At 48.2% G+C, this 70421-nt stretch overlaps 2 protein-coding genes, 1 long non-coding RNA gene and 2 pseudogenes across 22 annotated transcripts; 2 read left to right on the top strand and 3 right to left on the bottom strand.

The window, feature by feature from the left end:
* Positions 1-23402: 23402 nt before the first annotated feature.
* LOC115327671 lies at positions 23403-26077 on the bottom strand. Of its 18 annotated transcripts, none has more exons than XR_006077270.1 (21): positions 26036-26077; positions 25903-25973; positions 25770-25840; positions 25638-25707; positions 25505-25575; positions 25383-25442; positions 25240-25310; positions 25107-25177; positions 24985-25044; positions 24842-24912; positions 24720-24779; positions 24577-24647; positions 24444-24514; positions 24322-24381; positions 24179-24249; positions 24057-24116; positions 23914-23984; positions 23781-23851; positions 23659-23718; positions 23516-23585; positions 23403-23453 (listed from the first exon to the last, which is right to left on the bottom strand). It is a non-coding gene; the product is annotated as an uncharacterized LOC115327671 (long non-coding RNA). The 18 variants fall into 18 exon arrangements; XR_006077276.1 differs by having other exon boundaries at positions 25516-25575; XR_005797808.1 differs by having other exon boundaries at positions 25373-25442; positions 25648-25707.
* Positions 26078-30157: 4080 nt separating this feature from the next.
* Positions 30158-32026, top strand: LOC120836030 (putative protein TPRXL). 3 transcript variants are annotated; one of them, XM_040222917.1, is made up of 5 exons: positions 30158-30186; positions 30444-30527; positions 30620-30688; positions 31192-31260; positions 31886-32026. In XM_040222917.1, exons 1-5 carry the CDS (start codon positions 30159-30161, stop codon positions 31990-31992), a joined length of 357 nt encoding a protein of 118 aa, XP_040078851.1. In that variant the 5' UTR covers position 30158; the 3' UTR covers positions 31993-32026. The 3 variants fall into 3 exon arrangements, 2 of the variants coding, with proteins under 2 accessions (XP_040078851.1, XP_040078850.1); XM_040222916.1 differs by having other exon boundaries at positions 31859-32026; XR_005718142.3 differs by lacking the exon at positions 30158-30186 and having other exon boundaries at positions 30208-30527; positions 30606-30688.
* A 10-nt stretch (positions 32027-32036) lies between these two features.
* On the top strand, positions 32037-34116 carry LOC115327679. Its single transcript, XM_029988703.3, has 5 exons — positions 32037-32077; positions 32191-32229; positions 32306-32508; positions 33377-33533; positions 33605-34116. The coding sequence occupies exons 1-5, from the start codon at positions 32038-32040 to the stop codon at positions 33718-33720; spliced, it is 555 nt and encodes a 184-aa protein (XP_029844563.2). The 5' UTR covers position 32037; the 3' UTR covers positions 33721-34116.
* Positions 34117-34370: 254 nt separating this feature from the next.
* LOC121834579 lies at positions 34371-37392 on the bottom strand (annotated as a pseudogene).
* A 9969-nt stretch (positions 37393-47361) lies between these two features.
* Positions 47362-56485, bottom strand: LOC120850449 (annotated as a pseudogene).
* Positions 56486-70421: the final 13936 nt, after the last annotated feature.

Raw genomic sequence — 70421 nt, 5'->3', positions numbered from 1 at the left:
GTATGCGGTATGCCCTGCGCACCGGAGTGCGGCTTGGTTAGTTCCTTTTATTCGCGGAAGGAATGCCCGACGGAACGCGGCAGCTTCCGCAGGAACACCGCACGGAGCGCAACGTGACAAAAAGGGGGGGGAGGGGTCGTTTTGGTGCTCAGCTTTTGCGGGTCGCAAGGCAGAGAATGAGACAGAGACCGAAAGGATGCAATGAACGTAACAACAGTTTATAAACAATATAAAGGCGGATACGAGGTTACAATCTTAGCTCACATCTAATACAGATACACAGAAAGAGAGAGAGTTACAATTTTCGAGCGAGACTTTACACAATTACTACGAAGGGGTTCGGAAACGGATCAAAGGAATACGGAAAGAGTTCACCGGGCACGGCGGTCAGTCCGTCCAGTAGTTGCAGCGACGATCCCTCGCAGACGACGAAGGTCTCGCAGGGCTTGTGGGCTTGACTCGGAGGCTTCTTAACACTTGGGTCCCCGGGCACTGCAGTCCGTTCGCCCAGCGGCAACAGCGACAATCCCTCTTGCAGACGCCAAACGTCTCGCAGACTTCCGTGAGCTGAGGTGCAGTCGCTTTCCTCCGACTCGCAATTAGCGACAGTCCAACCCTCGAGCTGCTCACACGCAGCCACGGCTCGTTTTTATAGTATTGGCGCGTTATCCTCCTCCACGCAAGTCCGCACTTACGCAGTTCACCGGGGGTACACTTTCTCCTTTGTCGAAGGTGAGGGGGAAGACGGCGCGGTGACGGTGTTGTGTTGCGTCAGCGTCGCGAGACATTCGAGAATGTTCATGACGGTTATTCGAGAGGGGGGGCTCCACTGATCTCTATTATAGGGGGCTGGATGGCGCTTAGCCGCTCTTCGAGCCGGGCGCGCATGAAGCCACCGGAAGTTCCGGTGCTTGTCCCGGAAGTCGAGCGTCTGCTACACTTCTCTGAGCTTCTGAACATATGAAGTCGCTGTTTTTGCCCGCGATTTCTTGAGGTCTAATTGTGATTTTTAGCATCGTACTGTTAGAATAGGACACTTGAATGTAAAACATCTAAATCTAATGAAGGAAAGTTTGAATAATTGCAAAGAAACAATTGTCAAAGCTGAACGCTGGGCTAGTTGGTATTGGGATGTCAAAATCATGGTAGCGCTTTTAGACGAAGACGAATAAGAGACAAGACACACACGAACGCTCGTGTGTGTCTTGTCTCCTCTTCGTCCTGGTCTAAAAGCGCTACCATGATTTTAAACAATTGTCACCGCTGTGTTTTTGGCTGTCGAGAGAGGGTGCGGTATACGGTAGCGTAATGGGGCAGTGTTGCGCAGCCTTTTTTGGCCTCCGGACCGCTCCTCAGCTTGTTACATCAGACTATACGGGTTCCGCCCTTCTATATCGGGTTTACGGCTAACCCGTAACGTCAGTAACTGTAATGTCAGTAACTGAATGTGCGCGCGCGAAGTATAGTCACCATGAAGTGTTGTTCTTAGATGTGCTAGAAGGAAATGCCATGCACGATTACATTCATGAGCAGGGCCTATACCTAAAGGCTCTAAGGGCTGGCTCGGACCTGACAGTTGCGTAGATATGCAACCGAGATACCTGGGCTTCGTACGCCGCGTGCCAGCTACTCGTAGGAATGTCCGGGCAAGTCGCGGGCGTAAGTCGCTGCACGCACCCCTAACATAGAAAACAGCTTTGTCAGTAAAGTGGTCTGCGCGGTATCCAGTAGCTTTAACTGCTTTTAGAGACAGGGAACCAGTCTGCAACCTCGCGTGGGGAGCAGCATATGCTGCAGCCTGCAATTATTATAAAGTATAATAGCTTTCTCAATCATTTTAACTGATTTCCTTAGTACTGTAAAAATAAATGTTGATTTAGGTTTAGCATACTCTGGCCATAATACTATTACTAGAAATGACACCATATAAGAGCCCCATCAAAGGCCATTACCTGGTTGCTGGCCCTGGGGGCATACTAAATGTAAAAGGAAATAAAATTCTGGTTAAAAAAAAAAAGAAACTGCTTATTTTGTGCAAAACTGACACGCTTGTCAGCAAGTTTCAGACAGCTTGGTTTTTACTGGTGGTTGAAAAGAATCAGTTTGGTCAAGCGCTTACGCATGTTCGGACCAGCTATCTTCATAGTTGCTCTTTTTGCAGCATGGTGCATCCTTATCTTTATGTAGCATCCAATGACACATTTCACGAGGCGAACAAAATAATTGAATCGACTGCGGATTGGAACATGTGCTCATGTAGCTCTGGATAGAGCATGTTTAATTGCCCCGAAAGCTCCCTCATAACTCTGGCTGTCAGAGTGTCGGCAGTCATCCCTTTCTTGGGAAAACTGCCACCATCCACCTTCTCCTGCTGTCGAACTACCCGTTCCGCCAGCTGACAGATGTATGTTGTGGAAGGCGATGGCTTGGTCAGGCCACCAGAATTTTTTCTGTTCAGAAGTGCTGACGAGCACGCCTCAGCCTTAGATGCTGAGCGACACGTTGAGCAAGGTATCTTTTTTTCAACCATTCGGCATACAAACCCTGCGATGTAGCCTACAACATCTCCCAAGTAGGGTGACAGCAGAGGAAGATTTTCAAGTTCACCTTCCATTTCACTTTCGTCAGGGAGGTCTACGCTTTGCACAAGGTCTTCTGTATCATTTTGCTTTGCTGTAGTCATGTCCAGTTCATCAGGAGCGCAGAACTGACTGCTCACATACAAAATCCGTGTTTTATCTAGTAAAGCACAGTTTCCCACGCCACCTTTTACCTCATTGTGGACAACCAGTCGCTTGTACGCTGCTATGAACTGACGCACCGGAGGGTTATTGTTCCAGCCTCCCTTGGAACGAACGGCACCAAAGAAAAGCTCAACGTGGTCCTGCGAAAGCTTGTAGGTCAGGAGGTAGCGCAGTGGTGGGGTTTCACCAAAAAGGAGGGAGGATGCAAGGCCGATTGTGCTTTCAATGGTGATCAGGAAACCAAGAAAAGCAGTTTGCCTTGGTGTGTCGAAGATAGGTCTTTCTGCAGCATCAGTGAGTGCTCTTATGTAATCCTTGGCTTTCTCAAGAAAAGAAACCCAAGTGCCTCTGCTGCCAGGTCGGAGAGGAGCCTTGAATCCCTTAGCGAGGGGGTTACGCGAGTTTAAGCAATCAAAGAGTCGATCAAAGAGCCGGATGAATTTCACAGTTGCTTCCGATCCCTTGAATTGTGGGAGTTTCAGATCTTCCCGGCAGAACTCTATGGCATCTGCAACACTAGAGCTCAAGGTCTGGGCAGCAAGATTAACCTTCATTTTTTGCTTCTGCCAGTCAATGTGTGCAGCACGGAGCTTTGTTGCAGCATGCAGGCCTTCTTTCTCCTGGAGCTCATACACTTGTCGGATGTAGTTCCATTCTACCAATGAGCCGGTTGAATCTCTGAGCCACTTCAGTGAAGAGAGAGCATTCCGCACCAGCTTTATCATGTGACATGCATCCAGAAAACAGTATACCCTCCCGTCTGTGACAGGGTGAGGGAATGATGTCACCATAATCGATCTGTCTTCAAGTGAAGCCCCCAAATTCTTGAGCATTGTAAAGTTACAACGGAGTCCGTCACATGTCAGCGATGTTACACATGCTCCTGCATCATGCAATTTTGTCAGACAGTTTGACTATGTGCGTTCCTTTCCTGAAAGTCCATTGATCAGAAAATATCTGCAGGGGATCTTCCAGTGTGCATCCAGTGATACAAGCATAAAAACGAGGGCTTCAGTAGCGACATCATTGCTGTCATCATCAAGCTCGTTACCAATGTCAACATAGCCCCTGCACTTTTTTCTATCCCATTCTATGTGTTTTCTGATCGCCATCTCGTCAACGACAAGGTTGCAAAGAAGCTCCTTGTTTTTCTGCTTCACTTCGTTGGCTTTTGCCCGGATGGCATCCATAGCTTCACCTGTAAAACCAGGTTCTCCATTTAGAGAACTGTACCACTTGGTCAACGTTGATGGATGTGGCAAGGCACATTCAAAAGTCTCTCTTACATAGTTGTACGCTTTAGTTGAATAAAACTGCAGCGTGAGCGCAAACATACGTAGTGCAGGCGAGTATTTCTCTCAGTTTAGCTTAGCCAGCTTGTCACTTCCGACCGGAGTTTGTTTGAGCAAACGCTGCGTCACTGCTAGGGAGACTCCTGAGAAACATCTCTCAAGCATTGCACTAGCATCTTCTGAAATTAGCTGTTTCTTTCTTAGGTCTTCGATAATTTCACTAAATGTTTCTACTCTCCTCTTCAGTCGACGTTCTCGTTGCTGACTGAGCTTGAGCTTTTTCTTGGCATTGGTTGCAGCAGTTGCACAGGCATCAAGCTTTCTTTTCAGGATTTTTGGAGTGTCCTTGACAGCATAGTTGTGCTCGGCAACCTGAAAACAATGCATTTGATAGATTAATATTATGCAAGTGTAATACATAACTGGACTGTGCATTGCAACCACTTAAAATGTTAGCAAAAGGATTTGGTATCTAAATGCTGCTTCCCCCACTCCTCCTTGATTGATGCTTAATCTCTCTTTGCAGCAAAAGAAAACTATAGAGCATGAAAGCCTTTCTTGTCTACTACTTACGGTGTCTCTGCATTGAGGCAGTTTGCTCAAAAGTAAGCTTACATCATTTGAGGCCTTTTGTGGTGTACTCGGCGAGCCGCTGGCTTCCCCGTCAAGTAGTGTCGCATCCAGGTTCGGAGTTCTCAGCTTTGGTGGCTTCCTTGTCGCAGTTTTCTGAAATAAGCATGTAATAAACACGTTCTGTTAGACAAATTAATCCTCACCGTAAATGCAAGACATTGCAAAAATATTAGCATATATATAATATTTAATCATTAGCTATTAGCACATGCTACAAATGGCATCTATAGTCCCAGATATTTATATGCCTTTTAATAAGCCAGCAATATTGGATCTTATCATCTTCGAGAACTTGCCGAGACATTACCGGAAAAGTTTGTGATTATACATTACATCAATCAAGGCGGAACTATTGCTGCTATGTCACTTCCACTGGGTCAGTGAATTTAACTTATTGCTTGATCAAAATTTCTGTTGTTCCTTTTCCCAAAAATGCCTGTTCGCTTTTCAGTTCCTACATGCGCTGCCTGCTGGTCCTGCTGTTATGCGCACTTAGCCACAAGGCATCTGCAGGCACATTAGCAGTGTGTCATCAATTATAGCCTTGAAGTTGTTTGCTGAGGAACAGAATTTCACCTGTGCGTTGGGAAAAGTTAAAACGCACGTGGTTTTGCAAGACAAACGTCAATACGAACTGCCTCGCCCAAGCAAGATGCGACGACCTGAACTTGCACCCAATCGCGCGTACATCATGCACGGCACAACTAGAACGGTATCCACGCTACTGCTCGTTTACCGCCTGAAAAAGGCAGTCCTACCTTTTGCAGATGTTCTGGGAAGTTGAAGAGCGTCGGGACTGCGCCGCTTCGCAGCCGGGTTCTGGCTCCTGTTCGGTCGAAGCACGAATCATCGAAGTGGTCGCTGCAAAGTCTGCTGCCGGGAGATGGTTTCCACTTGTCCCTTTTTAAGTTTACGACCCATTGCTGGTACAGTTTCGGCTGACAGCGCGGAAACCTGCATGAAGGAGCCATGTGGCAGCGCCGGTTCTTGCTTTGATCAACCCGAGCTAGAACTGAAACTGCGTGCCACTTGGCCGCGTAACACTGAGATCAACGAAATACATACTTACAGGTGAAACGTCTTGCCTGAGGTCTTCTCCGGCCTACTCGTGCAGTTTACCGCAAAGCATGCTGGCATGCTGGCGTCTTTAAAAGGTTGGAAAGGATGGAAACTACAAGCGCCAGCAACCTAGAAACCACGCGCGAAGAGCAGACCGCTACTCACTTCCGGGACAAGGCTGCTCGCTTCCGGTGGCTTCATGCCAGCCAGCGTGCTCGATGCGCCATCCAGCCCCCTAGTGTAGAGATCAGTGGGGGGCTCCGCTTCTCCCTTCTCCCTGCTTCTAGAAAGATCTGGTTGCGCGAACGACCTTGGTGCGGGGTCTCCCTCCCTTCCAGAGAATTCGACGGCCGTTTCCGGCACTGCATGGGCGCGCGCGTTTTGTGACAAAGTGCCAAAGCAGATTTTGCAGCTGCTCATGTCTGCCTGGGGGCACTAAACGAAAAAAAAAAATTGTACATAAACAATTACTGCCTATGGCACAGCGTACTTGCAGATGCTTCACCTTTCCCAAAACAAGTTGCTGTGTGGGCAAAGCATGCTTCTTTGTAAAGAGCAAGTCTGCCAGTATGTTAGTAGTGCTTAAGAATAGTAGTAAGGGTCTTAGAACACTAAGGAAAAGAGATCTGTCACTGGTGCAAACATACAAACTACATGATGGGCCTCAGATGTGTGGACTGTGGCCTAATGTGCCGTCTTCGCCTATACTCCGTTTCACCTTATGTCCGGACGAAGCTATCCTAGCCAATCCCGATCTTTGGACATAGTCCATGATACATTTTTCGCGCTCCGCTGTGCCCCCCCTCTCTAAAGTCAAGTGACACTCACACGGCCTTGGATTGGCTCCGAGGGCTCGTAGCATCCGCTGCGCCCGGACGTAAGGTGAAACGGAGTATAGTGTTTAGCATCATATGTGTTGTGATTCGGAGAGCCCAATAAATAAAAAAAAAGAAAGGAAAAGAAGCAGCGCCGAGGCGGCCTGCTGAAAGATGTTGTCTCACATGCCGAGGTGGGGCGGCGAGCACCGGCGGGTCCGAGGCGGGAACGACCCGGAAGGAAGGGATGTCTACATCGGCCGAGGTCAGAACACGTACTCGTTTATTTAGAGGGAAACAACCCGGGGGCCAACCGCCCCAGGGGAGATCCACCTGGGCGCACGGCCCAATGGATGAAGTGTAGCGCCGCCTGGCTACAGCGATATGCAGTGACAGTTTGTGGCGCCACCTGGTTAGTGTGGCGAGCGAAACTAAATGAAAAAATTTAACTACTACGCTTTCCTTTCCTTAAAAAAATATAAACACCTATCCTTCCCTCTCTTAGGAAAAGAAAATACACTGTCTCATAAGGCTAAAACCTTAAGGCAGGATAAAATAAAAATTGAGCAAAAGACACTGGGCAAGTAAAACCTAATAAAAAAAATAGGCAAGTAGCCAGTTACACTTCTTACTGCACGTGGCAGAGAAGACGAAGACTTCACGTTCAAATGTTCATGGGCATGTAGTATTGAAAATAGTTAAGGTTTCCTAAAATGTCCGTTGTCACTACACACACAAAAAGAAAAAAATTATTCACTGGGGTTGACTAGAGCCACTCGATATGGCAGCTTAGCTGCCAGAGTAGCGCCACGCTTTTCCCTGTGCCGCCTCTCACCGTGATTGGTCACACGCGGTACCATAGCAACGAGCCGAGCTGGCTCGGTTCCCTTAGCAACCGAGTGACTACTAGTCACGTGACCTCACAAGAGCCGTGATGTCACCGGTAAGATGGCAGCGCCCAGAGCTGGTGGATACGAGTTTGTTCGGTGCGCGGTAGTCGTAATGTGCCGCTGCTTGCCGACGATTTCGGACTTCTTCGTGCTCTCTGACGCAGGTATAACGTGAAGATCTGTAAGAATGTGACTTTATACCTTTTCTGTGCAAGATCGCTTTGGATGTTAGCACCTGTGTGACAGCATCAGTCATATCGCCGTAGCGGTGCTCATATTCCTGGATGTGTTCGAGGATCAATAAGACATTTTGCATGCAATTTTCGCATACTCTTAGCCTTGTTTGAACGTTGGAATGTCTTAGAATCACTGCGAAGTGTATGCGTCGCATGTTGGACCTTGGGGAAGTTGTTTCAGCCCCAGGTAACCGCGTAACCACAAACTTTTAGCGAGGAAGCTCCTGCGATCTTTACGTTTTGTACTAACCAACGATCTTACGATTTAGCTTTTAGGATAACATTTTCGCATTTTCTAGCTTCCTTTGAATGTTGGAATTTCTGAAAATCGAAACGAAAGGTATACGTCGTGTGTGGGGCTTAGGGGAAGTTGTTTCAGCCCTCGGTCACCGAATAATCACAGCAACTTTAAGCGAGGAAGCGCCTGCGACCTTTAACCTTTTGTACTAATCGACGATTTTACAAATTGACAGTTCTGAAGATTTTGACATAACGTGCTTTATTAGCAATTGCTTGCATTTGATCGCAGTGTTTTGTTTTTTTAAGTGACAAGCTGGCGTTTGCTCAAATGACGTATATGAAATGACCTGCTCTATAAGAATGCATCATCACACACTATTAAATGTATATGCTCAGAGGTGTGTTCGTCTTTGTAATTAACAAGTTACAGACAATTATTTTTTACGAGTGCAATATTTATTTTCTGTAGCTGGGCCCGTTTTGTACTATGGTGTGCTATGATGCTATCATCAAGTGTGTATGGTTCTAAATATCCTCTTTGCAATGCCTACAGAAGCCAAAATGACGTCAGCCGACTCCAGCTCACGCATTTGACACGACAACTGCGTCTTTCGGACGTATGCGCTCGTCAACAATCAATTCGTCAATGAATATTTGAATTCCCGTTCGTGGCCAATGAGTGCACATGAGCGCACTTGCGAATGACAAGTTCTATGGTGTGCTTAAAAAGCACGGTGGAAGTTTGGGGTCATCGCACCGGTGCGCTAGCATCGACCGCGTGATTCACTGTTCTCTTTTGAGTTGAGGATTAAAGCTCAGGAGAAGAAGTTGAAGAATCATTTCATGGCCTCTTTAACACGGGTATGCGTGCTACACCAGATAAAAATATTGACATTTTGCATGCCGGTTTAAACTTCCGGACGATCACTTGGCCTGTCAACAAGAACACCTCATATCCGGCGTCCGTCTCTTTTGATAGCGTTACAATCATCTGTAGACCACCGTGCTGTCCTTCTTGGTTTAACCTCGTCGACTGTTCATCGCCCAAAACGAGGTTGATACCGTCGTCGACGTCGCTCCCCGCCTGTCGGTGAGATAATCACATCTTGAATGAATGATTGGGTCTTGAAGAGGTATGGTGCTAAGCATACATTCTCTTACTATGGGGCAGTCGAGCAGCAGTCGTCCTGTCGTGGGCAATCGTCCTGTCGTGGCCGGCGTAATCGGATTTTGTTTCATAGGACCGAAGCCCAAAAGTACAAGGACGGTACGTTCGTCCCACGAAGCCGCCGCCATCCCGGCGGCGCGGAAAACCACTCGCCTTGTCCGTGCACGCTGCAAATCGTCTCATTTCACAGAAGAACAGGCACCGCTCCTCCAGAGGCCCGTGCCGTACCGCCATGCAAAGCGCCTTTTAGGTCTTTTACCACTTTTCAATTAACGAATGGAGATATCACCTAGATAAAGGTTGCCGCCCGGTGTCGCTAGCAGTACGGTTACCATAGAAACCTCCCAGGCCCAAAATGGAGATCACTATAGGCGCTTGTGACGTCGTGTATCTAGATAATTTTGCGTCGTGTCGCTACTCTGGCAGCTACGCTGCCATATAGAGTGGCTCTAGGATTGACTAGAAGAATGTTCAATAGTTGATGTGTGCACTAAACTCATATGTCTTGGATCTCTCCGAGACTTGAACTGCTGTCGTAAAGGTTCACAAAGTAGTCTTTGAGACGTTCGGGCAGCCGCCGGGCTCGATGTGGGCGACTGTCCTGACGGGGGGTGGAGGTGTCGGGACCTCGACCCTGGGTCTCTGGAGGATCCGACCGGAAGGTCGGCTGGCCGCCTGATGCCGACGGCACTCTCACAGGGGACGGCGCTGGTACCGGTTCTGGGGCACCGTCAAAGGAGGTGTCGGAAACTGCACCACCCTCAGTAGCCGTTTCTGTACGACTGGGCGACCAACTGGCAGCTGACCAGCTGCTATCTGGGGACATCCCAGGAGACTGGTAGTGCTCAGGGGGCTGAGCAATCTCCTCAGGCACCGGTTGCACCTCAGCAGGACCCTCGGGAACGGGAGGGGGACTCCCAGCTGGAACAGGACCCTCAGGAGGGGAAGGGGGGGCCTCAGGACTCAGGCCAGGGTCAGGACGTTGACCCGCAGGATCTGGATTGGTGGTGTCCGGGCTAGCCGGACCAAGGACAGGAACAGGCGGCTCTGGGGGAGCCGGCGGGACTGTGGGCAGAACAACTGCAGGGAAAAAAGGGGGGTCCGGGGGGTACAAATCTTCCCGGAACCAAGATGCTCTGGTTGATGAAGGTTGAAGAGTTGTATGCGTCAACTTGGACGCATGCCACGTGGATCCATCGTCCAGCCGGTATGTAGCTGGTCCCACTTGATCTTGGATCTTCTGAGGAGAAGCATACTTCATCTGTAACTTTCCTCGGTGACGAGGCTTGTTGACCTTGACGGTCTGTCCAGGAATGAATGTAGGCCGCTTGACAGCACGCCTTCTGTCTGAGTACATCTTCATGCGTTCTTGATATTTCTTGATTGTTTGTGGAAGTCTTTGTTGGACTGTGGACCTTGGAACTTGAGGGTCGGGGACTGGACGCCCCGAAAGATGAAGACGATTGCGATGGTTCCTGCCATGAAGCAGGAACGCGGGAGTTTCTCCCGTTGCAGCATGGCGAGTGGCACGGTACACTCCTAAGTACTCCGTGACTGCTTCTCTGAGGTTGCGTTGCTGGACGACAGCCAACTGTATGGTGGACTTCAAGACACGGTTGAAACGTTCCACCTGCCCATTCGCTTGGGGGTGGTACAGGGATGACCTGAAATGACGAATACCTTGATTCTTGAGGAACTCTGTAAATTCCCTGGAGATGAACTGGGGGCCGTTGTCGGTGACGATTTCTTCCGGCAACCCCTCTCGTGCAAAGACAAGCTTCAGGAAGTCTACCACAGACGCAGTCGTGACGTTGTGGACGCTCATGACCTCTGGCCATTTGCTGTGGTAGTCCACAAGGGTGATGAAAAAACGTTCGTTGCGCGGAGCGCGTTCGAACGGACCAACGATGTCCATACCTAACTTCGTCCAAGGACGAGATGGAAAATCGACTGGCTGTAAAGGTGCTCGGAATGTCTTTGCTGGTTTGTCCGTAGACTGACATATGGTGCAATGTTGGACGTATTGTTTGATGTGGAGAGATACTTGAGGCCACCAGTAGAGTTCTTTGATAAGTCCTGTGGTCCTCGTGATCCCTTGATGCGTCTCATGCGCTATCTCGATGACCTGGTCGCGTAGACTGGTCGGCACGATGATCTTCTCGGCGTTAAACAGCAGTCTGTCCACCTGCGACAGCTGTTCTCGGACTGCGAAGTAGGGCTTGAACCCTGGAGGCAGCTTGTCTTCAGCTGGCCATGTTGACGAGATGTATTCCATGACTTTCGGTAGAATGGAATCACGGGCTGTTGCATCTTGAAAGTCGCGCTGAGTCAGTGAAGCGCAGACTATGGAAACCACTTCCTCAGGAAACTTGGTGCCGTCTTCTGTGTCCTTGACGGGCAGACGGGACAGTGCATCTGCGACGGTGTTGTCGGCACCCTTGCGGTACTCCATCAGGAAGTTGTAGTTGAACAACCGGGCCGTCCAACGGCTGATGCGTAGCGGTCGGGCTCCGGTGCCCTGCGTAGACATGAGGGTGACGAGTGCTCGATGATCAGTGCGGATGGTGAACTGCCTTCCCCAGAGGTAAGTATGCCACTTCTCGCACGACCACAGGATCGCCAGGGCCTCCTTCTCTCCCACGGAGTACCGTCGCTCCGTGTCCGTCAAGGAACGGCTTGCAAAGGCCACGGTCTTGAGCTTCTGCCCGTGCTGTTGTTGCAGAACTGCTCCGAGGCCGTAGTTCGAAGCATCAGTTGATACGATGACCGGCAAAGTCGGGTCAAACATTGTTAAGATGGGTGCTTTCTGGAGAGCTGTCTTGACTTCTTGGAAGCCGCTCTCGACATCAGGAGTCCAAGAAAAAGAGTTGCCCTTGCGCAACAAACGACGCATCGGTTCGACTACTCCCAAGCAACCACTGGACATCCATCGGACATCCGATGGATATCCTTTTCGGATATATCGTACATCCGAGGGCCATCCGCGAAAATCCGAAGGACGTCCCGTGGACGTCCGACGGACGTACAAAGGTAAGAGTTTTGTACATCCGGAGGACATCCGAACAGGGATCCTCAGCGGACATACTTTGAATATCGCGCCTCAAAATCCCTAGGGATTAGGGCATTACGTCTAAAGGCCCGTTCACACTCTTGCGACCGAGTAAAACCGAGAGAGACCACACCGGTTTTTAAGCCTCTTGCGATCTCTTAGGACCAGCTCCGCTGCAGCGCATCCGGTCCTAAGAAGTCGCAAAAGGCTTAAAAACCGGTCTGGTCTCTCGGTCGCAAGAGTGTGAACGGCGCTTTATGCTTTACCCTTTACTTGGACAGCTATGAATGTTCAAAATGTCGTACCCTAGCCCGCATGCTGTGCCAATGAAAGACCATGAGCCAAATCTATATTGAAATAAGATGATAATTTTAATAGTATGCATTTTCTCCAGATCTTCTGGTGGCTCCACTCCTCGACAGTCGCCCTTTTTGTCAACTGTGCAATACCTTTCTGCCCTGGAAAGCTCTTCTGCCATATATTTAGCAGCTGTCTTGCTGTTATCTGACCCATGTCCTAGTCAGACCTTGGAGAGAGTGTCCGTCTGTAAACAAATGAAAGAAATATGCTTTAATTATATTAATTGGACTATATGAATGGCACTTGTGCCTAGAGACTTTTTCAGTATTGTTATGTTATCTATGTTATCTATGCTATATATCTACCTATGTTATCTACCAGATTGGCTGTGTCGTGGAAAAGCAATCTCATGCCTAGCGAGAAAAGCTTAAGATACCAGTGCCGGTAACTATCGCAAATTAACCGGACGAGTGACGAAGTGCTAGTCCTCGGTGGAGGGAGGCCGCTACGGCTCCCCCTCTCCCCCGCCAAGCAAAAAATTGACGAAGGTATGAGTGCATATTCACAACACACTGAAACCTACCTGTAGATGACGGGGAAAAGCTATTCCCTGTCATCTAAAGGGAAGTTTAAGTGTGTTATGAACATATGGTGCAAAATCCAGGCATGGGGAGGTCCCTCTGCACCATGCAGCCGTAAGAAAACAAGTTGACAAAGGCATAAGTGAGGGCAATTATCACATACACTGTCAACGTACCTGTAGCTCACAGCGGCAGACTGGATGTGCTTGACCCAGGTGTGGGGAAACCCCTCTCCACCGTGCAGCCCTAAGAAAACAAGCTGACAAAGGCATGAGTGCGTGCAATTTTCACATACACCGTCAACGTACCTGTAGCTCACAGCGGCAGACTGCATGTGCTTGACCCAGGCGTGGGGAAGCCCCTCTCCACCGTGCAGACCTAAGAAAACAAGTTGACAAAGGCATAAGTGAGGGCAATTATCACATACACCGTCAACGTACCTGTAGCTCACAGCGGCAGACTAGATGTGCTTGACCCAGGTGTGGGGAAACCCCTCTCCACCGTGCAGCCCTAAGAAAACAAGTTGACAAAGGCGTAAGTGAGGGCAATTATCACATACACCGTCAACGTACCTGTAGCTCACAGCGGCAGACTGGATGTGCTTGACCCAGGCGTGGGGAAGCCCCTCTCCACCGTGCAGACCTAAGAAAACGAGTTGACAAAGGCATAAGTGAGGGCAATTATCACATACACCGTCAACGTACCTGTAGCTCACAGCGGCAGACTAGATGTGCTTGACCCAGGTGTGGGGAAACCCCTCTCCACCGTGCAGCCCTAAGAAAACAAGTTGACAAAGGCATAAGTGAGGGCAAGTATCACATACACCATCAACGTACCTGTAGCTCACAGCGGCAGACTGGATGTGCTTGACCCAGGCGTGGGGAAGCCCCTCTCCACCGTGCAGACCTAAGAAAACAAGTTGAGAAAGGCATAAGTGAGGGCAATTATAACATACACCGTCAACGTACCTGTAGCTCACAGCGGCAGACTAGATGTGCTTGACCCAGGTGTGGGGAAACCCCTCTCCACCGTGCAGCCCTAAGAAAACAAGTTGACAAAGGCATAAGTGAGGGCAATTATCACATACACCGTCAACGTACCTGTAGCTCACAGCGGCAGACTAGATGTGCTTGACCCAGGTGTGGGGAAACCCCTCTCCACCGTGCAGACCTAAGAAAACAAGTTGACAAAGGCATAAGTGAGGGCAATTATCACATACACCGTCAACGTACCTGTAGCTCACAGCGGCAGACTAGATGTGCTTGACCCAGGTGTGGGGAAACCCCTCTCCACCGTGCAGCCCTAAGAAAACAAGTTGACAAAGGCATAAGTGAGGGCAATTATCACATACACCGTCAACGTACCTGTAGCTCACAGCGGCAGACTAGATGTGCTTGACCCAGGTGTGGGGAAACCCCTCTCCACCGTGCAGCCCTAAGAAAACAAGTTGACAAAGGCATAAGTGAGGGCAATTATCACATACACCGTCAACGTACCTGTAGCTCACAGCGGCAGACTAGATGTGCTTGACCCAGGTGTGGGGAAACCCCTCTCCACAGTGCAGCCCTAAGAAAACAAGTTGACAAAGGCATAAGTGAGGGCAATTATCACATACACCGTCAACGTACCTGTAGCTCACAGCGGCAGACTAGATGTGCTTGACCCAGGTGTGGGGAAACCCCTCTCCACCGTGCAGCCCTAAGAAAACAAGTTGACAAAGGCATAAGTGAGGGCAATTATCACATACACCATCAACGTACCTGTAGCTCACAGCGGCAGACTGGATGTGCTTGACCCAGGTGTGGGGAAACCCCTCTCCACCGTGCAGACCTAAGAAAACAAGTTGACAAAGGCATAAGTGAGGGCAATTATCACATACACTGTCAACGTACCTGTAGCTCACAGCGGCAGACTGGATGTGCTTGACCCAGGCGTGGGGAAGCCCCTCTCCACCGTGCAGACCTAAGAAAACAAGTTGACAAAGGCATAAGTGAGGGCAATTATCACATACACCGTCAACGTACCTGTAGCTCACAGCGGCAGACTAGATGTGCTTGACCCAGGTGTGGGGAAACCCCTCTCCACCATGCAGCCGTAAGAAAACAAGTTGACAAAGGCATAAGTGAGGGCAATTGTCACGTACACTGTCAACGTACCTGTAGCTCACAGCGGCAGACTGGATGTGCTTGACCCAGGTGTGGGGAAACCCCTCTCCACCGTGCAGCCCTAAGAAAACAAGTTGACAAAGGCGTAAGTGAGGGCAATTATCACATACACCGTCAACGTACCTGTAGCTCACAGCGGCAGACTGGATGTGCTTGACCCAGGCGTGGGGAAGCCCCTCTCCACCGTGCAGACCTAAGAAAACAAGTTGACAAGGCATAAGTGAGGGCAATTATCACATACACCGTCAACGTACCTGTAGCTCACAGCGGCAGACTAGATGTGCTTGACCCAGGTGTGGGGAAACCCCTCTCCACCGTGCAGCCCTAAGAAAACAAGTTGACAAAGGCATAAGTGAGGGCAATTATCACATACACCATCAACGTACCTGTAGCTCACAGCGGCAGACTGGATGTGCTTGACCCAGGTGTGGGGAAACCCCTCTCCACCGTGCAGACCTAAGAAAACAAGTTGACAAAGGCATAAGTGAGGGCAATTATCACATACACTGTCAACGTACCTGTAGCTCACAGCGGCAGACTGGATGTGCTTGACCCAGGTGTGGGGAAACCCCTCTCCACCGTGCAGCCCTAAGAAAACAAGTTGACAAAGGCATAAGTGAGGGCAATTATCACATACACCGTCAACGTACCTGTAGCTCACAGCGGCAGACTGGATGTGCTTGACCCAGGCGTGGGGAAGCCCCTCTCCACCGTGCAGACCTAAGAAAACAAGTTGACAAAGGCATAAGTGAGGGCAATTATCACATACACCGTCAACGTACCTGTAGCTCACAGCGGCAGACTGGATGTGCTTGACCCAGGTGTGGGGAAACCCCTCTCCACCGTGCAGACCTAAGAAAACAAGTTGACAAAGGCATAAGTGAGGGCAATTATCACATACACCGTCAACGTACCTGTAGCTCACAGCGGCAGACTGGATGTGCTTGACCCAGGCGTGGGGAAACCCCTCTCCACCGTGCAGCCCTAAGAAAACAAGTTGACAAAGGCATAAGTGAGGGCAATTATCACATACACCGTCAACGTACCTGTAGCTCACAGCGGCAGACTGGATGTGCTTGACCCAGGTGTGGGGAAACCCCTCTCCACCGTGCAGACCTAAGAAAACAAGTTGACAAAGGCATAAGTGAGGGCAATTATCACATACACCGTCAACGTACCTGTAGCTCACAGCGGCAGACTGGATGTGCTTGACCCAGGTGTGGGGAAACCCCTCTCCACCGTGCAGACCTAAGAAAACAAGTTGACAAAGGCATAAGTGAGGGCAATTATCACATACACCGTCAACGTACCTGTAGCTCACAGCGGCAGACTGGATGTGCTTGACCCAGGTGTGGGGAAACCCCTCTTCACCGTGCAGCCCTAAGAAAACAAGTTGACAAAGGCATAAGTGAGGGCAATTGTCACGTACACTGTCAACGTACCTGTAGCTCACAGCGGCAGACTGGATGTGCTTGACCCAGGTGTGGGGAAACCCCTCTCCACCGTGCTGACCTAAGAAAACAAGTTGACAAAGGCATAAGTGAGGGCAATTGTCACGTACACTGTCAACGTACCTGTAGCTCACAGCAGCAGACTGGATGTGCTTGACCCAGGTGTGGGGAAACCCCTCTCCACCGTGCAGCCCTAAGAAAACAAGTTGACAAAGGCATAAGTGAGGGCAATTGTCACGTACACTGTCAACGTACCTGTAGCTCACAGCGGCAGACTGGATGTGCTTGACCCAGGTGTGGGGAAACCCCTCTCCACCGTGCAGACCTAAGAAAACAAGTTGACAAAGGCATAAGTGAGGGCAATTATCACATACACCGTCAACGTACCTGTAGCTCACAGCGGCAGACTGGATGTGCTTGACCCAGGTGTGGGGAAACCCCTCTCCACCGTGCAGACCTAAGAAAACAAGTTGACAAAGGCATAAGTGAGGGCAATTATCACATACACCGTCAACGTACCTGTAGCTCACAGCGACAGACTGGATGTGCTTGACCCAGGCGTGGGGAAGCCCCTCTCCACCGTGCAGTCCTAAGAAAACAAGTTGACAAAGGCATGAGTGCGTGCAATTTTCACGTACACCGTCAACGTACCTGTAGCTCACAGCGGCAGACTGGATGTGCTTGACCCAGGCGTGGGGAAACCCCTGTGTTGACAAGGGCATAAGTGAGGGCAATTGTCACGTACACTGTCAACGTACCTGTAGCTCACAGCGGCAGACTGGATGTACTTGACCCAGGTGTGGGGAAACCCCTCTCCACCGTGCAGCCCTAAGAAAACAAGTTGACAAAGGCATAAGTGAGGGCAATTGTCACGTACACTGTCAACGTACCTGTAGCTCACAGCGGCAGACTGGATGTGCTTGACCCAGGTGTGGGGAAACCCCTCTCCACCGTGCAGACCTAAGAAAACAAGTTGACAAAGGCATAAGTGAGGGCAATTATCACATACACCGTCAACGTACCTGTAGCTCACAGCGGCAGACTGGATGTGCTTGACCCAGGCGTGGGGAAACCCCTGTGTTGACAAGGGCATAAGTGAGGGCAATTGTCACGTACACTGTCAACGTACCTGTAGCTCACAGCAGCAGACTGGATGTACTTGACCCAGGTGTGGGGAAACCCCTCTCCACCGTGCAGACCTAAGAAAACAAGTTGACAAAGGCATAAGTGAGGGCAATTATCACATACACCGTCAACGTACCTGTAGCTCACAGCGGCAGACTGGATGTGCTTGACCCAGGCGTGGGGAAACCCCTGTGTTGACAAGGGCATAAGTGAGGGCAATTGTCACGTACACTCTCAACGTACCTGTAGCTCACAGCGGCAGACTGGATGTGCTTGACCCAGGTGTGGGGAAACCCCTCTCCACCGTGCAGACCTAAGAAAACAAGTTGACAAAGGCATAAGTGAGGGCAATTATCACATACACCGTCAACGTACCTGTAGCTCACAGCGGCAGACTGGATGTGCTTGACCCAGGCGTGGGGAAACCCCTCTCCACCGTGCAGACCTAAGAAAACAAGTTGACAAAGGCATAAGTGAGGGCAATTATCACATACACCGTCAACGTACCTGTAGCTCACAGCGGCAGACTGGATGTGCTTGACCCAGGCGTGGGGAAACCCCTGTGTTGACAAGGGCATAAGTGAGGGCAATTGTCACGTACACTGTCAACGTACCTGTAGCTCACAGCGGCAGACTGGACGTGCTTGACCCAGGTGTGGGGAAACCCCTCTCCACCGTGCAGACCTAAGAAAACAAGTTGACAAAGGCATAAGTGAGGGCAATTATCACATACACCGTCAACGTACCTGTAGCTCACAGCGGCAGACTGGATGTGCTTGACCCAGGCGTGGGGAAACCCCTCTCCACCGTGCAGACCTAAGAAAAGAAGTTGACAAAGGCATAAGTGAGGGCAATTGTCACGTACACTGTCAACGTACCTGTAGCTCACAGCGGCAGACTGGATGTACTTGACCCAGGTGTGGGGAAACCCCTCTCCACCGTGCAGCCCTAAGAAAACAAGTTGACAAAGGCATAAGTGAGGGCAATTGTCACGTACACTGTCAACGTACCTGTAGCTCACAGCGGCAGACTGGATGTGCTTGACCCAGGTGTGGGGAAACCCCTCTCCACCGTGCAGACCTAAGAAAACAAGTTGACAAAGGCATAAGTGAGGGCAATTGTCACGTACACTGTCAACGTACCTGTAGCTCACAGCGGCAGACTGGATGTGCTTGACCCAGGTGTGGGGAAACCCCTCTCCACCGTGCAGACCTAAGAAAACAAGTTGACAAAGGCATAAGTGAGGGCAATTTTCACGTACACCGTCAACATACCTGTAGCTCACAGCGGCAGACTGGATGTGCTTGACCCAGGCGTGGGGAAACCCCTGTGTTGACAAGGGCATAAGTGAGGGCAATTGTCACGTACACTGTCAACGTACCTGTAGCTCACAGCGGCAGACTGGATGTACTTGACCCAGGTGTGGGGAAACCCCTCTCCACCGTGCAGCCCTAAGAAAACAAGTTGACAAAGGCATAAGTGAGGGCAATTGTCACGTACACTGTCAACGTACCTGTAGCTCACAGCGGCAGACTGGATGTGCTTGACCCAGGTGTGGGGAAACCCCTCTCCACCGTGCAGACCTAAGAAAACAAGTTGACAAAGGCATAAGTGAGGGCAATTATCACATACACCGTCAACGTACCTGTAGCTCACAGCGGCAGACTGGATGTGCTTGACCCAGGTGTGGGGAAACCCCTCTCCACCGTGCAGACCTAAGAAAACAAGTTGACAAAGGCATAAGTGAGGGCAATTATCACATACACCGTCAACGTACCTGTAGCTCACAGCGACAGACTGGATGTGCTTGACCCAGGCGTGGGGAAGCCCCTCTCCACCGTGCAGACCTAAGAAAACAAGTTGACAAAGGCATGAGTGCGTGCAATTTTCACGTACACCGTCAACGTACCTGTAGCTCACAGTGGCAGACTGGATGTGCTTGACCCAGGCGTGGGGAAACCCCTGTGTTGACAAGGGCATAAGTGAGGGCAATTGTCACGTACACTGTCAACGTACCTGTAGCTCACAGCGGCAGACTGGATGTACTTGACCCAGGCGTGGGGAAGCCCCTCTCCACCATGCAGACCTAAGAAAACAAGTTGACAAAGGCATGAGTACGTGCAATTTTCACGTACACCGTCAACGTACCTGTAGCTCACAGTCGCAGACTGGATGTGCTTCCAGCCAGACAGGAACGGGCGAAGACGGAAAAAACAAAGCGTGGTACGGATGATATGCGCGAAATAACGAAGCGGTTCAGAATGAGACTAAACTAACTTTCCCAAAAATAGAAACAAGTAGGCCGTTCAACTATAGGTGAACGAAAGTTGTGAAACGCTAGCCAACATCTGTACTAGTCCTTTAGGACGCTACTTACGAAAACACGAACGGAATGAATTTCGAGTAACACAAAAAGAGAGGGGGATGGAAAAAAAGGACGTGGTATGGAAAGCAAGTACTAACCCGAAATGGACAACTCAAGCAGATAGTTCAACTAGACGAAAAGTTCTTCTGGAACATTGTCCAACGTGAGTACTGCCACACACGCACCATACTACTTAAAACAGAAATAAAAATATTTTAGTAACACCGTTGTATAACCGTTGACACGCGACAGCAACGTGGACACGGAAGAAACAAAGAAAAAGAACAAAACTCGAAAATCGGGTTGCCAGCCGAGACAGGTGAAGTCGCGAAGCTGGCTATACCAATCAGTGGTTAGTCGGTATATGATTCAATAAGAATATACTTCTCGCTACTTTTCTTGTTTGTTGTTAAAAATTAGGCATAATTATTTTACTGCTTGTTGCCGAGCGTGTTGGTGTAAACTGCAATTCATGAAATCAACGTAGGATAACACCAAGGATGACACCGACGGTACGACTGTGCTGTTATAATTTGTCTGTGGAGATTTGTTTAAATTGATAAGTCACCAAACTAATGTATGAATAAAACAAACGCTACCAATTTATTTATTTATTGATGTTTAACCCCGACGTCATGTAGTTTTCAACTTTTCTAGGTGCCGCTAGTGTCACATATCCGTTAAAATCCATAGCCAACGAAATCCATCGATATTTGTGCATTGTCGGCTCTAGGAGCGCGTGGTTTGGACTCTGGTGTTACCACGACCGGGTTTTGCGTTTTACTGTCGGTGAAAGCGACGGTACCGTGAAACCGCCGCCATTTCAGCAGCTCAAGGTAAATGTTTAGCTTTTGCATAACTTTTTAGATCCGGTGAGTGTTGATGACTTTCTCACATCAGTTTTTCTATTCATTTTCAGGGATGTATGCAATTGTGGAATTTACGATAACCCAAGAGATGGAGATCGTGCCTTGCATGTGGGTCACGGGAAACAACTGTTTATGGCCGAAGGTGTCAACCGATAAGGCTCAACAGCTGGTGCGAATTGGGGGGCCACCAGGACCAGGGTTTTCTGAGTTCGAGGTGACTGTGAAAGGACTATTCAGTGAGTGTATTGCATCTCTTTGTGCTTGCAGCCAGCGGCGTAGACTTTCCATTTCCCCGGCGGTGCAGGCTGAGAAGTTCTCCGAGGGGGGAGGGGGGGGGGGGAGGGGGGGGGGAGGGGAGAGGGAGAGGGAGAGGAGAGGAGGGGGGATTTGTTTTTTTGCGCAATTTTAAACCGGCAATTAAGAGTAGTTTAATTTAGGGGGTATATTTTACAACGTATGTATATCTTCTTCAGCTATCATTGTAAGAGCAGTACTCTTGGTCCATTAATTTTTCTAATTTTTATTAACGACTTGCCAACTAATATTTTCTCACGCATGCGGCTCTCCGCGGTCGACTGCATCATCCATCGCTTCATTGGGCGCGTTAAGTTGTGACTCCACGAATCCAGTTCGGGTAACTCCGTCGGAGTCACTACTAAACGGACTTTTGGAACAGCTCCGGATGGAGTAGGCGCCCTCTGTATGAACTTCCACTTGTTTTATATATCTATTTTGTTTTTTTTTTCTGGTGGGACATCGCAAAATGGCAGGCTGCTGTAGAAGCAGACCAAGCGGACGTAAAAGGAATCGATGCCGCGTTACCTTCTCGCCAGAACTGGAGATTGAAGCTAACGAAAGCACGCTGGGATTCCATTTCCCATGCATTTTGTCAATAATGGCAACGTGGGCGTTATTTTGTTTACATGCCACTACTAGAAGCTCGTTACATGGCACGTAAACAGCGTCTCCGTAAGGATCATGGCCCGGGGGGGGGGGCTCTTCCGCCCCCCCCCCCCCTTCCCCCAGATCTCACCAGGGGGGGCACGAGCCCCGATGCCCCTCCGTGGTAGTGGCATGTATGCTTGCAGCAGTGTTCATTAACTGTAAGTATGTTTTTCTTATGTAACTACAGATTCCTACGAAGAAGGGCGCTCCAAGTTGGAGCAGTCGCGGTCAGTAAGTAGAAGTTTGCGACGCAATTCCTTGCCTTTTTAAGTTGTACTATAAGTGTCATCTATTGCTTTCAGGTGCTGTAAAGCGGACAAAGTACTGCAAAGAGTCTACGAAAGAAGAGGTGAAAACGGAAGTCAAAGAGAGGCTTCGCCGCGCAAAGGAGAGGTGCGCCCCTTCCAAGGGAGAGTAGGCATCTACCTTCAAGTGTGAGAAAGGTGCCTCTGCCCTGGCTCTGATTGCAAATAAAAAAGTATTCAGCTTTCTAACATTTTTGTTCTCTTTTATTTTACGAAACATAGGGCGAACTGGAGCTGCGAGATGACTACGTAAAAGGTAATGAAATGATTACAAAAATATTTTAAAGAGTAGTACACATGCATCACAATTAATTTGATTGCTTGTAGTCGAGAACATACGAGAATGTTTTTCCTTTTACAGCACAGAGTATCGGCTTGAAATGAGTTCACAATTCCGAGGTTCTACGTCTGTATTAATGAACCTTCGGACAACACTTAAAACAAACGCATCCCTGAAAAATTACCGATGTGTCAACCTCTTTTTTTTGTCCCCTCATACCAACCGAAAAATGTAAGAGACCCCAGAAAGCATTTAATGCACCCCTTAAACCCTCAGGAAAAACTAAAGGGCCCATCAGACCTTGCAGAAAATTGTAAAGGGCCCCTTTAGAACTTCAGAAAAGACTGATGGGACCTCTTAAGACCGCAGGAAATCTTGAAGGGGCCATCAAATCTGTCAAAGAATCTTGGCGGCCCTCAAAAAATATCTTCATTATCCTCTGCACAAAAAGGTTCTGTTATGAACAAGCTTTTTGTGCAGAATGGGACCAATCTCTTCTGCCATATATTTAGCAGCTGTCTTGCTGTTGTCTGGCCCATGTCCTAGTCAGACCTTGGAGGGAGTGTCCGTCTGTAAAGAAATGAATGAAATATTCTTTAATTATATTAATTGGACTATATGAATGGCACTTGTGCCTAGAAACTACCAGATTGGCTGTGTCGGGGAAAAGCAATCTCATGCCTAGCGAGAAAAGCTTAAGATACCAGTGCCGGTAACTGTCGCAAATTAACTGGACGAGTGACGAAGTGCTAGTCCTCGGCGGAGGGAGGCCGCTACGGCTCCCCCCCCCCTCTCCCCCGCCAAGCAAACAAATTGACGAAGGTATGAGTGCATATTCACGTGCAATTTTCACGTACACCGTCAACGTACCTGTAGCTCACAGTGGCCGACTGGATGGTGCTTCGACGAGGCATGGGGAAATCCTTCTTGACCGTGCTGCCCTAAGAAAACAAATTGACAAAGGCATGAGGGGGGGCAATCCTCACGTACAACGTCAATGCACCTTAGCTTACAGCGGCAGACTGGATGGTGCTTGGCCGAGGCGTGGGGAAATCCTTCTTGACCGTGCTGCCCTAAGAAAACAAGTTGACAAAGTCATAAGTGCGGGCAATCGTCACGTACAATGTCAACGTAGCTGTAGCTTACAGCGGCAGACTGGATGGTGCTTGGACGAGGCGTGGGGAAATCCTTCTTGACTGCGCTGCCCTAAGAAAACAAGTTGACAAAGGCATGAGTGTGGGCAATCGTCACATACAACGTCAACATACCTGTAGGTTACAGCAGCAGACTGGATGGTGCTTGGCCGAGGCGTGGGGAAATCCTTCTTGACCGTGCTGCCCTAAGAAAACAAGTTGACAAAGTCATAAGTGCGGGCAATCGTCACGTACAACGTCAACGTACCTGTAGCTTACAGCGGCAGACTGGATGCTGCTTGGACGAGGCGTGGGGAAATCCTTCTTGACCGTGCTGCCCTAAGAAAACAAATTGACAAAGGCATGAGTGCGGGCAATCCTCACGCACAACGTCAATGCACCTTAGCTTACAGCGGCAGACTGGATGGTGCTTGGCCGAGGCGTGGGGAAATCCTTCTTGACCGTGCTGCCCTAAGAAAACAAGTTGACAAAGTCATAAGTGCGGGCAATCGTCACGTACAACGTCAACGTACCTGTAGCTTACAGCGGCAGACTGGATGGTGCTTGGACGAGGCGTGGGGAAATCCTTCTTGACCGTGCTGCCCTAAGAAAACAAATTGACAAAGGCATGAGTGCGGGCAATCCTCACGTACAACGTCAATGCACCTTAGCTTACAGCGGCAGACTGGATGGTGCTTGGCCGAGGCGTGGGGAAATCTTTCTTGACCGTGCTGCCCTAAGAAAACAAGTTGACAAAGTCATAAGTGCGGGCAATCGTCACATACAACGTCAACATACCTGTAGGTTACAGCAGCAGACTGGATGGTGCTTGGACGAGGCGTGGGGAAATCCTTCTTGACCGTGCTGCCCTAAGAAAACAAGTTGAAAAAGTCATAAGTGCGGGCAATCGTCACGTACAACGTCAACGTACCTGTAGCTTACAGCGGCAGACTGGATGGTGCTTGGACGAGGCGTGGGGAAATCCTTCTTGACCGTGCTGCCCTAAGAAAACAAATTGACAAAGGCATGAGTGCGGGCAATCCTCACGTACAACGTCAATGCACCTTAGCTTACAGCGGCAGACTGGATGGTGCTTGGCCGAGGCGTGGGGAAATCCTTCTTGACCGTGCTGCCCTAAGAAAACAAGTTGACAAAGTCATAAGTGCGGGCAATCGTCACGTACAACGTCAACGTACCTGTAGCTTACAGCGGCAGACTGGATGGTGCTTGGACGAGGCGTGGGGAAATCCTTCTTGACCGTGCTGCCCTAAGAAAACAAATTGACAAAGGCATGAGTGCGGGCAATCCTCACGTACAACGTCAATGCACCTTAGCTTACAGCGGCAGACTGGATGGTGCTTGGCCGAGGCGTGGGAAAATCTTACTTGACCGTGCTGCCCTAAGAAAACAAGTTGACAAAGTCATAAGTGCGGGCAATCGTCACATACAACGTCAACATACCTGTAGGTTACAGCAGCAGACTGGATGGTGCTTGGACGAGGCGTGGGGAAATCCTTCTTGACCGTGCTGCCCTAAGAAAACAAGTTGACAAAGTCATAAGTGCGGGCAATCGTCACGTACAACGTCAACGTACCTGTAGCTTACAGCGGCAGACTGGATGGTGCTTGGACGAGGCGTGGGGAAATCCTTCTTGACCGTGCTGCCCTAAGAAAACAAATTGACAAAGGCATGAGTGCGGGCAATCCTCACGTACAACGTCAATGCACCTTAGCTTACAGCGGCAGACTGGATGGTGCTTGGCCGAGGCGTGGGGAAATCCTTCTTGACCGTGCTGCCCTAAGAAAACAAGTTGATAAAGTCATAAGTGCGGGCAATCGTCACGTACAACGTCAACGTACCTGTAGCTTACAGCGGCAGACTGGATGGTGCTTGGACGAGGCGTGGGGAAATCCTTCTTGACCGTGCTGCCCTAAGAAAACAAATTGACAAAGGCATGAGTGCGGGCAATCCTCACGTACAACGTCAATGCACCTTAGCTTACAGCGGCAGACTGGATGGTGCTTGGCCGAGGCGTGGGGAAATCTTTCTTGACCGTGCTGCCCTAAGAAAACAAGTTGACAAAGTCATAAGTGCGGGCAATCGTCACATACAACGTCAACATACCTGTAGGTTACAGCAGCAGACTGGATGGTGCTTGGACGAGGCGTGGGGAAGTCCTTCTTGACCGTGCTGCCCTAAGAAAACAAGTTGACAAAGTCATAAGTGCGGGCAATCGTCACGTACAACGTCAACGTACCTGTAGCTTACAGCGGCAGACTGGATGGTGCTTGGACGAGGCGTGGGGAAATCCTTCTTGACTGCGCTGCCCTAAGAAAACAAGTTGACAAAGGCATGAGTGAGGGTTATTTTCACGTACAGCGTCAACATACCTGTAGCTCACAGCGGCAGACTGGATGTGCTTGACCTAGGCGTGAGAGAAACCCCTCTCCACCGTGTAGCTCTAAGAAAACAAGTTGACAAAGGCATGAGTGAGGGTTGTTTTCACGTACACCATCAACATACCTGTAGCTCCCAGCAGCAGACTGGATGTGCTTGACCCAGGCGTGGGGAAACCCCTCTCCACCGTGCAGCTCTAAGAAAACACGTTGACAAAGGCATGAGTGAGGGTTATTTTCACGTACACCGTCAACGTACCTGTAGCTTTCAGTGGCAGAATGGATGGTGCTGGCCCCAGGCGTGGAGTTAAAGTGTATGCAGCTGTGGAATGACCACCGATTTCGCTCCCCAAGGCAACCGGACCAATTTACGTACATTCTTCAATGACCAGCATTTTGTGTAAGAAGGCTGGGAGGCTACAAAAACACCAATGGTACCCGATAAAAATGGCTTATCATAGAAGTTTTCCTTTACGACGAGTTCTCGACCAATGATGCAAGGCGCCTGTGTAGATCTAGAGTGCGCAAAATTGTCTACGAGGACAATAGCGTCATCAATCATACAGCAGTTGTTGGCCAAGTCTACGGCGAGCACGAAACCAGCAAAGGTTGCAGACTTGTACTGGGGTGGTGTACAATCGGGCGGGAGAGGCCCATCTGTATGCTGTTTTCCAAGCTGGACAGAATCCAGAGGTGTCTTGGCAGTCGCCGCCATGCCCTCACGCTCCTTCAGACGGTTATACAGTTGAGCCAGTGGAGTATTATGACTCTTGAGGAGTCGCTTCAGGCACTGCATGTTATTTTCGAAAGGAAACGCACTAAACGTATCTAGCGGACCTTGGTTGCGCACATCACTTGCAAGATGTAAGACACAGTGGATGTTGTAAGACACCTGGTCGTCTCCATAGAGTTTTGCGAACGTTTTCACGAAGTGCTGGAAAAGTGACTCTGCGTAATCTACGTACTGATGACACAAAGTTGGGCTCGATACGAGAAATGTGCCACAGTGCAAAGCAAGGAAGTTGTTATAAAGGTCAGGGGACAGAACGGTCTTAAGTACTACCGGCCCAGTGTAAAGAAGGAAAAGTCTAAACTCTGTCGCCTTCCACCGGTCGACCTCTGCTGTGCCTCTCGGCTTACGTGCAAATTCTCCAGGCACGTGTGCAACTAAAGAAAGGTTTAGGTCAGACAATCGCTTTCGGCCTACAGGGCCAAGGCGCACATCTAAGGGCCCACCCAACCATAAGCCGAGCAGCTTCTTCTGAACACCGAGACATAGCAAATGCATGTAGTCAAGGGGCGCGGTGCTGATACAGTCGATTGGAAGCTCTGTCAGGGCTGAGACGTCATGATGATGATCGGGATCCGTCTGGCGCCTTATAGAATCATCAGTCCGCAGGGTGGAAATTTTCGATGGATAAAAAACCTTTTTGTTTGTATATGTGCCCTCTGCAATGCACTTCGGACATCCCGAGTATCCTGTGTGACCCTTAATGCTGTACACAAACGACCGTGCAGGTGCGTCACAAATAAAGCTCTTCACCGAGACCTCTATCATCTGCCCCTTGAAGCTCATTCCCTGAGACAAAAGCTGTAGCAGCTCGCCCACAACAGGAGCCAGGAAATTATTTGCCGATGCTGGCTTTGACTCTCCCGCAAAAACACCAAGAACAAAAGGGGCTGCCTTGCCAAGTTCAATAACCATGCACTGGATGGGCCACAGCTGCATCTTTGTGCTTTTTGAAATGGGTAATCCATCGATGTTGAAAGACAGGGCAATAGACCTACCTTCAAAATGTGCATGTGAGAGGATATTTCTCAGCTGGTACGCCAGCCCGAAATGGCAGTAATCTCCCGGGGGCATCGCAGTTACAGCTGGAGTACGCATCGTGTCTCTAGGTGTACCGAGTAGAGTGCGAGCATCGTTCGGAAGACATGCTGGATCAAAAGGTCGTGACTTCAAGACCTTAAGGAGGGACGTTACAGCGGTCTGTGGAATATTCTCTTTGAGAGCCCAAGTCTTCAGTTCTGCAGCCAAATTACCAGATCCAGCAACTGGCTCCGTGTTTACGCAGCCAGAGAAAGTAGGCTTGGAATGAGGACTGTAACTCGCAAGAGCTGAGTAAGGCACACTATCCTCTATCTCCTCCGCATCCGAATACTCGATCTGTGCCACTTCTAAGGGCATAATTGGTAGCCGAGCTGCTGCATCACCACCCTGAGCCACAGGTAGTCCCTCGTTGCTGCAATCTTGGCTGCCGCATGAATCTGAACTCAAAAGGGCAGAGACGCTGCCACTGCATGTGTGTGCTGCTGATGTACGTGAGCCATTTTTGTCTATGGCATCCGTTAGCACAGGTAGTGTAACTTGCTGGAAGCAAGGGTGCCCAAAGTTTTCAAATATCTCCTTTGTTTTCTGTGAGGCTCTTTTGAGTGTGTAGGACGTTTCTTTGACTTTGGGCATGATACCTGTGCATTAGAGATGATACGGGCGAAATACTCAAACTCCTTCAAATAACAAGACTAAACTAACTCCTCTAAATGGGCCGTCTGGTGAATGAAACTTGCCCGACACTGCCAGACGCGTGCACAAAGCCTCCAGGAGGCTACAAACGAAAGCACAAACGAAATGAAGTTCCAGCCAGACGGGAACGGGCGAGGGCGGAAAAAACAAAGCATGGTACGGATGATATGCGCGAAATAACGAAGCGGTTCAGAATGAGACTAAACTTTCCTAAAAATGGATACAAGTAGGCCGTTCAACTAGGTGAACCAAAGTTCCGAAACGCTATCCAACGTCCGTATTACCCCTTCTTACGAAGACACGAACGGATTGAATTTCGAGCTACACAAAAACAGACGGGGACGGAAAAAAACAACGTGGTATGGAAAGCAAGTACTAACCCGAAATGGACAACTCAAGCAGATGGTTCAACTAGACGAACAGTTCTTCTGTAAAATTGTCCAACGTCAGTACTGCGACATAAACACAATACTACTTAAAACAGAAATAAAAAAATTTCGTGACACCGTTGTATCGACACGCGACAGCAACAACGTGGACACGAAAGCAACAAACAAAAAAGAACAAATTCGAAACTCGGGTTGCCAGCCAAGGCGGGAGTGGTTAGACGGGATATGATTCAATAAGAATATTCTTCTCGCTACTTTTCTTGTTTGTTGTTCAAAATTGGGCACGATTATTTTACTGCTTGTTGACGAGCGTGTTGGCGTAAGCTGCAATTCAAGAATTCAGCGCGTTATGCAACGCGTAGAGGGATGACGTTGACGATACGACCGTGCAGTGCGTGCAGTTATAATTTGTCTGTGGAGATTTGTTTAAATTTATGAGTCACCAAACTAATGTACGAATAAAACAAACGCTACCAATTTATTTATTTATTGATGTTTAACCCCGACGTCATGTACTTTTCAACTTTTCTAGGTGCCGCTAGTGTCACATATCCGTTAAAATCCATAGCCAACGAAATCCTTCGATATTTGTGCATTGTCGGCTCTAGGAGCGCGTGGTTTGGACTCTGGTGTTACCACGACCGGGTTTTACGTTTTACTGTCGGTGAAAGCGACGGTACCGTGAAACCGCCGCCATTTCAGCAGCTCAAGGTAAATGTTTAGCTTTTGCATAACTTTTTAGATCCGGTTAGTGTTGATGAATTTCTCACATCAGTTTTTCTGTTCATTTTCAGGGATGTATGCAATTGTGGAATTTACGCTAACCCAAGAGGTGGAGATCGTGCCTTGCACGTGGGTCACGGGAAACAAGTGTTTATGGCCGAAGGTGTCCACCGGTAAGGCTGTCAAGCTAGTGCGAAAGGGGGGGCCACCAGGACCAGGGTTTTCTGAGTTCGAGGTGACTGTGAAAGGACTATTCAGTGAGTATATTGCATCTCTTCATGCGTGCAGCAGTGTTCATTAATTGTAAGTATTTTTTTCTTATGTAACTACAGATTCCTACGAAGAAGGGCGATCTAAGTTGGAGCGGTCGCGGTTCACATCTGATCTCTCGGACGAGGAGATACGCCCAAAGCGTAGGAGATTTCGCCCCACACGCTGGAGCGAGTCCGACTCAAGCTCGGATGAATTCCCGGTAGCCCCGATGCCGCTCTGCGCACGGCAGAACTCGCGTAACGCTATTTGATTTTTATTTTGTTCTGCAGCTGACAGCCTTGTTGACCGTTGCAACTGTTTCTTATTAGCTTAGAATTCGAACCTGGCACTTGATAAGTCTAGGGTGTGTCGTCAGACGTACTTGATCTGTCGTTTTACGTAAACAATGTGCTTATATAGGGGGTTGGGGCACAACTGCATTTTTTATATTTTGGGAGATCAATTTGTACTTTTTTCATCTTACAATTTGAGGTTTTCTGGTCGCTTTTCACAGCCAGTAGCCAGAGACTGGAATCACAGAGTGCGAGCCCGGCAAGATCAATACACAGTGAAATGTCGCAAGCTGCACTAATGCGAGGTACAGTTTCTCCTGAAAACCACTCATATTGTTTTTCGCTTTTTGTATTCTAATGTTACCAATTCCCAACTTAATCAGACATCTCCAAACAGGTGCTAGTGGTTCGTCCCAGTCGTCTAGCACTTCGATAAACACGCTGGCTCCCAGTCCACAAGATAAAGGTAGCTATAGGGTGTTTTCACTGACGTAATTTCGTCCACCATTTTGTTGTTGTGAGCTGTCTGGCGTGTGCCAAACTCGAGCATTCCAAGGATTGACACGCCCCCTCAAATGCATAGAGCACCGCTGACATCATCTCAACCGGTTACGATGTAATCCTTCAATGTAGTAAATTTGTGTGAAAAAACAAGCTAACAACAAAATGCCAAATTGACGTTATGTGCGAACAACCTATAATGTATGGCCATTTTACAAATGAGGGGCTATGCACATATTGCTGCAAGTTGAGGTGCAAAGCTTGCAGAACCAATTAACTTTAATTTCATTTCCGTGTGAGCGCTGAAGTTTTATATTTAATCAAATTTGGGCAAGCAAATATATGGAGCACCATGCCACCAAAAACAAGGTGGCTTTCTTCACATCTAGGAACCTAAATATGAGAAAAATCCATGTCACCATGTACCCTTCTTGCATGTAGCCCCTTCAATTGTCTTTATCTTCGCAGGTGCCTGTGGTTCGTTCCAGACACCTAAAACGTCAACAAGGACACCGGCTCCCAGTTCACGAAATAAAGGTACATTGCATGATCGTTTTACAAATAAAGAGCTACGCACACTAGCAGTGCAAATTCAAATGCAAAGCTTGCAAAAACAATCGCCATCTCTTTCATACCTTTCTGGGTGAAGTTTTATATTTAATCAAATTTGAGCAAGCAAATGTATGGAGCACCATACCGCCAAAAACGAAGTGACTTTTTCACATCTGGAAACTTTTCGGTAGGCTTTTAGCATATTAAATAAAGTGAACTCTCCAGAGGTGGATATTTTTTTGCCTGGAAGTTTTAGCGTGCGAGCCCTGCTCAAGGTATACATTGATTGTATGTTTTCCTTTCTGTTTTTTAAACAACAGATATGGGGGCAACAGGTTTCTGCGCTGTATGTTTTCCACTGTCGGAGGTCACATTCTGTTGATATTACCTATGTACATTTTTTTCCTACTTTTTTAGGCATGTTTTTTAATTTTGTATTCTGTGTCATTTGAGCTCTTGCATGTATGCATGGTGCACCCTCCTGTAGGCCCACGGGCTCTTCAAGGGCAGTTCAGAAGTACCAAATAAATAAATAACATAAATAAATATGAGAAGCAATCCAAGTCACCCTTATTGCATCTAGCGCCTGCAGTTGTCTTTATCTTCGTAGATGCCAGTGGTTTTTCAACCGCATCTCAAACATTGACAAGGATGTCGGCTCCCAGTCGATTAGATCAAGGTACTTTACTGCAGAATTGTGTTGCAGCTGCGTATTAAGATATTTTGTGTGTCCTTCATTAAATTTTTTCAGCACTGCCGGCTATGCAACACATGACGCCTAGCACCAGTGCTTCGACCTGCGGTAAGCTAATTTGATTTCAATTGTTTTTCTTTCACAGCATGGTTGCACAACTTTGAATAGTTTTGAAATGGCTAAGCTCTTGACTTTTTGCCATCTTTTTTTTTTCTTTTTAGCTGATCTGCGGGCCACTGCTAGGATCTTGAGTGCTGCTGGTAAGTAGGATGTTGTCTCCTGCCTGCACTAATTTTATTTGCCAATATTTATTTGAAGCCTTTTCTTTGCATGCAGAGTTTCAGCGACGGGTGCTGAATGGGATGAGCGTCATGAGGAGCCAGCAGACGGAGATAATGGACATGATTTCGACATTGCTACGAGCGCGTGAGAGTTTCGTTGTAGAGCCCAGCCAGCCGATCCTCGTTGATCCCCTCGACACTCCTGAAGCAATTGAGGTGTTTGATGGCGCTCTTACAGATGCCACGAGTGAGGCTTTGGTAAGCAATTGCTGTTATCAATGCCTGCCCATACTCTAGTTTTTGTCACTTACTGAGGCAAGTATTGGTGTTTGCATTCTCTAGGCTTTGCTGTTATGTCTTATCCCTAGTGTGCAGCTAAGGTTAAGACATGCAGATAACAAATAAGCTAGGAGCAAGCTGTGATTTTAAATCGAGATGCATCGAAGGGGTGAGACTGCCTGTTCTCTGGTAAGCAACAAAGGTGTTTGTAATGGTGCTATACTTTAGCATTATTTCATGAGTGTAGAGCAAGCTCTGACTACTTCCGTATTTCTTCAAATGGCAACTCTGTCCCACAGTTCCAGATCTTAGAGCATGGGAAATGACTAATGAGATAGAACAATGACTAGGAGGTGTAAACAACTGCCCAAATAAAATAAAATTTGGGCCCTCACATTCCTTCAATCTTTCTCAAGGTATCACCAGTTCACTCATACTGGCCTCGGAGATAAAGAGGGGGTGTGAATTGGCTAATTGTAAAGCCTAGCCCAGTTAATACAAGCTGTAAACCCATTCATGCTCAGGTTCTTTCTATCCAGCTAACCTTGAATGCCAAACATTTTTGGCTATACTTGCTTTCTGGGTATCGTAATGCTCCTTATGTCATGTCTTACGTTCCCCAGGCACCAGCCCCACGTTTTATGTGCTCAAACACGGCATTGGCATTTTGCATGGACAGTGAATTGAGGATTGCATTTTCTTATAACCAAGGTTATTGCCCCAAGATGAACCCTTTCCATGATATAAGTAGCTTTGGGGATAGCGTTTCACTGGTCAGAGTAAAACAGCGAAAACTGGCTATGTCTTGTTCGTATTAACTGTGTCGTGCTCTGTACGTTCCTTCCAGGTTGTGGAGCTGACCTCCCTTGGGGACCTGTCTATCAAAACAACTGTAAGGTCTATGCTTGCACACCTGATTAGTGACGAAGCTGCAGCCAAGTTCAGCATGGATGGGCGCAAAGGGAAGGTTTTCCGTAGCCTTAAGCTGTACAAATTGATCTTTGGTAAGTAGAAGTTTGCAACGCAATTCCCTGCCTTTTTAAGTTGTACTATAAGGGTCATCTATTGCTTTCAGCTGCTATAAAGCGGACAAAGCACTGCAAAGAGTCTACGAAAAAAGAGGTGGAAACGGAAGTCAAGGAGTGGCTTCGCCGCGCAAAGGAGAGGTGCACCACTTCTAAGGGAGAGTAGGCATCTACCTGCAAGTGTGAGAAAGGTGCCTCTGCCCTGGTTCTGATTGCAAATAAAAAACTATTTTGCTGTCTAACATCCTTGTTTCCTTCTAGCTTACGAAACATAAGGCCAACTGGCACTGCGACATCACTACGTAAAATGTAATCAAATGATTGCAAAATTACTTTAAAAAGTAGTACACATGCATCACAATTCATTTGATTACTTGTAGTCGAGAACATACAATACTGTTTTTCTTTTTACCGCACACAGTATCAGCTTGAAAGGAGCTTACAATTCTAAGGTTCTAGGCCTCTATTAATGGACCTTCGGACAACACTTGAAAAAAAAACGAATTACCGATGTGTCCACCTCTTTTTTTCCCCGTCATACCTATTGAATGATCTTGGAGACCCCAGAAAGCATCTATTGTGCCCCTCAAACCCTTAGCAAATCCTAGAGGGCCCATCAGACTTTGCAGAAAATTGTGATGGGCCCCTATGGAACTTCAGGAAATACTGTGATGGGACCTCTTAAGACCTCAGGAAATCTTGAAGGGGCCATCAAATCTGTCAAAGAATCTTGGGGGGGGGGGGGGGGGCCTCAAACCTATCTTCATTAGGGAAAGGTATATCCTCTGCACAAAAAGGTTCTGTTAAGATAATCGTTTAGTGCAGAATGGGACCACTTTTAAGTAACTGTTTTTGAATGGTTTCCCAATACCTATTGGGATATGTTCGAACATCCACAAATGGACAGCCCTCGGACGTCCATTTCTGTATATCCACAGGACGTCCACTATTAGTCCGAATTTGGACGTACGGAAACGGGTGTCCAGTGTACGTCCGACGGACGTCCTTCCCTGGCAATGGATATTCAGCTCTTGTTCGGACGTCCGACGGACATACGTGGTTGCTTGGGCTGTCGCACAATGTGGAATGAATTTGCTATAATATTCCACTAGACCGAGGAATGCCTTGAGTTGTGTTGGATCGGACGGTGAGGGGAAGTTCAGAACGGCTTCTATCTTGGACGGAAGGGGCGCTACGCCTTCCGCGGATAGACTATGGCCGAGAAAAGACAAGGTTGGAACGCGGAAAACCGCCTTTCTGTTCAGTTTCATGCCAGCGGACTTGATCCGTCGGAGGACTTCGCGCAAGTGCGCGTCGTGTTCTTGAGGTGATGATCCGTAAACGATCACGTCGTCTAAGTAGAACTGTACACCAGGACAGTCCTTAAGGATCTTTGACATAACTTGTTGGAATGCGGCTGGCGCGGAGGCCAAGCCGAAGCAGACTCGCTTGAAGTGAAATAAACCCTCATGCGTGATGAACGCTGTAAGGTCTCGACTCTTGGGGTCGAGTCGCACTTGATGGTAGGCCGACGCAAGGTCGAGTTTTGAAAAACAAGATGCTCCTCTGAGCGAGTTCAGGAGCTCGTCGATATGCGGTAGTGGGAATGAGTCGATCACGACCGCGCGGTTGGGAGCCCGGAGATCGACGCACATGCGGATACCGCCGTCTCTCTTCTTGACGACCACGATGGGCGAGACCCACTCGGAGGCGCTGACGCGCTCAATCACGCCCTGACGTTCGAGTTTCTGGATCTCGGCAGTTACGGACTCGCGCAGCGTGAACGGTAGACGACGGAGCTTCGCCTGAACGGGCGGAACATGACGACGGACAGTGACTGTATGTGTTTGGTTTACAACCAAACCCAACTCGGACGAAAAAAGTTCTTCAAACTCCTCAAAACCGGGAGGAAGCGTGGAATGATCGCTCACCGATGACGGAGAACGGCCACTGGACGAGGTCGATGGACCTTGGGCTGCGGGGACAGCCGACGACAAAGTGCCAAAGGCACCAGAAGAGTGGAGTGGCGAACTTGCGTCCGCCGTGGACGATGGCTGCGGGACCTCAGCCTCGGTTACATGTCCCGGGACGGCTGTTCCGGGAGCAGCTGCGTCAATGTGGAAACATTTTAGCGGTACGCCAGACAAGATCATTTTGAGGTCATGTACCGCGTCCACTCCAAGTAGTGAACGGCCGTTGCGTACAACGTAGAAGATAATGGTCGCGAAGCGATCCTTGAAGACGACGTTTGCGTGAAAGCATCCCAAAACGGGAATGGAACCCTTTAGGTAGTGCACTAAAGTGCGCGGCGGCTTTGAAAGCTTGATGCGGCCGCTCCGATTGATGCGGTTGAAAGTCGCATCCGAGAGAAGGGAGACCTCAGCACCGGTGTCGATGAGAATGGAAAGAGGGAAGCCGTTCACCTCTACATCGGCCGTGAAACTCCGGCGCTGGGGACCAGGTCGCTGCTCCCGGCGACCACCGGGTGACCCCACCGTGTAAACGCCAGGCCACATCTCGTCGTCGTCATCCTCCGAGAACGTGCCGACGCCTCGCACGGGTGTGCGTGTCGGACCAGCTTGGCGACGGTCGTAGTAGCCGCGGGCAGAGACCCGCCGGCCAGCAGGAAGGGCCAGTTGTCGATAATCCCGGTCGTCCCTCGGTCGGCTTCGACACACATTTGCAAAATGTCCCTCACGGCCACACAAGAAGCATGTGGTTCCCGATGCTGGGCACTCATCCCGCGGGTGGCTCCGTCTTCCGCAAAAGAACATCCGCCCTCGCGAACGGGAGGACGCGCCCCGGGGGGAGGGTCACGTGGGCGCGCACCGGAGAACGGGCGGGAGGGAGCTCGCGGCTGCCGGCGGTCTTGACGCGGCGGGAGAGGGAAAGTCCGCGCGCGTCCCGACGGAGGAGAGGGAGGCCCACGCCTCGGAAGGGAAGAGTAGGAGGGCTCTCGCTGCGACGGAGACGGGGGAGGAGGAAGGGGACGCTCACGCCTCGGGGGGGAAGATCCGCGGCGGCGGGGAGGCTGCCCGCCATGTTGAGCATCCCGGTCGCGACCGCGTCCATCTTGGATCCGCTCGACCACGTGCGGCGCGTTCGGGGTTGCGTCTAGCGATAAGCGTCGGAAAAGATCGCAATCACGAGACGTCCGCCAGCTGGACAGCACGCTGCGCCAGCTGGACAGCACGCTCGAGGCTCGGTGCGTGAGCTCCACCGGACTCTCTGATAAGACGATCTTGGACTTCCGCGTTACGGATTCCCGAGATAAACATCTCCGCGACGCGGCTTTCCAACGACTCTCCGTAGTCGCAAAACGAGGCTAAGCGCTGAAGCGCCCCAAGATGCTCCAGGACCGTCTCCCCTGGGCCCTGCACCCTTGTGACAAACTTCCTGCGTTCGACGACAACGTTCTGAGCGGAAGCGAAGTGAGTGTCCAGAACGGACAATAAAACCTTAAACTCATCTTGGGCCGCGCCAACGGCCGGGCCAGCGAGGCCAAACGCATCCACGACGCGATTCCCTTCTTCTCCCAAAAAGGACAGCAAGATCGCCCTTCTCCGCTTTGACGGAAAACCGTCGGCGTCAGTCGCCTCAAGATAGTTAAGGAAGCCACGCTTTCACGTAAGCCACGGCATTACCGGCGTGCCGGGCGTGGGGAGGAAGTCGGCGGGAACGCGACCCTGTGGAGCCGCCATCCTGGACACAACGGACCAAGACTTCCTTTGTTCTCGCGGCCCACCGCTTTAAGACTTTATGGCGACTACCGGCATGCAAAGACCTCGTTTCCTCGCAGGCCCTGTACTCCTTTCGCGATCTTTAACCGCTAAGCAATCCACGTTTTGTCGAGGAGCCAACCCTCGTCTAGGCTCAACGCGTGTTCTCAACGCGCATCCTTCGCATCATTTCAACCTGCCGACTCCGCAGCAGAGCGGCTTCTCTCTTCGCCGCGCGCATCCGACGACCGGAGGCGTCTAAATTTACGTCACCACTCGCTCACCGGAGCGAACGCGCCTTAAGCGCGATCCAAACCAACGCTTCTTTTTGCGCCTGTAGGTCGTGCGGCTGCGGATGTGACGCATTTCGTGGCGTTTTTGCTGTTTCCGGGCGCGCTTTCTGAGTCAGAACTGTGCGCTTTGGTTTGGACGGGCAAAACTTCGGGCGAGCGCGCACGCGCGCACGCAGGCACGAGCGCACAAGCAAGGTGCAACTGCGACAGACTGGCCGGCCAGACGGCGAGAGAAAGAGAGAGAGAGAGATCGCGTTGTCATGTTGGAAGAGAATAAAAGGGGAGGAGGAGAGGGCAGCCAGACGGCGAGAAACGCGGAGCCGGAACTATATTGCCCTCCACCGATTGGCCGGGACACAGGAGCGTCCTACTACGTCACCGCGCGTTTTTGTCCGCGTTGAGAAGAAGTTGAAATCAACCAACTTTCTTGTGCGCGCCCGGAAGGAGCGAAGAAGCGGCGCGACGTCACGAAAATACGTCACATCCGCAGCCGCACGACCTACAGGCGCAAAAAGAAGCGTTGGTTTGGATCGCGCTTTATGCGCTCCCTTACGCCGCGACAAGCTTCCGCGGGTCTTTCACTCGACAAGGGTTTTACAACGATTTTTTACATGTGCGCCTAAGACACTAACAAAAGACAACTATGTATGGTGACATTTGTAATACACGCAACGCCTACGCGGAGTACGGTCCCGACCTCGACGCCCGGGGACAAAGGCAAAATCCCGTGGGGGACAGCATTCACAAGGAGCCAAGCCCACTACCGTCAGACAGACCTTAGTATAGGACGCGAGCCCTCTGAAAGCTCCGCAACGGAACCCAACGGCGCGACGCCGCTCGAAAACGTAAGTGGAAAGAAAAAAAAATTTTCCACGAAATGCGCAAAAAAAAATTTACGCCCGCCGGGGCCCAATCCGGCGAAACGTATACGGGAAAAGAATTTCGTTGAACGGGAACGAGAGGTTGCCGGGGCCCAATCCGGCACACCTCGCGCGGGAAAACGTGGCGTCACAGGACAAAGGACGTGAAACACCGGCTGCCGGGGCTAAGCCTTATGCAGCGGGCTCCGAATCGGAAAACAAAGAAAATCCCATCCTCCTTCGCCAAAAATGTTGTGATTTGGAGAGCCCAATAAATAAAAAAAAGAAAGGAAAAGAAGCAGCGCCGAGGCGGCCTGCTGAAAGATGTTGTCTCACATGCCGAGGTGTGGCGGCGAGCACCGGCGGGTCCGAGGCGGGAACGACCCGGAAGGAAGGGACGTCTACATCGGCCGAGGTCAGAACACGTACTCGTTTATTTAGAGGGAAACAACCCGGGGGCCAACCGCCCCCGGGCGGTAGCTTACGCCACCTAGCCATTTTGTTTTACCATTTAAGCTTAGAATATTTAAATGTGAAATCTATATTCACTCCGCAGTGCAAAGAAAGTGAGGCTATGAAACCCCCTTGCCATCAGTGGATAAGAAAATACCTAGTTTTCTCTCGATTTCTGCCACCATTCTCTTAATCTTTGCTTGGTAATCTCTACAGTCTTGAAATCCACTCTCCCTTCGCTGTCTCTAAAACCCAATGACTTTATTAAATCTATGTTGTCTTCGGTAGGCATAGGGTGAAGCCCTTTACAGTAGAGTATCAAGTGCTCAGCCGTCTCGTCCTCCTCTCCACAAGCAGTGCACACTGTATCAATTTCCTGGTACTTCACTCTGTATGTTCTGGTTCGCAGAACACCCGTTCTTGCCTCAAACAGCAATGAGCTTCCCCTAGAATTGTCATAAATGCTTTCTTTGGCAATAACTCTTTTGTTTAGTCTATAGCTCTCCAGAGCCGTCTTTGTCTGCATTCCCTCTAGCCACCAATCTCTTTCTGTGGCCTTAACTTTCTTCTTAACTGAGACTTGCTCTTCCGTATCTTCGCTATAGCCCAAAAACTTTCCTCTTAATTTCCTAGTGCGCTGTCTCCACTTTGTGTCTACACTCCTCATGTATAAATAGCTGAAAACCTTTCGTGCCCATTGCTCCCCGTCCATTTGCCTCAACCTATCCTCAAATTCTACCTTGCTCACCGCTTCCCTGCTCTCAAATGATGCCCATCCCATGTCTCCTTGTACTCCCTGGTTTGGCGTTTTGCAATGTGCCCCCAAAGCCAGTCTACCTACTCCGCGCTGTTTTATTTCTAGTCTCGCATGCACTTCGGATTTCATGCATAGCACTGCGTTTCCAAAAGTCAAGCCAGGCACCATGACCCCTTTCCAAATCTCTCTCACCACCTCATACCTGTTGTAATTCCAAAGTGCTCTATTTTTCATTACAGCTGCATTTCTGTTGCCCTTACCTATTATATACTTTTCATGGTCTCTGAGATATTCTGCACCATCACATATCCATACTCCTAGATACTTGTATTTACTAGCTCTCTCAACTGTAATATTCTGTATCTTCAGCCTCTCAACTTCATCCTCGTTAAAAATCATGACTGCCGATTTTTCGCTACTGAATTCTAAACCTAATTCCTCTCCTTCCCTACCACAGATGCTCATTAATTCCTGCAACTCTGTCCTGTTGTTAGCCATTAGTACAATATCATCCGCATACATCAATCCCGGTAAGGATTGCTGAATTTTTTGGCCTAGCTTACTGTAAGAAAGGTTGAACCCAAGCCCACTCTTCTCTAGTCTATCCTCCAATCCTCTCAGATACAACATAAACAGCAAAGGCGATAACGGGCACCCCTGCCTAAGGCCTCGTCTTATCTCTATTTTCCCTGTCGCCTTTCCTTCCCATGTTATAATCACCTTGTTATCTTTGTAAATGTTCCTTAATAGTGCTGTTAGTCCTTCATCTAGGTTTAAGTTCTCCATTATGTCCCACAGGTTTCTTTGGTTCACATTGTCATAGGCACCCTTGATATCCAGAAATGCCAGCCAGAGCTGTCTGTTTTCTTTTTGCGCTATTTCTATACACTGTGTTAGAGAAAATAAATTGTCCTCCAACCTTCTTTGTTTTCGAAACCCGTTCTGTAATTCGCCCAGTATGCCCTCGCAATCTACCCATTCCTCCAGTCTGTTCTTTATAATCTGCATTACCAACCTGTAAATAACCGGTGTCACGGTTATAGGACGATAATTCCTAATATCAGACTTATCTCCCTTTCCCTTATATATCATACTCATCCTGCTAAGCCTCCATTCATCTGGAATATTTCCTTTTGTTATCATGGTACTCACTACCTCCCTTAGTTTTGCCTTAGATTTAGGACCCAAATTCTTCACCAGCTTGATAGGGATACCATCTGTGCCTGTCGACGTGCCACTAGGGACTTTTCGTTCCGCCTTTTCCCATTCTCTTTGTCCAAAATCCGCGATGTCACAAACTGGACTGCTACTTCCTTCGGTTCTCCTATCTTCCACATGTAACCGTTCCCAAAATTTCTCCTCCATCACTGCTCCTATATATTGTATCGCATCATCTCCCTCTAATTGATCTCCCTGATGCGAGAGTATGAACCTCTGTCTAGCTTGCGTTGTTTCACCGAGTGAGTTCAAGTGCTCCCAAAACTTCTTGGCAGCGTTTCTATCTTTCTTACTTACATTACTCATCCATTCCTCACCCTTTCTCTGAATTTTCGCATTGATCAAACTGGATCCCTCTCGGCGACATGTTATAAAATTGTCCCATTTTCTTTTTACTTCCGTTTCGGACTCCCCACTACGCTTGGAATACCTGTGTTCTCTAGAGGCTTCCTGACGCTTTTGTATCGCTTGCTTCACTTCTTTGTCCCACCAGCTTTTTGGTCTATGTCCTTGCTTCCCCTTTCGTTTACTCTTAACTTTGTCTAGTTCTAGAGCAAAAAGCCTAGTTAGGCTCTCATAGGTCCAATCTGTATGCCGGTGCCCTGAAACTGCTGCCTCTATTCTTTCAACAACTATTTCCAACTCTTTGTCGCTGCAGAAAGTTTGCTTTGAATTATGTTGTCTAGTTTCAGGATTTACTTCTCTGGCAAAATTCAGCTTAATACGTTTGTGATCACTACCAAGACTTTTGGAACCTTCTTCATCTATTTTCATTACTTGTAACTTACCATATATTTTGTGTGACATGAGTACGTAATCTATAGTTGAATGCAGATTGCCAGTTTCCCAAGTTATGTGCCCGTCACACTTCTGACTGGTATTACATAAAACTAAGTCATGTTTTTCCACCAGTTCTAGTAATATGCTTCCAGTTGAGTCCGTATACCCATCCAGACCCTCAATATGGGCATTCATGTCTCCCATAATAATTATTTCGGAGCCTTCCCCTAGTTCACTAATGTCTCTTGATATGCAATCAATCATTTTTCTGTTTTCCTCTTTAGCACCTGTCCCTGTCCATAAGTAAACCACTCCAAGGACTGTTGATTCCCCAGCGACTTTTCCTTTCACCCACAAATGTTCGGCGCACTCCTTTCTGATCCTTTGAAAGTTCATATTCTTCTTAATAAATGCTCCAATTCCACCTCCCTTCCTCGTTCCCTCCATTCTGTTGCATTCTTCCCACACTTCCCAATGGATGAAGTGTAGCGCCGCCTGGCTACAGCGATATGCAGTGACAGTTTGTGGCGCCACCTGGTTAGTGTGGCGAGCGAAACTAAATGAAAAAATTGAACTACTACAATATGCTGCTGGTTAATCATTGTAGCCCCAAGTGACAACATGTGCCATCAAAGCTGGCGGCTCGTACTCTTGTTTAGCAATCCTGCCAGTCTGTCTCTACTTACATGTAGAGGTGGAAGCACAACACATATGTTCTGAGTTGCTGCCAAGTGCCATTCTGAAACTGTCTGAAGTTATATTCATGAATCTAAGTTCATAATATGCACTAATTGGGCATGCTATGCTAAACCTCCCAAATGGGTACATTTGTTTGCCGTGCCAGCATTCCTGCATACGTGAACTTGGTGGACTTTGGTGTGTAATGGATCAGCAGGCCATGGAACGATTCCAGTGCGTACGTCTGCTGCTTGTGAGAGATCTGTGGGATGTCTTTTAGCAGGTGGGCTGGGACAAACACAGACTCCAGTCGCCTGAAGGTCTCTGTGCCTATGGAATCAGTATTGTAGCCACAGCTGCTATCTGGAAGCATATTTCTAGAGTTGTGCAAACATTCTAAATTTACTCGCAGGATGAACGCACTTTTTTTTCCCGAAAAATCGATGCAAAGTTGGGGGGGGAGGCGTTCATTACGCGAAGTAAAATTTTTGCGTCCGCATTCACTCGCATAATGAACGGACCTTTTATCCTGAAAAATCGAGGTAACTTATCTCTTTCCACGCGGCGCTCGACCCCTAACCAAACTAAGCTGTGCAAAAAAAAAAAAAAAAAAACTTCTTCGTTTTTTTTTGGTTTTCTTAGTTCCTTGGTTCTTTTTTTGCCGTCTTTCGCAAGCTGTTTTGTTTGCTTAGGCGTTGCTTAGGCGAGGGCTCTCCGCTTACCTTATCTCCTTGCGCGCGGCGCGCGACCCAACGTAACCAAACTGTTCTGCGAGTCTGTGCAAAAAAAAAAAAAAAAAAAGAAGAAAAGAAAAAGCTTATCTTTTTTTTTGTTTTTTTTCTCAGTTCCGTGTTTTTTTGTTTTTTTTTTTGCCGCGTTTCGCAAGTTGTTTCGTTTGCTTTATGGTACGTTTACACTTGCGGATCCGCCAGCGAATCCGCCCAGCTTTTGCCGCTGGGGCGAAACGCTGGGCGGAAAACGCGGCGGCGAGGCGTACAGGTCCGGGATCTATTTCTGCCGCCGAACGAGGCGTTTCGCTGACCGGATGTGACAATCTTGCGCAGCGCGACGCTGCCTACGTCACGAGTGCGCGTTCTTCCGGGAGCAGCAACGCCCGGGAGAGAGAGAGCCGAGGCGGGAACTCTCGCGCCTTCTCGTCATATATGGCGAGACGTTACGGGAACCGCTGCCGCAGCCGGCGCTGCCGCCGCCGCTCGAAGGAAATAGATGTAAACGCAACCCGCTCGTCGCCGCCGCCGCCGGGAGCGGATCCGCTCCCGCGGCAGCGGATTTCTTCTCAGGTGTAAACGTACCAGGGCTTCTCCGCTCCTCTTTTTTACCTCCTTGCGCGCGGCGCGCGACTCCCCCCCTCCGTAACCAAACTGCGCTGTGCAAAAAAAAAAAAAAAAAAATCTTGTTTTTTGTTTTTTCTTAGTTTCGTGTTTTGTTTTGTTTTTTTCTTTTTGCCGCCTTACGCAAGCTGTTTCGTTTGCTTAGACCGCTTCTCTTTCTTACCTCCTTGCGCGCGAACCCAAAGTCCAGACTGCGCTGTGCAAAGAAAAAGCTCCTCTCCATGTTTTTTTTTCTTGCTTCCGTTGGATCTTTGCGAATTTTTTTAACGCGTTTTGTTTGCCCAGGCTGCCCATGCATTCGCGACCTCGCTGCACCAGGATAAAAAAGTGCGTTCATTTCTCGCGCGTGGGGGGGAGGGGGTCAAAAATTGACGTCCGAGTTGGGGGTGCGTTTATTACGCGAGTGAAAAAAAAAAGTCGAGATTTTGAGAGCCGACTTGGGGGGTGCATTCATAATGCGAGTGCGTTCATTGTGTGAGTAAATACGGTAGTAGTTTCGAATAATACACTATTTGATATTCGCTTCGAGAAGAACTGCACCTATCTTCGGGAGGAACCGGAATTGTGACTAGGCTTCAGCGTGCAACTGTGAATTTTTCCAGTAAACACGACAAGAGAGGTCCTGGGACAGAACAACGGAGCGTTCAATTTGCGGAGCCTGGCAATCTTCTATCTGTATGCACATGAGACTGGTTTCCGTGTGCACAACTGTCCAGAATGGCTCCAGCTCCAAACAATGCAGTTGGGATGCAATTCGCTGCAGCGTAGTCACCTGGTTGGCGCTTTCTTCTGCATGGGTCTCCACAGAACGCCTGATGGCTTCTTCTACAGAAGCGCTTTCCTGCCTTCGCTTCGTTTCCGGGCTTTCTCGCAGTTCTGTTACGTCGGAGAGGTATTTGGGGCAGTTTGGCATGATCGTCGTCACTGCGTCTGAAGTGAGCCACATGAGGCAAATTGGAAACTAAATGGTCTACCCACTTGCGTCAGTACATGTTGTCGTTATCCGGAGGTACTCGGCTTTGAAGTGCAGCTCGCATACCTGCGGAATTCCCATCTTCTTATTTCTAGTAACATTAAGGTAGCTCTATTCTCAGCATGCAATACAACACGCACGTAAATAAACGGCCGAATAGCAGTAGGCTGTCTCCTTTCCACTCCTTTGCTAATTTCAAATCAGTTCTCGAGCGCGGTTCGATTGTCAAGTGAACCTCATAAAGTGAGCTCGACGGAACTCCTCAAAAAGGTGTCTCTAAGTGGTGCATTTATCATACTCAAGTTTCGAGAGTGTGGGTTCGCAGCAACTGAAACAAGGAAGAAAAAACACAATCTCAATATGCACGGGGAGAACATACGTGAGCAAACAGTCTACTTGAGGCTGCCATTCACAAATAACTCCACGACGCCTGACGAGGTTATACGCATGGAACTACGGTTGCCATGTGATCCGGTACATCTGAAACGATAGTGAATAACCTTTTCAAATGTTGTGGCGCCATCTGTCAGTAGCAGCATCAAGCAAACTTTGTTTTCGTTTGTTTTCCCTGTGCATAGAGATGATTTGAGAAACATAAAAGAATAAAACTTATAGGGACGAAAACAAACAGTACAGTTCTTCGAGATGTAGCTTTTTCTTTTCTTTTTGTTTCCGGAAACACACACAAAATTTAAATATGATAAATAAATGAAGAGTTTCATTGTGCTCACTTTAATGGCTGATTTAAACGGTTCGTTTTAATTATGACCGGACCGCGCTCGAGGACTCCCTTAGGTATTTCTACCTTAAGTCAGCAACGCTAATTGCGCAAAGCTGTTTTCCTGCAACCTATGTCAGTGTCTGATTCAAAATTAATTATAGATGTATTGAATGAATAAGGAAATCGCGTACTTGCGGATCCCGTAGCGTGTCCAAGTCGACGTCATCTCGAAGGACGGCTCTCCTCCACTGGGCTCTCCGAGCCGGATCTTTTGGGAAGGAAAATGTACAATCCTTGGGCCCATTCTTATAATTTCCTCAACAATTTGGGACTTTACAGCAACCCATCGTGGTTCCGAAATGCAAACGAAACCCGGCACGCCGAACGGAGCTCACGCGGGAAGAGATTCTGACGACGTAGCAGCTCCCCAGCGCCGAGGTTAGACCGGGGTCAGCGCCGTGGGAGAGGGAAGGTGGACGGGCCTTAGTTTCTATAAGGTGTTGACCAGAGTCGTCGTCATCGTCAGCAGACACCGCAATGTCGGACTCGTCAACGTCGTTTCAGGCGGCGTCTTCTGTGCCGTAACTCCGGGGCTTCGGAGTAGAGCTCTGAAGCACCGAGTCCGGAGACGGTGCACATAGAGTCAAAGGAGCTAAAGATGACGTCATTTCCTGACTGGTGACGATTTCCGGCGCTAAAAGAGAAAAAAGCAAACAAAATGGCGGGATAAGCTGCGTCGGTTCTGTCGCGGGTGTGTGGTTTGCTCGCTTTTGTTAAGGAAAAGTGCTCAAGGTAAGACGAATAACGCATTCGAATTTCTTTTCCAGGTAAGGCTCTTTTCGAAAAATGTATTGGACCATATTTTTTGTGGTTTGAATATGCTAATAAACAACGTAAACATTCACTTGACGCCGTGTCTTGGTTGCCGTTGCACGGAAACTCTGTGAATATCGACGATAGTCCTGTCCACGCTGAACAGAAAAAGGCAGGGTATGAACGTGAATTCGGTAGCCGGTTGGAAACTCACGCAGAGCATGATCTCGATTGATGTTTTGTCTGCGTAGTTAAATCGGGGTGCACGTTGGCTGATGCTCGCTTCGGCCGACAAAACCTTGATCGCCGAGCGCGGATGAACTTCCTGTCTGTATACGAATACATTTTATAGGAAGTTTGTTACGAAGGGCAGAGCAAACGTATGGCCGTATAAAAGTATCGCGACCGGCGGCGTAGATTCGCCGAGCTCTATTAGCGGCGGGATGTTTCGGTGGCGCCCTCGTTCGGTTACCTTTCGTAACGTCATTACCTTGTGAAGAACAAGTTCAATGGTGTTTGTAATGAGCATGGTGAAAGCCTGAAATCATAGCGATCTCAAACTAACACTGCCCACACCGTCGAAATTGAAGTTCTTACATTCCTCTTATTTGCGTCGATTTGATATCCTTTGCTGACGTCATAGTCAGCATTCGGCCAATTGTAGTGGGCCGACCACAGCGACGCTTTCGATCGCTCACGTCGCCAATACTTTGCGTGTGCCGACGACGGTTTTGTCGGTTTTTATAACACAAGTAGCCTTTGCACCGCTTTGCGGAAGACTCGATCGCGTTGGATCGCTTCGAACAGCAGCGCTGAAGTGTACAGTCCCTCGCTTTTTTTAACGACCTTGTCAAGACTTCTTCAATACCAGTTCATTTGTGCCAATTTTTTTATTTTGTCTTTGTATTTGGTGGTATTATTTTAATTATTCCCAACACTTTTGCAAAGGAAGTTGTGGAGTAAAAATGTGAATATGTAGCTCTAATAAATCGTAATAAGGGCATAAATGATAGGAAAAAGCAGGAGGGGGAAAATTGGTAAAACTCCCCAAAAAGTATACTCGAGCAACAAAAAGTTTGTTCTTGTCAATTGCCTTAATATTGATCTATTTTATCAAGTTAATTTTGCTAAAGGTTGAGAACCGAGCAGCTGAAGACATACAGTGATCTGTAACATGGCAACTTCACCCTTCAGGTGCACGCAGGGTGCAACAAGCTAGCGATTGCGTCGCGTTTAGCCACGGCCGGACCGGAAGTGCGCGCTCTCTATTTCTTCTTACAGCCTTTGCAATCGCCCGGCGAGTCAATGGCATTTTTTCTCCGTATACAGTTAACTTGCTTGCCGCCAGGGGCGCAACCACCCTACCCCACTTCACCCCACTCGGAGAGTCCCTTCGAGCTGCTTTGCGCTGGTGTTCGAGCTTCGTAGGTGGTAGTTTTGGTAACGGCTTATTGAACTTCGCTCTGATTTAAGTCACTCTACGGACTGGCAGTGTCGTCAGCAAACTGCGTTCCCCTGTGATATGAACGGGACCTCTATACTTGTCTGACCCCTAGCACGCCGTTGTTCGGAAAGCGCGGTCATGGTCTGCTGTTGCATTCCATTCTGTCAGTAGAATTAATTTGCAACAAGTTCGTCAGAATACTTTTGATTAACCGTGCGAAGACGGTCACGGACAGAAGCGTAAAATAAGCTGGATATGTGCACAAGCCCTCGAGGAAGCACTTTAGGCTGTAATATGCACTGTGCGAAAATTGTACAGACTGCTACACCCTCGTCTAGAGCATCTGACCGACTTCATGTGCGGCCTATGAAATGATGATGCAGACCACGACAATAGTAGATTGGGCCTGCTTACATTTCACGAGAGTGTATGAATTATTTATCATTTAAAAATCCTCCACGTAGAAGGGGTCTGCCTCCTCCTGTTCTTGAGTTGCAACATAAGTCCTGGAGGTAAAGCCGAGTATAGTTTTTCCGCAATTGCATTCGCCGTCTCTACTTACTACTTTTTACTCCCGAATCTCTCGGAGATGTGCGTCAAATATTCACAGTTTTGGGCTCATCAGAAGCGCATTAGTTAGTGGCTGAGGATCTAAACATAAGGATCAGGTGTCAAAGGCTATAAAAATCTCGGCCGCAAGTTGCGACAGAGCTGAGGTACACTGTCAGACTCGCTCTGTGCAAGCGGCAAAGGGTAGCCCAGGGGTTAGGGTGCCTACATGTCTGTCTGTCTCAGGGTGAAGACATCCATTGTTGTACTGAATGTGCCAGCACGTGATGCTCTCGCGCACTCGGTGCGTGACATGGGTGGTAAAATGGCGTCCATACATTAGCCAAAGCTACGCGCTCGAGCTGAGTGACACCGGATTGCGCGCACTTCAAAATGCATAAAAAGAGAATTGGGCGGAAAAATGGCTGAGATGTCACCACTCAAGCAAAAGCGCGCGTGTGTATGAAGGCACTCTACCAGGGGTGAGGTGACAGCGCCCCCCGCGAATTGCGGCGGGAGGTGGCGATTGCCCATATTGCAAAGGCCGTAAGAAGAAAAAGAGAGCGCGCTTCCAGTCCGGCCGTGGTTTAGCTTTTGCGGCGGAAGGCGCTCTTGTCCCGTCTGGTTCTCTGCGCACCAGGCATGGATCCTCTAGTTCCTCCGTGCGAAGGACAAGGGGCTGTGCAGATGTGAGAATGAGATTATGAAGAACGCACGCCACCATCACAAACATGGGAACCATGTTAAGGTTGTCCATGTCCAGGTGTTTGAGACGTCGAAACTTCTCTTTCAATTGGGCAAAGGCCCGCTCTATCACTGATTGCGAGGCACCTAATCTTGTGTTGAAATGACTTTGTCTCCTCGTCAGATGCCCATTGTCCTTGTAAGGACACATCAGGTTCACCCTGAGGGGGTAAGCGGAGTCTTCGAGGATATGGAGGTCCTCGGGAAGGGCGCTAAGAATGTCATCTAAGCCAGAATCGGTGAGGATGCGTGCATCGCCCCACATGCACGTGTGTGAACACCATGCTGCTGTCGCAGCAGCTTTGGGGCACGACGGAGTGGAACTCCTTCCTGTTATAGGAGACAGACTGCTCTTCCTTGGGAGCCTTGATAGACGCATGGCAGCCGCCCACGGCACCCACAACGCCTGGGAGCCTCCACTTGCGTTCGAATTGGCTGGCCACCTGGGCAAGCTGTGTGGGCCACTGTATTGCAGAAGGTGCACACCGTGCCCATACCAATACGATCTCATAGACCACGAAGTGGAGGGTGCTCTTGTGAACACCAAACCTGTCAGCGACGTCACGTTAGTATCCTGATTTCCCAGGAGCCACAACGTCTTGAGGACCTTGGTTGCTGTGGGCACCTGGACTCCAATGGTCTTGGCTAGGTTAGGTTCATTCAACTGGAGCAGGACCTGGAATGTGTGGAACCGAACATTTAATCGATGAAAAAAAAAATGCAGTGATGTGATTGGCTTGAGCCATTTTGGAGCAGCTTTGTAGCAGCCGAAAGTCCATTCCGGCCAGCAGAAAACTTTTAGAGCAGGCATATACCTATACTCTATTTTCATTGATTCTACTCTGAATACAATGTTAAGGAGGACGAGGACGGAGAGTGCTAGCATTATTGAAGCTAGCACTCAATAGTGTGAATTGCAGGGCAGATAATCTAATTTCCCGGAACACGCAATTGGCTCTTTAGTTTGTGTTAGAAGCACTATAGTCATGCGACAAAAATGTTGTCACGAGAACTATCTTTTTTTTTAGAAATTCCAGCCACTGTTTTTCATACACTTGCTAAGAACAGCTATTTTAAGTATGAAACCAAATGTAAGCAAAGTAATATTCTATTGAATGTTAAAGGGATACTTCAACGAAATTTGAAATATTCCCGTCGTGTTCAAAAATAGGTTGAATATGATCCACAATATCCGTAAATGACAATCGCACGTTTGTATTTTGATCCTGGTGGCTGTATTTTTCGTTATAAACGGCCCACACTGGCACGCGCTCGGAGAAGGCCCAGCTTAGAGCACGTGACATCCAACGCAGTCGTGACGTAGGTCGTCTCAAGACGAGCAAAGCTATGGCGAGGCTGACGTCGAGAGGATGGCCTAGTCATTCCAGCCACCGAAGCGGCTGCTTTTGTACGAATTTTGAGTGACGGGTTAATCTTCTATAATCTTGTAGGGGGACAATAGCGACTTCTGCGACACACAAAAGGGACTCTCGGCAAGAGGGGAGTTCCTCCTTCCCCCCTTCTCTCGTCGTGGCCGGAGATGAGACAACCTCCGTCACTAGCTGTCAAGGTTCCTAGACGAGCATTACAGACGAGGCGTTAGCGACATCCACCAGGTGCTCTTTGCTAATCGTTTAATTCGTTTTAAAATTCCTTTTCGAGACATTTTTAACAAGATATTGGCATGTTCCATGTGATACTGCTCTTTTGAACACATAGAGACCAAAAAATGAGCGCCGAAATTTCGTTGTAGTATCCCTTTAAAATATAATAATTTTAAGTCCCAAGCTGGGTAAATTATGATTATGTTCTAAAGGTTACTACAATTTGCTATTGACTTAAAATAAAGCCTTGTAATATAATTATGCACATCAATAATATATTACAGGTAGATTGATATGAAACGCAAAATCGCCATGTGAGAAGATAAATATTTATTCTCAAAGGAAACAAGGGTTACAGGGCTCAGCTTGTAAAGGTGAATTCCCCAGCTTGGCGTTCAAACACCGCTAACGCTTGCTTAGCTTTACGTTTAATACCCCCATAGAAAATATTTGTCTTTTAACTCACTAGGGACGAGCGCGTGCGCTATTCCGCTCTGAGGGAGTGTTTTTCCCTCAAGTACGTGGCTGCGCTACGGCAAAGCACCCTTCAAAGATGGGCTTGTGTCGTCCCTTGTCTCGTTTGGTTATTTTTTCTACGTGATATATCTTAACTCTTCATCGCTATGCAATTTTAATATTTGAACACAAGCCCAGTTAGTGTTGTTGCTGTTGTTAAGCCTAACAAGAGTAGTCCCAGTTATTAAAGAAAAAGATACCTTTAAGAGAGGTATTAAGGAAACAATTAGGATTACAAGCGCCGGAAATTGTATTAGCAGGCCCTCTTTGACTTTGGATGAGGAGAAACGGACATTCTTGTTTCTCTAGTCTATTTTCTATGTCCAGCGGAATTATTTCTTTTAATTTTCTTCTTTATTTTTGTTTATCACGAAATTGTACCAAACCTTTGTTTGGTACAGGTTTGTTTTGGATGATGAGACACCACCGCTTTTGCGGGTCTAGTGTAGTTGTAATCACCGAACGCTTAGGACTGCAGTTGTACATGTGTCTTTTGTTTGAGACCTTTAAATGTAATGCCTGTTGATGACCAGGTGTTGTGCTCGTGATATGTGAAAAGAAGGAAGACTGTCAAATGAAATCATTGTTGTGTTGGTTCTGAGACGGTGGTGTTCTTGTGCTTTTTAGCTCCTTGTCTCAGGTTTTTCTACTATGATTCGTCACTATTGTATTCTGTTGGAGATGGCCGGCCGATGTTAGCAGTGAGGTGGTGGTCCGAGAGGTTTTGTCGGGTACTGGCGCAAGGCTGCTTGAATGACCTTGAATGCCGGTGATGGCGATGTCTTGCCTTGTCAAGAAAGGAGCGGCAGCCGCTGCTGCAGGCGTCGTCGTGGCCGGGGAGTAGACGTCGAGTTCATCTGCAAAGGGGACCCGGTAGCGGCAGGGGCCTGCGTCCTTGCGGGCTATGCCGAGGGCGAGAAAGGACACCAGTGACTATCTACTTGTTTAATCCGAATTAAAGGGTCAACTCTTCCGAATCAATACAATCACAAGCTGAGCACGCGCCACCGCAAGTGGGGCACGTGCTTCTTTCGTTTAGAATTCGTGCCCGTACAACTAAACTCGGAGTACTACATTCTCCCTTTCTTAATATATATTTTTTAGGAACATGATGGAAGGATAAAGAGCCAAAAAAAGAACACAAAAGCACTCTGAAACATGCCCCTATTCTCCCTTTCTTAATTTTTCAACATTTGTTAAAGGGAATGGTAAGAACTCGAAAACACGACTGTCGGGTTTCGTTATAAACCCCCCCCCCCCCCCCCAAAAAAAAAAAAAAAAAAAAAAAAAAATCAAGTTTTGTGAAAGGTCAGCGTTATTTCGATAGATTCACTCAAATTCAGAGAAAACGCGGGCTCATGCATGTCTATGAAAGTTCGTTGAGAATCTTCGAGCGTTATTGTTCTGAAAACTGGTACTTTGATTGTCGAATGCAAAACTATTTTCGAAAGCTAAGCCTGTTTCTGGCACCATTTGTCTTGAACGCAAAAGGTGCTATTTCTTCCGCATACGGTGGTGCCAAGAAACATGGCCGCTCACCAGCGAAAGGGAAGCACAAGGCAAGGTAGCTTTGGCTGAAATCTCTAGGCGCGTACGGGCGCGCTATTTCTCTGAAGTTGTGTTGTGAAAGTCATATGCAGCAGAATACCCAGGCTTTGCAGGGGAACCAGGCGCTGCAGGAACATCAGAGGCAGCAGAAAACCGGGCCTCGCAGGAAAACCAGGCGCTGCACTCTTACATCTCGGCGAGAGGCCAATGAACACGGGTGGCCATCTTTTAAACAGTGAAGTCGGGAGGTTTGAGCTTGCGGCTATCTTGGGCACTTTTTTGGATCAGCGCTAAAGCATCACGACAATAATAAAAAAAAAAAAACCAGCTTCAGCGTAATTACGCTACACCTCCGAATTCTCCGAACCTCAGCCTAAGCGTACAACACAAAAATAAAACTCGATTTGAAGAAAGTCCACGTCATCGCAGGGCGGACGGGATGAAAAAAAAATGCTGCTTTGGCCAGGGCTTATTTCTCGCCTGGAACAATGTTCGCGTCATCGCAGGGCGGACGGAACAACAACAAAAAGAATTGCTGTTTCGCAAAACCAGCTAACTTTCTCGGGGCTTATTTCTTGCCTGGAACGACTAATTCCGGAATGCAGTGCATCCAGAAAGAATGACTAAAGCTACAAAAAAATCAAATAAACTCGGCATTCGAAACATGAGGCGTACAGGAGTTCCGAGACGCTCTGGTTCGGAGAAACGAGTACTACCTGGCTCAAAGTAGGCCGCACGAAAAGAAACGGACAAAAGAAGAAAAACCAAACGCTAGCTCGACTGGCCCGAAATAGTCATTACGAAACGCCACAAGGCTGCAAAGAAAACAAATCAAAACAAGAAATGTCCAAGATGCGCTGGTTCTTATCAACTATGTGACCGGTACGCAGAGCTTGCATTGGCATTGTCCGTTGCCCTTTTCAAATCCCATTCTCGTCGCCATACTGTATTTTTGAAGGTGGACGATGTTGGTAGGGAGGTGGTGGTCCGAGAAGTTCTGTTGGGTACCGGCACAAGGCTGCGTGAATGACCTTGTCTTGACTTGTCGAAGTCAGGAAAGGAGCAGCAGCCGCTGCTGCAGGCATCGTCGTGGCCGGGGAGTAGACGTCGGGTTCATCTGCAAAGGGGACCCGGTAGAGCCGGGGGCCCACGTCCTTGCGGGCCCCGGCGAGGGTGAGGAAGGACACCGGTCACTGTCTATCTTTTTTTTAACTGCCTGACTTCTTTATTCCAAATCCCAGGGTCAGCTATTCCGAATCGAAACAAGCGTGAGCTGAGCCCGCGCCACCGCAAGTGGGGCACGTGCTTCTCTCGTTCAGAATTCGTGCCATACAACAACTAAACTCGGAATACTACAGTCACCAGCTCGCCTGCGTCTTCACTCTAATTTCTGTTTTACATATTTTTTACTGCATGTTAAATCTCGTTTGCCCGCGTCGTATGAGTTCTTCTTTCGCCACCTTAGGGTAGCAACTGCTCAGTGGTGTTGGAGCTTAACCAGCCCCTGATGTCCTCTGCTTCTAGGTCTTCTCCAGTTTGACATCATCAAGCAGCTTTTCCATGTGGCCTGTGTGCGCATTTGATAAAGCGGTCGCGCTTTTGTGTACATATAAGTTAGTTATGTGAACTTACCACGGGTGGGCGGCTCCCTCACAGAGCAGGCAACAGGTTTACCGACTGTGGCTTTGGGGTACTTCACGTTGAACCTAGCAGTGCTGTCCTTCGTGAAAACCTGCTTCCTCTTCGTGTTCTCGAAATGCGGTACTGCCAGCTGAGTTCTGAAACAACCATATCGGCCAAGAAATGCAGCAAAAACATAAAATTCCTAATTTGACTAGTCACCTTAGTGGTGAAACGAGTTGGCTATGCACCAGCCACCATGCTTTGACAAATGTTTCTGTTACACCCACTCTTTCAATCAGTTTGAGTGGTGGAGAACTACTCTCATTGCCAATAGGCTGAGTTCGAAGTGCATGGCCTGTACATGGCTTGAACTGATGTCACATCAGCTGACATTGTGGTGGCCATGCTTAAATGTCTGTACCTTCGGGAGCATACATTTTGCACTGTCGAATTTGTTTTAGAGCGCAGCTCTTAGGCGCCCGTTTCCGGCTTGAGCGGCGTCGCCGTTGGCGTAACCGTGTGCTGCATTATGGGTAAATTTCCCCACTAAATCTAGCGGGGAAATTTTCTGCTAAATCTAGCGGAAACATTTTCCCGCTAAATCTAGCGGAAAAATTTCCCCACTAAATCTAGCGGGAAAATGTCCCCGCTAAATCTAGTGGAAAAATTTCCCCGCTAAATCTAGCGGAAAAATTTCCCTGCTAAATCTAGCGGAAAAGTTTCCCCGCTAAATCTAGCAGAAAATTCCTTGCTAGATTTAGCGGAAACATTTCCCCGCTAAATCTAGCGGAAAAATTTCTCTGGGGGTCACGTGACCTGGGGGGTCACGTGGCCCCGCGCCAAGGTTACGTGACACCTCAGCCTGGGGCCTGGAGCTCCCAAGGTCACGTGACCTGGTGTTTCCCCCAAGGTCACGTGACTTGGGGGGTGTGGTCATGTGTCCTGGGGCGGTCACGTGACCCCCCCCCCCCCCGCCGAAGTAATGTGACCTTAAGGAGGGGTCAAGTGACCTCGAGGGGGGGTCACGTGACCCCCAGGTCACATGACCACACCCCCAGCCCAGGTAAAAATAACCATTGGGTCCAATTGATTTCTGACAATTGGAACCAATGGGGAAAACCGTTTGTGATTTCGGACTCCTCATTGAAAAATCCCAATTGGTTCCAATTGTCTAAAACCAATTGAGCATTGCCAATTGGAACCAATTGGTCACGACCAATTGGGAAAATCGTTTTGCGGTTTTGGACTCCTCATTAAAAAAATATCGATTGGTTCCAATTGTCGAAACCCAATTGAGTGTCGCTAATTGGAACTAACTGAGCACCACCACATGGGAAAACTGCTTATGGTTTGTGATAACTAGACAATGAAACACTAGTAGATGATTTTTGACATTTTTATTGAAATGAAAACTCATTCAGCCTTTTCTGTTGCTCAGGCGTTGCCCTCTGGTTCCACAGCTCCCTCCAGGTCAAACGTTTCCTGTGCAGCTTTCCTAGGAACACCAATATAGGTTAAATTACTTAATGGGATATAAGTGTTCATATTTAGCTTGCGATAAAGAACAATAATGTTTTCCCTCCATAAAACCTGACTTCATTTATTTGTAATCAAGTCTTCAATGCTGCAGCAAAAGGCGGCCAAAGCCGCCCGACAAGGATTTGCAGGCAGCATTTTGGACTGCCGTAGAATGCCCAGCAAGCGCCCACTCAAAATTTGAAGATGTGAGGTCATCAATTTTACATATATATGTACTGTGCATATTTTTTCAGATGTTTCATATATTGGGGGTGGGCGCTTAGTGCAAAATGGGTGGATGCACGGTATTCTACGGTAGTCAGAAATATGGATCCATAAAAATTCTATTTTGCTTGAAGGAGAGCATTCGGCAGTATGTGCAGTACATTCATAATCAATGGGCAAATTCTGGTGGTTGCAAAGAATAACTGCGATCATGTTGACTAAGTCTGATTCCATATTTTGGATACTCAACGACTAGTTGTTTCCTATGAACCACTGAGGCATTCTCTGCTGCAAGGGGTTACAGCTAATATGCTGTAACTATACACATATACCACATAGTTACAGCATTTGCCAAATGCTCGCAGCATGCAGAAGGCAACATGGAAGAAAGCCTGCTAAAAAGAAAAATATGCATGTTGCTTTGAGAAGAAATGAAACAAACATAACGCACCTCCTAGAGTCAATCCTCCTCAGCTCAGTGATTTTCTCATTAATGAACCTGGTCACATCCTTGGCTCCAGCCTTGGCAAACCTCTCCGGCATGCCTTTGCTCACGAGGCGAGCCACGTAGACATCTGCATGAAAAAGTAAGAGACTTGGCTCAAAACCGTTGCATCAGAAAACTTGAGTATAAATCAATAAAATGAGTGAAGATTGACTACTATAATGAAATAGCAGCTACAATCTAGCAACCACGACTCTGCTGTTTGGTAGCACAAAGTTGTTCAAGTACAAAGTGGCATGAAGCCGTTCAAGTATGACATCATGACAATACAATAGACCAATCTCTCAAACTCTTAGTTGCATGCTTCACGCTCATGACTTGCCACGCGTGTGGAAAGAATAAAGTTCCTGTAATGCATCACAGCAGTGGAGGACTTGCGAAACTGGCTGGTGGAATTTATCTTTGAAGTGTGACATAAAGATAGATTTTAAGAAGGCACCTGTGCTCTGCTTGAGCTCAGGCTCTATCAATGCAGCTGTGCTGCACTACATCACCCAGAGCCTGATTATTTCAATGGCATGACCTGCTGACAGCAAAGTCATAGCAACAGTAAGGAAAGACACCGGAAAAAGCTCCTATCGACCTAAGCAAATAATGGTGCCCATTGTGGAAACGCAATGTTTCATTGCATAAGCATATTAGCATTGTAAAAATATCATGCCACATATTAAACGGCAATGGCTTTCAATACTTTTCTGTGCGCAGTTAGGCTTACGTAAAAGAAAGCAGCTCAAATTTAATGCAAACAAAAAAAAAAGTGAACAGCTACAGCTGTGAAGTGCAATAAAAAATACTACTCACTTTTGAGGATAGAGAGTTTGGTGGGGCAGATGGCCGGCTTCCTCTCTTGGCCAGGTTTCTTTGGGCAATGTCGTCCTTAAAAATAATTCATAATAGGTTAATCAGATGCTTCCACCTCTGATAAACACTGCCATATTTTCTAGAATATACATGTCTAAAGGCTCATGCATACTTTATGCTGTGCAGACTATCTTCAGTTGCAGATTAGATTGTTTGTTACCTCCAGACTGCTCCAATCAGATTGCCGTGTTCACAATATTTTATGGAGGGACGTTGAGTAAGCACCGCAAAATCAAACTCAATGCATCGCCAAGTCTTTTGATATGTTGCAAGTGGCACACGGTTTGCCTGGGTGCCCCCAAGCAACCAATGCGTGTCAAGATAAATCTTTAGAAGCTCTGGTATTGACCGATGAGAGGGGTACATGTCCACAAATATCCCTTGTCTGGAATGTCTAATGGTGAATTCAGCTGTCAGACTTGACGCGCTCTAAAGACCTCCTTTTGAAGCGCGCATCTTGAGCTCATGGACTCGAATCAAGTTGGCCACCATCAGGCTGCATTCGCTACAGCTTTGGAGCGGCCCAACCGACACTCACCAAAGACGGAGGAACGATTTTTCGCAATATTCTGCGGCTGCTGCTCACCAAGCCGCTGCCTCAGTTCTTTTATGAGTCACTTTCACAAAGCAGCAGCAACGCCGCACGCAAGTCTGGCACAGAAGCTATTTCACACAACAACCCAGACGTAGAAATCCCTCCTGAGACAAGGTCACTAAAGCCCCGCTCACTCGTCCTGTTGGTCCTGCCAGACGTGTGTCTGGGTTGTTGTTGTGTGAAAGAGCATCTGCACTGAACTTGCGTGCAGCTTTGCTGCTGCTGTATGAAAGTGATTCATCAGAGAACTGAGGCTGCAGCTACACGAACAGCAGCCGTGAAATATTGCAAAAAACATTCCTCCGTCTTCGGTGCGCGTCAGTAGGGCCGCTACAAAACTGTGGGGGTATACCTACGGCTGGTCGATTTTGAGGATGCTCTACGGAACGGGTTTTCTCCTCCCTCGAGGATTTTGGGAAGTGGTCCAGATCTACCAGCTGAACTCGCCACAACAAAGCAGATTGCAGCCTGAATTTTTCTCCAAAGACTATACACCGTTTACAGCAGACATGCATGACATGGCCATAGCTGACCTTCACTTTCAGTTTCCTTTTACTTAAAGGGACCATTAAATGAATTTGAAATCGACTTTCATCCACCACACATCGTTAAGGGTGTAAAAAGAAAAAAAAAACCACAAGAACAGAGAGCCCAAAAAATTCTTCGCTATAAAACTTCCAAAACAAAACCGGCCTCTTTTGCGCCTTGTTTCCTTCAAAAGCTCTCTGCCTTTTCACTGCGATGTACCCACAGGTGCCACGGCACGTCAGCCACATCTATACGTCGCCTATTGGATAACAGCCTACCTCACCAGCACCGCGATCATAAACAATAAATAGCCGGCTAATGTTTATTAAAAGCTTTGTTTAAGAATATTCTGATGCATATTTTGTTGAATAATTAGCAATGTGATGGAAATTGGTAAATTTTATAATGCTAGGAGTTGTGCGCCATCTATTGTGCGGTAAAACTGGTTGCTTGCCAACTGAGTGACCAACGGCAATCGAGAAGCACGAAGCATTTATCAAGATGTATTTTACAAGATGCTGGGACAATCTGGCTATTATCTACACTCCTATTGGTCCTGTCGTTGCTACCCCCGGATTGTGCGGACCACTCAATGCTGCAGTAACGTGAAGGACAAAGTGCCCGGAGTGACCTCGGTAACCCAATTTTACGGGAATTGGTCTTCGGGCCCGGTCCGCCGCGGCAACCTTCGGCAGGGTGCTTGCTGCGGCGGCTGTCGTGAACACCGGCGCTTCCGAGAATATGGGCGCTTGATGTGTACTTGCCCATATTTTCGAATTTCGAAAATGGTGATAGTGGGCGCTTGTACGGGTATGGGCGCTTCCTCGGTACTTTACGGTAACTCTGCTTTGCATGGGGGTCAAAATATAGAATTTTGTTGGGTACCCAGTCACATTGGCATTCAAGGCAATGAAGAAGCCGACAAGCTTGCAGGATCTGCCGGGAACCTTCCACAGTCGCTGTCCTGTTTACCCTATCAAGATATTAAGCCCTTGGTGAAGTCCTCGATTCTTCACTCTTGGCAATGGGAATGGGACATGGAGTACGATAACAAGCTCCATGCTACCAAACCTGCATTGGGAGTTTGGGAAAGCTCTTCATGCAAGAGCTGACTCCATGAAACGTTGTGCCGCCTGAGAATTGGACACTCATTTATAACTCATAGGTATCTGCTTTCGGGAGAAGATCCACCTGTGTGTGATCAGAGTGGTGACAGGCTCACTGTTTTGCATATATTGTGGCTGTGTCCCTGCCTTCAGCCCAAGTGCCGCATTCATTTCCCTGAATTTTTTTCAATATCATATCCCATTTTATCCTGCTCTCCTTGTGGGAGAGAATCCTCTGGTCTCTTTTGAACAAGTAATAGAATTTCTTAGTAGTATTGGCCTTTTATACCGACTCTAGCCTTTTGGTCATCCTTTTGTAAAACCCTTCCTTTAATACAATGATCCTTACAATTAGCTTGGTGCAGATGGCCTCATAGCTTTTGCGCCATAAACCTGCAAAATCTCTCTCAAATAGTAATGCGAAATCTCTCCTACGATCAAATTTCAATTTTTCGCCTGCTCAAATCCTGCCCACAATGACACTTGGAAGGGTGACGTCGTTGTTTCAAACACGTTGTTATTATCTCGGAAGTATATATTCTTGGTAGGTGCGCAGACGACAAAAGTGACAACATGGCTGAAATGATTGACTATGTCACTCGTCCAAGCCTCATTGTGGGCAGGGCTTGCTACGCTCTTTTGGCGCGCAATGTTTCAGTCAGGCAAAAAAGTGAACAAAAGTCATTGATTATTATCTAAAAAATGATTACCTTTTTCTCAAATTCTCTCAATTGGCCTGGTTTCTAGTGCTAAATGCCGTTAAGCGTAAAATTTCAGAATGAATCCCAACACCAATCATTATACTTGCGGTCAGCTTTCTGTGGCAATGCAGTCACTGCTAGGGGAGATGGTGCACAAACTGCTGTACACGTGCTTTCCTCCTCTCTTCGGATCGCCACAGAAAGCTGAACGCAAGTATAGATTGATAATTAACGAAGTTTAGTTAATTAGTAAATTTAGCATGACGGTTGTCAGTTCAGCTAACGTCCACCGGGCCTGACGAATCGATTGTGAAAACCGCACTTGGTGAACTCTCACTTTTTTCTTTTCTAAATATCTGCTTAAATTAAATTCGGACAACTTCAAAGGCTTGCAATCGGAAAATGTTTACTCCACTGTCACACGTCTTGAAAGGAAAGTGAAGTCGCCCAGGCAAAATCAGGAAATCACCTCACAATGTGAGAAAATGTTTAACTCTCTGCAGAAGATGTTGCGGGTCAGTGAAAAAGCGAAGATTAAATCATCACTTTCTTGAACCACCTTAGACTGGATGGAGAACTAGAAGGTCTTTATTTCGCCACCCAGTCTCAGATGGTTAAAAAAAATGGTAAATCTACACCAGCTCGCCTACACCATAAGAGACTTGTTATTATAACAAAGTCACGTTAACTGATGTGTCTCAATTCAACTGCCCAGTAGGTGAAACATTCTATAAATGAGTGAGAAACCCAAATGTGCAGAAAAAAAAGAACACTCAATACCGTATTTACTCGCACAATGAACGCACTCGCGTAATGAACGCACCCCCCAAGTCGGCTCACAAAATTTCGACTTTTTTTTTCACCCGCGTAATAAACGCACCCCCAACTCCGACGTCAAAATTTTGACCCCCTCCCCCCACGCGCGCGAAATGAACGCACTTTTCTATCCTGGTGCAGCGAGGTCGCGAATGCATGGGCAGCATGGGCGAACAAAACGCCTTGCAAAAGCCGTTAAAAAAAATTAAAAAAGAGCCAACCGAAGCAAGAAAAAAGAAACATGGAGAGCTTTTTTTTTTTTGCACAGCGCAGTCTGGACTTCGGGGTCGCGTGCCGCGCGCATGGAGGTAAGAGGAGCGGAGAAACCCTCTAAGAAAACGAAACAGCTTGCGAAAGGAGGCAAAAAGAAAATAAATAACCACGAAACTAAAAAAAAAAAAAAAAAAAAACTTTTTTTTTTTTTTTGCACAGCGCCGTCTGGACTTTGGAGTCGCGCGCCACGCGCAAGGAGGTAAGAAAGAGAAGCGGAGAAGCCCTCTAAGCAAACGAAACAGCTTGCGAAAGGCGGCAAGAGGAAAAAAAAAACAACCCACGGAACTAAAAGAAAAAAACAAAAACAAAGAGGAGATTTTCTTCTTTTTTTTTTTTTGCAAAGCGCAGTTTGGTTACAGAGGGGGGGGGGAGGTCGCGAGTCGGGCGCTGCGCGCAAGGAGATAAGAAAGATAAGCGGAAAAGCACTCGCCTAAGCAAACGAAACAGCTTGCGAAAAACAGGCGAAACAAAAACACCAAAGGAACTATGAAAAAGAAGACAAGAGGAGCTTTTTTTTTTCTTTTTTTGCACAGCCCAGTTCGGTTGCGGGACGCGCGCCGCGCGCAAAGAGATAAGAAGTTGCGTTGATTTTTCGTGATAAAAAGTCCGTTCATTATGCGAGTAAATACGGACGAAAAAATTTTACTTCGCGTAATGAACGCCCCCCCTAACTTTGCATCAATTTTTCGGAAAAAAAAGTGCGTTCATTCTGCGAGTAAATACGGTATTCTGTGTTTGAGAGCCTGGAAAAGCCTGGCATCACGGAGCGAATTTATTTATTAATTTTAGAAATAAATATTATGCACATTTATGGTCATCACAGAGCGGTCGTGACCGTAAACAAACTCCAGCTGATTAGGTTTCTGTTTAACGTGTAAAGTTTGTACAGAAAGCCCTTGCACAGTCACTGATGCAGCACTGCACGCCTTCACACCAACGCAAATTCTGTCGCCAACATTTAGTACTTCTTCACCTACAACGAGGCACCGGATCCTCATCTCTAAATATTTCTAGGGATGTGCAAATAGTGAATTTTCACTTTTAAACGAATATGAAGCGAATAATTAATTTCAACGAATAGTTTCGAATCGAAGCGAATAATTTCGAAGCAGAACAAATATTTTGCAATTGTCAATTTTAACGTGAGAAAATTGACAAAAATAGAACTTGAATAATTTGTGCATCGATATGTCTTAGCTAGCCGTGTCGTCTTCAACATGTTTTTTAGGCTACTGGAAAAACAGTCGGGAACAGATTCAAGGAAGCAAACTTTCCCAAGTTTGTTGACGCCTGTGCATCACATCGTGAGCTTCACTCTATATTGCTGTGGATAAACACCAGCTGCTCCACGTGCTCTGGGAGAGGGAGCTCCCTCCTGCTTGTGAGAACGTTCCCCGACGTTGTGAAGAGCCTTTTGCTTGATACCTGTGTTGCCGGAATGGAGAGGTAAAGCTGGGCAACCTTTGCCAGCAGGGGGTACCTGTCCTTCCCCAAATTCCTCCACCAGACGTTGGGGTCCTCCGATTGGGGCTTTACAGTGAGGTGAGTAAAAGTACTCCTTACCTCTTCTGATGGTCGTTGGGAGCAGATGCTCGGGGTGCTGGTGGATGCCAGAGCCCCAAAAACGTCTCACACATCACTGCTGGCACTGGCAGGTGGTGCAGTTGGGCCTTGGGTCTGTTCATAGTTCTCCTCTGGGGGAACGATCTTCTCTACAACTGCACATAGATGGTTCTTTGCCCATTGCTTTTCACTTGGCACAGTGTAGCACACCGCCTTGAACCGGGGGTCCAGCAGAGTGCTCAGCGCATGAGCACTTTGGAGTTTGATGTCCACATATCGAGACTTGATGTTTCGAATCAAGTTCCCTGCAAAGATTGACTGCTCCCCACCGCTGTGTGTGACTGTCGAGTCAGCAGGACCAGCATACAGTGCACTAGTGGCACTACTCGTGAGAGAGTGGGGTGCTTCTCAGGGCACGACTCTCGTGTTGCCCCCTCAGCGCACTTGAGGACTGACGTCACTGATGCCATGAGGCGCCACTCGGTTGAGGTCAGGTTGTCAAAATTGTCTTGTTCAGACAAGTCCAAGGAAATAGCTGGACGCAGCTTGAGCAGACGGGACATGATATCGTACTTGCTTTTCTGCCGTGTGGCAACATCTTGGATGACCTCAAGGGGTTGCAATTTCATAGAAATTTAAATTTCTTTCAGGCGGCTTCTTGCCACGGAGCTTTACTTGTAGTGCCCTACAACTGCTCAGGCTTTGGTGCAGAGCTCATCGAAGTCTGGCAGTTCCTTCTGTGTGTTCTGTATACACAGCTGCAGTGTGTGTGCAAAACATTGCAGACTCGTCCATGTCGTTCGCGATACCGCACTCAAAAGATTTCTTGCATTTTTGGTAACAATAGAGACTGGAATGTCTTGTGGCAGTCCCCATTTTATGGCCAGATCAAGCAGGAGGCTCTTCAGGTTTTCAGAAGTGTGGCCCTCGAGCATATGCCTGCGGGCCAAGTTGTAGCGCGGGGCTGGAAGTGTGCATCGAGTAGGTGGCACGTCATCAAAACGTAACTGTCCCCCGTCCTCTATGTCCACCCGTCTATGGTTAGGGTGTAGCATGGGGACCCGTTCTGGAAGTGGTGGCGCAACTCGCCTTTAATGCGCTCCTTTGACACAAAGCTCTGGCACCACACTTCGGGAGAAGGTAGTCCTCGAAGGAACCTGGTATTCGGGCACGGCAACATTCATCAACGCCAAGAACCTCGGCTCCTCGATGATCGAGTACGAGTGTAGGCCTGTGGCAAGGAACAGCGCCGTTTTCTTTGTCAGCGTTTTCACTCGCTGGCTGTCTTTCTTCAACATCGGCTTGAAGTGTCGCAACCCTGCCATCACACTTTTTAGCTTCTGTTTTCTTTGCAGGTGGCTGACCAGAGTCGTAGTTTGACCCGTCAATGTTTTGAGACACATCTTGCATGTGTGACATTTCACACTTTTTGCCGATATTGTTGTCAGATTTGAAATTTATTGCTGTTTAGAGCGTGGTGATTTCGACTATTGAACATCACTTCAAAACTGCGTCCGACTTAGTTCCAAGGAAACAATTACGGTATTTGAGAGGTGTCGTAACTATTGAAATGAGGAATTGTTCAAATTGGAGGAACTATCACTATCATCATCATTGTTTTTCTACGCGGGGTGGCAACGGCGTACGCGATAGACATGCAGCTCGTGGGAAATTAGTTTAAGAGTACTCGGAGGCAAGAAAAGGACAAAAATAAGCCAGGAGCTAGCTCTGGCAACCGTAGCACACGGTCAGACGATTTTTGACGTGAATGTCATCTTTTGTGAGTTGTCTCAGCTTCCCTCTTTTCGAACAAGGTCGTGGTTTGCACCGTGTTCAAACTTCGAAATACTTCAAAAATATGCGAATTTTCCGAATAGTACTATTTTTCGATTCGAAGTCTGAATTGAATATGGCCTTATTCGTTTCGATATTCAAAGCCTTTGAGTATTCGCACAACCCTAAATATTTCCAATATACCTCATAATGTCTCCTTAAGAAAGTGACTGCATGAGATCGAATGGCATCATTGGCAGTCAGCGTCGGCGCAACAGACAAACCTATGGCACGCAGAGGAGCACACGACACTCTATCATCTCTCAGGCAGCAATGTTGGATTTTCTCGCGCGTCCCCTATAGGCCGCAGAACTTGCAAATAGTGTAGAAAACAGGAGCATGAAGTACATGCTGTGCCAGCATGGACCTGTCGCAAGGGAGCTCGGTCTTGCACTGCAGGATGGCATGACCTCGTGTCCGGTGCTCCTTTCCGAAAATGCCATGAAATGAGCGAACGAGTTGAGATTGAAGGCAGAGAAGAAAGGCAGAGATATATTGAATGCAGCAGAGAATATATATTGTTACGAAGATGTGCGGCCGGCAGCAAAGGACAATGACGCGTCGTCCACTCAATGAAATATAAAGGATTTTATGGAAGCCGGGCCGTGCGCGCGGAGCGTGGCACGTGATGGTCAGGCACGCCACTGCCCCAGTGTCGCCGTCTTCTTCGTCACATTACCCCCTCCTTTAGAGAGGACGACGCGGCCGATGAATGAAGGAAACACGAGAGTAAACTGAAAACACACATACACACACAGAAGACGAGGCCGAAGACACGTAAGACTGCTGCCGGCCGCGTAGAATGAAGATGTTCTTGAGCCTGCAGTCTCTCTCCACAGCATTGCCGATCTCTGTGCCAGCCACAGCCCCACAACGTCACGATCCGGGCTGGGGAATTCATTTGACCGCTATCAACACAGACGGGGCTGTGGACAGAACAGGGGACCATAACCTTGCGTCTGTATCTCAATTTCGTCCATAGTTCATTTTGTTCACGGCGTTCTTCCTAAAAAATCCTTGTAACTCACATTCATTGAACCTCTCTCACAGTCACCTCGTCATTTCTGGCAGTTCGCGGGGGGGAGGGCTGTGCGACGGGGCTATGGTCTGGAGCTCAATCGGCTGCGGTGGAGGACTGCTGCAGCCAAGGTCCGGAGCGATGATGACTATGAACGAAAGATGATTTACCCCGCACCTCTACCTGTTTTCCCAGTCTAATGAGGAGATGATGCGTCGGCAGAGGTGATTTTTCTCTAGTGGCTGCTAGAGTCCCTGTCTGCCTTTTGGACCAGCTGTAAGTTACAACTTTTGGACGGTTATGCTGTCACACTATTAGATACAGCTGGTCAACAGTTGTTTAGGGTGCAGTTGATGGACCTGGAACTTCCCAGCCTGGGATGGTCCTGCCAAGTTTCCCCAGGGCCCCTGAGGAGGTGCTGGCAACTGGCTCCTTTTGCAGGCTGGTGGTGAGCTCGGTGAGGTGTCGTTCCAGGTGTCGAAAGTCATCTGAGACAGAGGGCACTATCTCCACCTGCAGAGCATTGCCAGAGAGCTTGTGTGTGTTCTGGAACGGGGAGCGTTTTTGCAGAAGGAATTGATGAAACAGGTGTTCTGCCTCTGAGATGTCAGCCTCTTTGGGCCCTCCTGAGAAACTACTGCTCCACATGTTCCAGGACTTGCCAATTAAGGCTAAGCCCTCACCTCCCTCCCTCCTCAGGTTCAGCACGAATCGAGGGGAACAGCTGTAACCCTCGAGACCCTCGCAGTGCACGTCATCGATCGGGAAAGTCCCAAAAATTGCCACCATGTCATACAGCCTGGAGCAGTTTAGCACAAAGGGAGGCAAATGTACCTCAATGCTCTTTGATAGCATGAGTACCAGTGACTGAGACATGGGTGTGCCCATCTGGTCCAGGATCTTGCCGGTTTTAGCTTTCCCCATTGGATTTTGTGAGATGCCTACCAAAAGCCCATTCAGCTCCTCAAAGACCTGGTAGGTTCTGCAGCCCATCTTGAAGAGCCAGAAGTAACCGGAGAAGATTACATCTATGCCCGATCCCTGCTGCAGGAAGCCTGAGCCTTCTCCTGACAGGGCGGCCACCCTCTCAGCCTCCTCTTCCCAACATGCTGCATAGCCCAACATTTTCTTTGCATCCTCAACATCTCTGGGCAGTGCATTCTCAGTGGTTGCTATGCTGGAGAAGTGCTCTTTGAAGTTCTGCACCAATGCTTCGATCTCTTGGTCTTTCTTGGCCTTAAGTTGCATTATTGCTGTGGTCACCAGGTAGGCCCCCTTGGTGCCGCTTTCTTTGGTTCCTGCCCCATCTGGTTCTCTGCCATCAACACTCAGTTGATTCCTTTTGTTCAGTGGCACAGGGGTTGGTATTCTCCCCTTTGATCTAAGGAATGCCTTGACTCCGGTCAGCAATTTGCTTGAGTCTCCCTTGTCCACAGTCGATCCCAGTCGGATGTCTGACTGCTTTTTCATCCGTGCAATCATTGCTCGGAAGGTGTTCACTAGTTGTGATGGGACTGAGACTCTGGTGGCCACCGAGCCGTACAGAATGCCCATTAGTGAGTCTGGTTCAGTGAGATTTAGGGCGGTCTGGAAGTTTGTGCATGCTTTTTGATAGTGGTCAATGACCTCAGGGTCCGTGCATTTTGACTTAGGTGCTAGGTAATTTTTGTACTGACCTAGCAGGAAGGTGAAAGAGGAGGCTGGCTTTGAGGCCTCACTGTTCAGATGGATCATTACACGTTCGAAGAATGATCTGTTCATCAACCACATTTGCTCTTTCAATGGTGGTGCACACCTGAGTCCATCATGAAGATATCTGCTAATCCAGGCATGCGAGATGTACGGGGATCGATACCTCGCACCTCCACCTACTGTCAGGAAGGTGAAGACGACGACGGGGCAGTAGCGCGCACGACCATATCGCGCCAGGCCCCACGGGCCGGCTCGGCCTCCATAAATCCTTTGTGTGTTCTATCATCGTGTACTGTCCTGTCCTTTCTGCTGCCGACAGCATCACCCTAACAGTATGGTGGAGGTGCGGAGCCATACTCATCTCCTTCATTGAACATCGGCGCCGCTGTGATCCTCTGAACCCGCCTCGTTGAGTTGAGGCAGTCATCCGCAGCAGCAGACCAAACACCAGCCCATGGCTCCGTCGCCCAGCCCCCGCCCAGACGCCATGACAAGCCGAATCAGACGAAGCCGCATCAGAGAAAGCCGACAGACGATCCCCCGCCCCTATCCCCAGCCCCGACGTTCCGACGCTTCTCAGTGACGTGAGTCCCCCAGCCCGGACCGTGCCGTCGTTTGGCTGGTGCAGAGGTCTGTGACGCTGCGGAAGAGGCCGAAATTCAACGTTTCCATCTTCATCCTCACCCTCGCTGTTGGCAGCCGTCCTTCGTCCTTCTGTGTGTGTGGCTTTGTAAGTGTGCTTTATGTGTTCATTTATTCACCGGCCGGGTCAGCCGTTTTCGTCCGAGGGAGTACTGTCAGGAAGGTGAAGACGACGACGGGGCAGTGGCGCGCACGACCATATCGCGCCAGGCCCCACGGGCCGGCTCGGCCTCCATAAATCCTTTGTGTGTTCTATCATCGTGTACTGTCCTGTCCTTTCTGCTGCCGACAGCATCACCCTAACAATATACATCTCATACCACTCAACACAAGAATGACAGGATCTGTTCTTCAGACGTCTTCTGTGGAAGTCCACCATTGCCTTCGTTGGGCGGAAAATGATCCGACTGCCCAAAATTATTCATGACATCGTAAGAGATGTTCCGATCCAAACGGAATTTTTTCTGAGCTATAAAAGAGAGAAGAAAAAAAAAATCACCCTACCAAAACAAAGGCTTCATTAAACAGAAGAATCAATGGCCTTGGCTGTTATGCTCATGTGGACATATACTTTAAATTTGCTTGCCGGACATGTGAACTTCCACTTGTTATACGAGTTCTCATAGGCAACTTTTTGACATTTCAAGCACAACTTGCAATCTAAGCAGGTGAAGTCTCTACTGTGGGGCAGATTATGTAAAGAGGATTGAGGCACACTAGCATTATGTGTGCTTGATGATGTTCTGACGGAACCTCATTTCACCTTTGGGGTAGTAAGGACAGCGAGCAATTAAATGCATAGCTGGAGAGTTTTCAGCTGCACATGTTACAGGTGACGTGGGCAAGCGCTTCGCCCGAGATATTTCTGGCATCGAAGAGGCTTTTACACGGCGGGGCCAAGTTGAAGGTTTGCTTGAAATGAAATAAGGGGTTCGTGTTAAACCAGTTTCAAATAAAAGCCCTGCGAAAGCTCGGGCGCCCAAGCACAAGAGAAGCGATGTTTATGGCTATACCGCTCGTATGCAAGCTTTGTCAGCGCTTACTCTCAAACTTTTAAACGAATCACATACAGTAAAACCTCGTTATAACAAAATGGGATATAACAAACTAATGGATATAACAAAACAATCATAATTCCCCTTGCTTGCTAATAGTGGGAAGAAATGGAGATTGGCTAAAACAAACTAATAGTTATTAAAGTGGCGAAGCGGGGGAGTTGGTTCATGATATAAAATTTCAAAGCGCTAACAAAGACGCGAGGACAAAAAGGAAGGCGAACAGGACGAGCGCTTACTCTCAACTGAACATTTATTTAAAAACAGCTAAAGCAAACAACCTCCGACAAAAATACACTGAATCACTCAGTGGCGTCAGTCATCACCACGTGTCAATAAAATCACTCTCTTTTTGGTGCAGAAAAATTGACGGCTGGCTGACGCAGCCTTCAGTGCCCTCCTTCTTTATAGCATGCGCTTCAAGCACTTCCCTCGCAGCTTTTTCACGAGCCCTCTCCACGATCGTGGTATTTTGAAAGTTGGGCTGGCACAGACAGTCTTTGCAATGAAGAGGCAAGTGTCCTCCAGGTGTTGAGCGCAAAGCCAGGTCATGCTCGCGCATCCTCTCATTTACGCACCGTCCTGTTTGGCCGATATACACCCTACCGAATGTCAGCGGTATTCTGTACACCACGCCCACGTCACAATCTACAAATCTTTTGGCATGATTGACGATGCATAAGCACGCGTCGTTCTTTCTTTCCTGAATCCGTGGGCATAATCGGGCCAATTTACATGGCGCCGAAAACACAAGCGGCACATCAAATCTTTCTGCCACCTTTCTCAAGTTATGCGAAATTTTGTGCAAGTAGGGGATGACCTGAGGTCTCGTTTTTTTTTTCTTTTTTACCCTCAAACTTGCCCTTGATCTTCTTCAGCAGCGTCTCGGCAACTCCAAGCAAAAGTGATGTTGGATAGCCGGCATCTCTAAGTCGACTAACCTGCCGGCTGAAGCTGTCACGCATAACATGGTGGCATGACTTCTGAAATGCCGCTGGGAAACAAGACTCAGCAATACCCCTTTTTACTAATTTAGAATGTGTCGAATCATAGGCGAGGATTCCCTTTTTGGAGCGCGGGTGGTAACTCCAACACACTTGGCTTCCCGTGAACTGCAGTCTCCAACTAGAAATTGGAGAATCTGGCCGTCCGGGAGTTCGTGAGTGAAATTTAAGCCATTTGAGTGGTCATGAAACACTTCTAGCACACTCTTAACAACCTGGCGCATCAAAAGGTTGTCAGAACGTTGCCATAGCACGAAATAGTCGTCCACATACTGGGCAACCTTACA

This window comes from Ixodes scapularis, unplaced genomic scaffold (genome assembly GCF_016920785.2).
Source record: "Ixodes scapularis isolate PalLabHiFi unplaced genomic scaffold, ASM1692078v2 ptg001639l_1__unscaffolded, whole genome shotgun sequence".
NCBI lineage: Eukaryota > Metazoa > Arthropoda > Arachnida > Ixodida > Ixodidae > Ixodes > Ixodes scapularis.
Note: the sequence above shows the minus strand (reverse complement) of the source record. Positions and strands in the feature narration are given on the sequence as shown.

Excerpts from the sequence above, each read along its gene's own strand:
- LOC115327679 (XM_029988703.3), top strand. The coding sequence starts at position 32,038 with ATGCAACACATGACGCCTAGCACCAGTGCTTCGACCTGCG. Across the intron at positions 32,078-32,190 it reads CACCAGTGCTTCGACCTGCG|CTGATCTGCGGGCCACTGCT; the intron begins GTAAGCTAATTT and ends TTTTCTTTTTAG. Across the intron at positions 32,509-33,376 it reads ATGCCACGAGTGAGGCTTTG|GTTGTGGAGCTGACCTCCCT; the intron begins GTAAGCAATTGC and ends CGTTCCTTCCAG.
- LOC120836030 (XM_040222916.1), top strand. The coding sequence starts at position 30,159 with ATGCCGCTCTGCGCACGGCAGAACTCGC. Across the intron at positions 30,689-31,191 it reads TCCCAGTCCACAAGATAAAG|GTGCCTGTGGTTCGTTCCAG; the intron begins GTAGCTATAGGG and ends TTATCTTCGCAG. Across the intron at positions 31,261-31,858 it reads TCCCAGTTCACGAAATAAAG|CGCCTGCAGTTGTCTTTATC; the intron begins GTACATTGCATG and ends TATTGCATCTAG.